The sequence below is a fragment of the Amborella trichopoda genome, chromosome 12 (genome assembly GCF_054954075.1).
Source record: "Amborella trichopoda isolate Santa Cruz 75 chromosome 12, AtrichopodaSantaCruz75HAP2 v2.0, whole genome shotgun sequence".
NCBI lineage: Eukaryota > Viridiplantae > Streptophyta > Magnoliopsida > Amborellales > Amborellaceae > Amborella > Amborella trichopoda.
In genome coordinates, this window is record NC_142347.1 from 21,396,962 (window position 1) to 21,469,050 (window position 72,089).

Sequence of the window (72,089 nt, forward strand, 5' to 3'; positions counted from 1 at the left end):
GATTGGTCATACAAAATTCAGTATCAAAATAGTTTATAAAAAAATAGTGTAAAGATGTGACATTATAATTGGGACAATCTTAACCCTCCATTCAGAAGGGACAATTGATTTAAGGAAAGTATATATGCTCTATGTTGTAGGGGAAACATAGAATGCTTGCCCAATACATGATACATAAGATGTCTATGTCCCAAAATATGATTTTGAGAACTTGGATCTATAGATAAATGAAACCTAAAAACAAAAGGTAGTAAAGATATTTTTCATTTTTCCTAAAAATAAAAACTTGCCCTCCCAAACCGAATGTCTAAGACCGAGGAACAGACTTTACTAAACATGCACACAAAACAAAATAAGCGACACGATGTACCTAAGTGTGGGGCGGCTACCACCACGACCCGACCCCTTTTGTCTCTTAAATCAATATTGTTAATTACAAAAATGGCTAATGCCATTCAACCCTAATCAAAGAAAACAGAAACCTTGTAATCACACTAATAGCTGCTGCAACAACAACCATAGACTAAATATATTCTGAAAAACAAGTAAAACAACAAAAAATTGAGAAAGGGAGGAGGGATTAAATCCCTTTGTTTTTCAATTAATTAATTAATGTGAATGAGCAACAACCCCTTGGTTTCCAGCCAGCATCAAATACTTATCTCTTCTCGTAAACATGGTGCATTCAAAGTCCAGGGCGTTGGCCAACAGGGCCTGCACCCTGTTAGCAACATGCACCCCATTCCCGGCCTGGGCCCTAACCCTTTCCAACACCTCCACATCGTAACAGGGGAAAGGATTCATGAGAAAGAAGAAGGAATCCAAAGACTTGAGCCCACCGGCGGTGGTTCCATAAAAGAACCCAACCCTCACATCCAAGGCCACGGGAACCATGTCATGCTCAAGCTCGGCAAAGAGCGGACTGAACCTGAGCAAGTAGGGCTCGCGGCAGGTGGTGCCCTCCGGGCACACCACAAGGTCCCCCTGCCGCAGAAGGGCCTGCATGGTGGCGCTGTCCCGGGACCTGTCGCGGGTCAGTCGCACGGTGTGCAGGGGAGCGAGCAGCTCGGACATGCGGCTCAGGCTGTATGTGACAGATGTCAAAGGGCGGCCGAGGACAGTGCTGAGGAAGACGGGATCGAGGAGGGTGCGATGCGTGCACACATAGACTAAAGAAGATGACGATGAGGAGGAGGGTTGTTTGTCGTTTGACCGGAACCTGATGCGGATTCCGGTGAGGGCTCCGAGGGGACGTGCGAGGGTATAGGGGAGTGATATGCCGATGAGGATGCGCAGGATGGAGAGGGCCAGTGCCAGTGGGAGGTAAAGGAACATTGCGAGGGAGGCGAGCGGGGTGGGGGTGAAGGCTAGGCGTCCGTCGTGGAACACCAGGGGCTTCGGGTACTTGGAGCGAGGGGTCTTCGACTCTCTGTTTCCCACCACAATGTATGATTCCTGAAAATAGGTTAAGAGTGAGGAATGGGTGTGAAATAACAGATAGAGATGAATGATGATGAGGATGAGGATGGATCCATGGGGGAAGAAGATGCATACATACCTTGCAGAGAGACATGAAGAGGTGGTCATGGAGGTTAGAGCTTCCAAGACCAATATCGGGCTTGCACTCCTCAAAAATCTCCTTCAATGCCTTGTGTTTCTTCAAAAACCCATTTCTGGCCACCAAACCAGTGAAGAACCCACCAAGTACCTGTAACTCAGTCCCCATAACCCTATCAACCCCCAAATAATCCACAAGGAAGTGCTCCACCATAACCCTTGGAACACTGGTGACAACAACCCTCTTCCCACAAGACTGCAACAAGTCCAAGGCCTGCAAATGCAAATTCTCCAGGAAAAACTTGGGCAAAACAGCCCTCCCAGCAATCGATACATCTTCAGGCCTAAGCCCACAGAAAGATATAAACACCATCACTCTCAATGCTAGCTCATGGGTCATAAACCAGAGGGAAGGATAGGCTATGAGCAAGAGGAAGGCCCTTAGAATGCTCCCAGCCTCAAATGCAACAAGCATGAAGTAAGGGAAGAAAGATGGGGTTCTCAGAAGGCCTCCATTAATGTCGCAGACCAAAGTTTGAGAGGGCCTCTGCTCAAGAGGAGGGCACTTGGAGAGTGGGGGGTGCTGAAAGTTCGAGTGAGCACGAGGAAAGGCGCGGAACGCGGGGAATCCGATCTTTGTAGCGACTCTGTAACAAGAAATGGCGAGAAGTTGGTGCAGGACCCAATATGCCACCCTCAAGAACACCATGGGGAGCACCATTGCTACCAGAAAACAGTAGGGGAGGTGGTGTAGATACTTACATCCATGATGCTGCTATGTCTATATATTACACAGAGAGCTATATAAATACCACGCTTGCCTACAGATTTACCTCTGTTTCTTCGAGAACTCGCTGAAATATACCCCTTCCCCGCCGCACACTCCGTTCGGTTTTTTAAGAGAATTTATTATTATTGGATAAATAAGATGAAAAGAAATCATTGTCCTTGAAGGTCACAATTACTTACAAGTTACAACCATTTTATATAGATATAATATAATTATTTTACTTTTAATACAAGAAAATCAAAATTACTGTAGGATATTGATTGTGAAATCAAGTACCGGTTGTCTCATTCCCTAAACACAAAGTCTAAAGTGATTTACGTACACTACCTTACTAATGGAAAAATTAAAATGATTTACGTACACTACCTTATTAATGGAAAAATTAAAAAAACATTTAAAAAATAATCAAAATTTGAGTTGACCGAGGTGTGATTTTGAAATATTAAAAAAAAATAGGTCAACCGACTTTCTTTGTAATTCCACCAATAAATGGAGTATTTCATATTTTACCTAAAATTTTAAAACCGGTACATAAATCACTCAAACAATAATTCTCGACCTATTTGTTACCTAAAATTTAAAATTGGTACATAAATCACTCAAACAAAAATTCTGACCTATGAAACACACTTTAAATTGTGGCAATTCGCATCCAATAGCTAAGGATAAGTATGTTCTCCTTATTCCAAATTTTAATCACTTTAAATTGTGGCCATTCGCATCCGATAGCTAAGGATAAGTATGATCTCCTTATTCCAAATTTTAAATTATGTTATAGCACACCATTGCATAAGACAAAAAAGGCAAATTAGCATTTTGGGGACATATTTAACGTATTCATACTGAGCCCACCGACTGTAGTCGTTGAGCCTCTTAGTTCAAATCCATCTACCAACCTACCCATCATGCCCCTCAAAACAAATAAAAAAGAAAAAACTGGTTGTGCTGCACTCGAAATCATCTAAAAATTTATGGTGGAGAAGAACATATGTAGAGACTAGTAAGATGCAACTGTTATCTGCATAATATGATATTGATATAAATATTAAGTAATACATGAATGAGAAAATATGAATGTCTTTTTATTTATGCTATAAAATTGAATATTAGAAATTTATCTAATAACATTTGAGTAAATTACTAGTCAAATTCGATATATAAATATCAAAATTATATACAAATTTGTAGAAAAGAAATATTTAATTCAAATTTTAAAATTACTACAAAAGAAAGAATAAATCAGATTTTTATAAAGTATGAACTATATTTATTTTAACTATAATAAAATTACAAAAATATATTTATTTTAACATAATTTATATTATTCCTAAGTATCATAATTGTAGCCTGGCATGAATTATATACGATCACCATAAATTCCTCAAAAAATAATTGCGAGAATAACTTACACTATAATTATTAATATAAGGAAGGAAAACTCTTTTAAAATGCCCATGGGTGAAAGTGCACAGTGATTTCGCCCTGTTGCGGTTTTGCATGAAAAAGCGCAATGACTCTCGTAAAGCTGTTGTTATTTAGCGTGAAAAAGCACAACTCTTGTAAAGCCGTTGCGATTTCGAATGAAAAATCGACCGTAACGGACCTACTGTGTATGTGGCGGTTGATTTTTCCTTGCAGTCCAAAAAAAAAATCAGATGACGGCGAGCCTAGAGGTGAAAACATTGTTCATTTTCTGTAGTGTTATCCTATAAGTAATATTAGAAATATTATCTTGTCACTATTGATTATAAATTATAATTCCAAAAATTATTAATTAAAATTTATTGGTAAATATATTAACTAAAACTTACTGACTAAAACTATAATTATTAATTGAAAATTATTGACTAAAGTTATTGATTAAAATTCTAATTGAATTATAATTTTAAACGAAAATTTACTGTACACAATATCATAAAATTGACAGTCGGAGTAGAAAGAGAGAGAGATTGAGTGTATATAGGACACAATAAAGGATCATGTCTAAGGTAGAGGGAAAACCAAGAGTCACTTATGAGGGAGAGAGGGAGGAGTTTGAAGTAGGAGACAATAATAAAGTAGGAGTTACATGGATATGCTTTATTTAGCCTAACATTAATTAGGTTAAGGATCCATACATTCTCGAGTTTAAAACATATGGATTAATAAGAGAGGGAGTCATCTTAAAATAGAAAACTTATCATAATAATGAGGAAATAGAATCATTAAAGGAAATAATCAAGGGTGTGGTTTGCATAAGGTTGCAAACTTAAACAAGCCAAGGCCCCGTCTATATTTTATCATAAATGTAATTTTGATATAAAAAATATTTATAATGGCTTGAGAATCTATTTTTATCCTTAATTATAAAATATAAACTCTAAAAATAGTTCAAATCAAGTAATTTATAAACACATGAAGATCTTGAAAATAGACCGTCCATATAATGTGTTGCAAGATACACTATTTCGCAGACTCATAATCTTTTTTATTATTATTATTTCAAAAGATTTAGTGCGAGGATCTTTCCTTTGGAATAAGGCCACGAATTACCCACAAAGTCAAAATGTATATAGGTTACCCACCATCCCAATAGCAAAAGAGAAAGGAGGTAGGCCTCTATCAAAATCCCAAGTGTAGTTGGGATTTTGGGGGGTTGGCTTGGTGACCGCCTTGAGGCGACGACTTTCAGTTGCAGTTTTTTCAAATTTCAAACCTCGCACCAAGTTGGATGAGCTATGGACGGTGGTCATATCACATGTAACCTACAACTTTTTTTTAGAAATCATGTAACCTGCATTTTACATGCGCAGGATCTCCGGCACATGCATTCAAGATAAGGGAAATTTATCGTCTGTAACGGTTTTTTAAACCATTATAACAAAAACGCCCAAAAATATACCGTTATTATTTAGAAGGATGGCCTTTGACATTTTTTATTTTTATGGAATTTGTCCCCAGTCCAGATTTTAAATCATCGGATATATTGGTAACATCGATTGCCCATTTAGACCTCATTGTTTGAAGGTCATTGTTTGAAGGTGTAAAGCGGTCCGATGTTTCTAATGTCGAACTGCAGTTAAACTTCATTTTCTAAAAAACTTTAAGGAAACATCAGACCGCATTTAGACCTCAATTTTTGAACATTTAATGCATCCACAAAATCAAAAAATAAATTTAATATGCGGTCCCAGCCCTTTTGGTTGGCACTCACAAAGTACTTCAGATACTCCTCCAGTAAGGCATTTGCCCTCTCAATCTGGCCATCCAGGGATGAAGGGTTGTCGAGAAGTTTAGTTGGGATGCCAACAATCTAAAAACCTTCGCCCAGAACTTCTTTGTAAAAGGATCCCTATAGCTTATTATGCTGCAAACTCAGAAAAAAAATAATTAAAATTGGGGGGATTTTCAAATTTAATTCTTCCCATCTTTTTCATTCTCGAGTACAAAGAAATCAACCTAAGTTGGGTCAGACTGGAAGGGTTATGGGGCTGATTCTCATGCTGGCTAGGCCCAATTTTTTGTGGAAGAATAATTGATCTTCTGCTAATTGAACCATAATTTGGATCGATTATGTAGTAATCGGTCTTCTTCTTTAGCCCCACTTAAGGTCCAAAAAGAAGTTTATAGCTTTTCGCCTAGGGGAGATTTTCTCTCCAAAATCTTTTCAAATTTTGAACTTAAAACCCTAATCCACCATCTTGTGTTTCTCTCTCTTGATTTTTAATAAAATAATTTGAAGTTTGCTTCAAATAGATCATATTCGAGCCCTCAAACCAACCCTAAACACTTTATTGGATCAAAAAGCAAAATATAAGAAATCGAGAGTTCAAGAGTTCTTTTTCAATTTTTTTGAAATTTGTCCCAAAATTTTTCTGCCCATTTATCGACGAAATCCATAACAAATGTTTTTGAAACAAAACCAAAAATCTCCAAAATGGATTTCTTTTCCTCTATTTTACCACCATTTTTTTTCTTAAAAGTGTTTTTCCATTAATTTATTTTTTATTTTGATTTTGATTTATGCCTCCTGTTACCTGGAATCAATCATTTGATTTTAAAAATGATAAAAAGCTTCTCTACTTTTGTTTTTTTTTCTCTATTTATATTTTTCTTTTCAAAAATGTTTGGCCATATTAAGGATAAGCCGACTCGCCGTCGACCGGTTCAGCTCAAGCTCGGTAGGTAAACCGGTTCAGACTGCTTGTCCCACATTTTAAAATACTACTGCCCCCTGGCCCCGACCAAAAATTACCATTAGTCCTTAGAAGGGTTTGTCTTACCGCACAACTCTCTCTCTGATCAATTCTATCTCGCACCAAAATCAATTTATTTTTTCAAATGGCTTGAATTGGAGGTGTATAAAGTAGTCAAATCAAAATCCCTACCGTGATTGAATTCACGATAAAAATCTGACGGACATCAAAATTAGTGATTTTAGTTCTCAAAGTCAATATCTGAAATACAACATAAATGCGTCGTTTGGATTCTACAGTATCTAAAATCATGTTTTGCAAATTCAGGGTATTTGCACAAAAGCATGTTTGGTGACTTTTTGGATCCATAATCATGTTTTCTGTAAACAAAAGCAAGAAAGAGGGCCGAAACATGGGTGCACAAAGTAAAAAAAAGTTAGCTTATCCAAAACCATAGTTACCAAAATCTCCTCATTGGGCCTCACGACTCCAGTTCTAAAAGCTGTTTCCTCATTTCTGTTAAGGAAACTGGATGGAAACCATTTTTTGAAATCAATGAATCTTGATTTCTTAATTCAGAATCTGGATTCCATACAGACGTGGAATCCTTTTTTTACAAACAAGGAAACTTGATTCCCTAATTTCAGAATCTCAATTCCTCACATATGTGAAAACTTTTTTTCAGAACCAAGGAAACTTCGACTCCCTAATTTCGAAATCTCGATTCAACACTTCTTTAGGAAATAGTTTTTGAAACCAAAAAAACTCATTACTTTAATTTCGGAATATCGATCCAACATATCTAGAAAATCTTGAACCCACTACTTGTGGGTAAACGCTCCCAAATAGATCGAATATGGATTCCCGCAAAACTTAAACTTTGATTCCCATGTCAATTGATGCACGATTCTACATGTAATGAATCTCGTTTCATTAGGGCTTTGAATCAAGATTTCACACCGTATAGAACTTCGGTTCGTAGGAGATTCAAACAAATCGCTTTTTTGTTTTTTCCTTGAGCTTGTGTAATTTTAGTCTATTCTCCTTTAACTACACCTCCCACAAGATACTCAAAGGATCATGACCTTTGAGTTATAAATTCAAAGCATACCTATATAATTCAAACAAGACTAAAAAGTTTCCTTTAACTACACCTCCCTCTAACCACGTTAATTCCGTTCTAAATGCTTTTGGCCCTTTAACTACTTCCTCTATATTTAAAAAAATGGGAATATAATATGAAGCTAGCTTAGTCAGAGCATTAACTTTAACTTAAAAAAAAACTATTTCCTATTCTCTTGACATAAAAAATCTATCAATTTTACTCGTAATCAAATTGCCCACGCTATTGTGGGACCAAGTAAACTAAGTTCCATGTAAACTAATAATTTCATGCCTTAAAATGATATAATTAAAAAGCCGCACAGATTGATTCAAAGTTGAATTTGTGGAATTATCATCAGGCCATCTAATCAAATTAAAACCACAAGCACTACACCAAGGCAAGATCAATTCTACAATTACATTCGAAACACTAAGCAAAACCCTTCCTTTAGCTAATTACCACACCCATTTCGTACTATCCACTGGACCTTCAAAAACAAGCACACAAAATCTATAAAGAACTTTACATCCAAACTTTTTAAAACTGAAGCATCCCACACCGTTCAGATACCACCCGAAGATCCTAAAGCATCAACACCAGAAAAACCAACAGTACTCCTCCTCCAACCTTCCCTCACAAACCTAATAGTAGGACTAGGTAACTTTGTTTACTGAAGCAACAAAACATCAGGTTTATGAGTCCTTACCAACAACAGGACTTCACATTTCCTCCTAACATCCCCTAGCCCCCTGACATTCCAGCTAATTATCTTCATAAACGCCGGATGATGATCCATATCCGGTGGGTGGAGGAACCCTGGCAGATATAGAACTATCAGGCTCTTCAGCAAAGGCAACATCCTCCGCATTCACCTCCCTACATAAAATAGCACCAGTGAAGTCTACATTCCTCCTTGCAACTAGTCTGAAGATGATCTAGTGGGTCAAGCCACTTCCTTCCCCATACCTTTACCCTTCAGACTACATGGATCCTTCATAGCCTCACTTACATCCTCAACCTCTGCCACTGATGCATCTAGCAAGCCGCACCCCTCCGCCTTTTCCTTTGCATTCTTGGACGCCTCTTTCTTCCTCTCCTTAATCACCTCATAGACATTTCCAATGGGGATGTCAAGGCCCATCCCCATATATGATCAAACATCCCTTGAATGTCAACTTCCTTATCTTCGATTTCTTTAAAACCATCATGTTCTTGAGGCAAATCATCAACTCGATCTTCCCCCATCACAGCAATTGGTTCAACATTAACAACTTCCTCCTCTAAGGAAGCCTCCACTTCTTTCCCAAAGGAAAGAGTAAAGACTCAGCATCTTGGTTAAGCACCAAAGGCAGCTGCTCTCATTCTTCTCCACCTTCCATAACTACGATAGGCAATCCTTGTTCCTCCGGAGGAACCTCTTTCCCCTTTTCTCTCTACAGCTCCTTACTCTAGTTATCTAAAGCTCTTCGAGAAGCCCTACGGTGTATAGAGAGAGAATTGTCAGAGAAAGATAATATGGATGATAGGGAGAGAAATAGAGAAAGAAGCCTTAGGGTTCTAGCTAGAGATAATATTTTGAGAGAGAGAGAGAGGAGCTTTCCTGATTTTGTTTTAAGGAGATGGGAGAGATGGGAATGAGAGGAGCCAGCGGGTGCATCCTTTGAGAGGTAATGATAAGGAATCACGCTCCAAAGGCAATAATGGGTTTTTGTATCTTTCATTGCAGTAGCCTTGAGAGCTTGGATGTGGGGTTGTAGAGAAAGAGCATGTAGCAATGAGAACCCAATTTAGAGAGAGAAAGAGAGTAGCAGCGAGACCCAAGTTATAGAGAGAGAGATGTTGCATTTACTACTGTAACAGTAAGATGGTAAGAGTAAAGAACAATTCTGTTTAAGGAGGCTGCATGCAAAACCTAGGATCTATTTCAGCCTCACCACATATACTGAGTCGAGAGAGAGTATTTGCATGTTAAGGCTCTAAAGCTTAAATTACATTTCTTTGTGCGTGTGCTTGTGCGTGTTTTATAGCCCTAGTGCAAGGCGCCCTCCTTGCCTTGCAAATCCTGTGTTTTCTATTCTTTTCTTACCTTTCTCTTCTTCTAACTTCTCCTCTCCTCTCTATCTTTTCTTCCTTAACCTCCAAGGAATGTGTGCTTCTCCCTTGTTCCAGGCGATGACATTTGCCGAATCTCCTTCAATAATCCTACCCCCTTCCATGGTAGCAATCAGTTTCAGTCCTTCTAATAGGCCTCGTGTTTCTGCTTCATTTGCTGTTGTGATACTGCAAGGACCCAAATAGGAAAAGATAATGTGGCCCAAATTATTTCTAATGAGTCCACCGAAACCTGCTGCCTCTGGATTGCCAAAGGAACTTCCATCAAAGTTAAGTTTGAAAGAATTCAAAGGTGGTGGTTTCCAGACCGCACTGTTAGCACAGTCACCACTGCCAAATGGTTGCTGATAATTAAACTTTTAGGAGTGAAACCACTATCCTTATGGTAGTTCGTTTCCTTCTCGTAAAGACACATGGCGCACCTATTGGGAATAGGAATCCCTTTCCTTTGGAGCTGGTCTATAGTGAGGGCTCTTTCGAAGCAAGCAATCCAACCAAATGCTTGCACTTTAGGTGGTGCAATAGTGGACCAGACCTTGGAGAGAACAGAGGTTGGATTGAGAGGGAAGGTAGGTGGTTGCTGGAGCCTTTTATAAAAAGAGGCCATCGAGAATGAGCTAGAGGGGGAGGGAGTCAACACCAAGGCGTCCATCCCCGAGAGAGCAAGGAAGGTGGAATGAAGGGACGCCGATAGAGAAATGAATTGCATTGTTTCCTCTTCAGAAAGGGGCGTTTGAAAGAGGGGTTCTAAACCCTGCGATTTCCGGAGATAATCATCTCTTTTGCTATAGTGGAAGATTTGTTAGAGCAATAGAGTAGAGGGAGGGGAAGAGGTCCATTAGAGGGGTGTGGCCTAACCAAAGGTCAGACCAGAAGTGCACTCTAGCTCCATCTCTTGGATGAAGACGGAAAACTGCTTGAATAGGGACAGGGACGCCAAGAAAGACTTCCATGCGCCTGATACCCTGCTCGGAGATCTCCCCTCGAGAAGCCAAAAATCTGTTGGAATTTTATATTTGCTGCGGAGAACCTAAGCCCAAAGTGAGTTGTTCTGAGTGGCCAGTCTCCACCACCATTTCCCTAGCAAAGCTAAGTTGTGTTTCTTTAAAATTTTGATACTGAATCCTCCCTGGTATTTTGGAAGGCAAACCTTGTCCCAGGAAATAAGGTGACATGTTTTTGGCTCAGCTTCTCTTGACCAGAGGAAATTCCTCATCAATTGATCTAGGCAGTTAGCTACTAAGACAAGCATGTGGAATAAGGACATGAGGTAGACGAGAGAGTTAGCCAAAGTTGCTTTGATGAGCGTGGTTCACCTTGCAAAAGACAGATACATGCCTTTTCAGCCTGCCAAATGCCTGACCACTGTCTCTTCTTAGGTTTCCCTCGACCCAAAGGTACACCAATGTACGTAGTGGGAGGTCCTTCACTTTGCAGTCCCAATTGGTTATAAGTGCTCTGGTTTGAAGATTGGAGAGAGCTACCCCAATCATTTTCAATTTTTCTATATTCACTTTGAAACCCATGGCGTACTCAAAGCATTTTAAGAACAACCTCATATTTTCTATTTCCTCTGGTATTGCGTCTAGGAATACTAATGTGTCATCTGCGTATTGCAGGTGGGACACGATTGGGCCATGAGCACAACTATTGAATCTAGAGAGAAGGTCTGCCTGGTACAGGCAGCCAATGGAACGGCTAAACACTTCCGCTAAGATGGCGAATAGGAAGGGGGAGAGGGGGTCTCCTTGGCGAAGGCCCATTGAGGATGGGAAGAAATCCTGCGTGGATCCGTTGATGAGAACAGAGAAGTGTGGGTTGGTATAGCAGCCCCTCATCCACTTCCTGGAGCGAACCCCAAACCCCATTCTAGACATGGTTTCATCTATAATTGACTAGTCAACGTGGTCATAAGCCTTCTCCCAATTTATCTTGAAGATCAGGCCTGGTTTTTTGGTAAGATGTCTAGAGTGCAACCACTCACGTGCCACGAGGGCCCCATACAGACTTTGCCTATCTTTAATGAAAGTGAACTGGGATGGGGAGATGACTAAGGGAAGGACCTATTTCAGTCTGGAAGCCAAAACTTTAGCAAGAATCTTAAAGGATGAATTGACCAAACTGATTGGTCGGAAGTCCTTCAGTTCCTCTACCCCTTCAATCTTTAGGACAAGAGCACTAAAGGTGGCATTGATGGCTTTGTGATGGATTCCGCGGTGAAAAAATTCGTCAAAAACACTTAGGAAGTCTGTCTTGAATGTGTCCCAACAAAGCTTAAATGAGGCAATGGGAAAGCCATTGGGGCCAGGAGCTTTGTCTTTGCCCAGGTCGTTGATTGCCGCCAAGATCTCTGTTTCAGATAATGGGTGTTCCAACCACTGTATCGAAGGGGTAGGAATGGTTTGGAACTGCAGATTGCCCATTCTAGGTCTAGGCACCGAGGGGACCGTGTATAGGTTCTGGAAAAATGCAAGAATGGCAGATTCAATCTCAACTGCTTGGTCCAAGATCCTATTGTCAACCTTAATTGTGGAGATGAAATTGTCTCTTATGTGACATTTAGCAATTATGTGGAAGAATCCCGTATTGTGGTCCCCAGATTTTAACCAACTGACTCTAGACCTTTGGAACCAATACAGCTCTTCCTTTTTTAGGTTGGAGAAATATTCCAACTTGGTTTGAGTTCTAAGGTTGCATTCAGAAGTGGAAAAAGGCCGAGATTCCTTAGTTCGATCTGGTTCTTGTATGGCATTCAACTGGGTGCGCTTGATTTGGGAAAAATTCCCTAGAATGGATCTACTCCAGCTACAGGCTTCAAGGTCAATATGGATAAATCAAAGATGATGGGGGTGGGACTTACAAACGACGAAATCAGGGCACGCATCCCAAATTGGGAATCTAAAGTGAAGGATTTTCCCACCACCTAACTGGGCATACCATTGGGATTGGGAAAGCCTAAAAAAAGACAATGGCCCCAAGTCATAGACTGAGTGGACAGGAGTTTGGCAAGTTGGAAAGGGAGATACCTCTCCCTGGCTGACCGCATTACGCTGGTCAAAGCAACACTGGCTAATGGTCCGGTGTATTTAATATTTATCTTCCACATGCCAGCCTCGGTGGCCAACCGTCTAGACCAGCTTATTAGGAATTTCCTCTTATCTTGACAGGCCGAAAAAACCAGACATCACCTTATCTCTTGGGAAAAAGTCCGACTACACAAATCTCAAGAAGGGCTAGAGATCAGGGATCTAAGAAAACACAACCTGGCTCTACTAGGGAAATGGTGGTGGCGCTTAGCCACCCAGACTAATTCCCTTTGGGCTCAGGTTATTTGCAGTAAATACAGGATCCCGGAACAAACGTGGGTTCCTAAAAGGATTTCCCCGAGTAGGGCCTCAGAAGCATGAATGTCCTTTGCCTCCTCTCTCTCACTGTTCAAACAAACCATTCGATTTCATCTAAGAGAAGGTACAAGAGTGCGCTTTTAGTGTGACCTCTGGATAGGACACACTCCTCTAAGGGACCTCTTCCCATCCCTCTATCATCTTACCTTTAACAAAGACTCTACCATAGCAGAAGAAATGGTCCTGTCAAGGGGCCAAAGAGTCTGGAACCCCTCTTTCAGAAGAAACCTCACTGAAGAGGAAACTAGACACTTCCTCTCACTTTCGGCAGCTTTACACCCCTACTTCCTAGGCCCACTTGGGAGGGACTCTCTAGTCCCTTACTCCATTCGGTACCCTTTCAGTGGCCTCATTCTACAAAAGACTCATTCAACCCCCCACCTTCCCACTTAATCCTATTTTTGTCCTTTCCAAGGTCTGGTCCACCATAACTCCTCCAAAAGTACAGACTTTCAACTGGATTGCCTGTTCTCAACGGCCTCTCATAGTTGACCAGCTTCAAAAGAAAGGGATTCCGATCCCCAACAGATGTGCATTGTGCATGAGTAAGGAGGAATCGAATCCACACATTTTCATTCATTGTAGTCTTGCTTATGACCTGTGGAGCCAAGTATTACAGTTGTTCCGCCTTCAATGGGTCACTCCACCCTTGGTCAAGGCTCTCATCTCATCCTACTTACGCCTGTCATTGGCCGAAGGCTAGTAGCGCATTGTGGAAGGCTGCCATTGCAGCTACCATTTGGATCATTTGGTTAGAAAGGAATGTGATGGTCTTCCAAGGTCACAAAAATGCAGTTTCGATGCTCTTCCACAAGGTTACTACCCTAGTAACTTTCTAGGCCTCTAGCCACAGGGCCTTCTCGAGGATTTCTGCTAACACCTTTCTCAACCAATGGGCAAACATCCTATATCTCCAGCCACAGAAGCTTCAAAGACCCAACAACTGGCTGCTTCCTCCAAAAGGTGCCATTAAGCTTAATTTCGATGGTTGCTCGCTAGGGAAACCTAGCCCTGCTGGCACCGAAGGTTTCATAGACCATCATCGCAATATTCTCTTCACTTATTCCGAACACTTGGGCCATGAAGACTCTCAGTACGCTGAAGCCATCGCTCTTCTCATGGGTCTCGAAAGCTTTAACCATTCATGGGGCTCACAATTGCTGGTGGAAGGAGATGCCCAAAATATCATCTCCAGGGCAGCAAGCACTTCACCAAATCCTTGGTACCTCTCCTCGATTTTTGATGAGATTGCTAACATATGCAACGATATGAACATCTTATGGAAGCATACTTGGCGGATATCCAACGGGTTCGTCGATCTTCTTGCAAAAGACGGGTAGGGCCCATGCTGAAGACCCCGCTCGGTCGATCTCCTTTTTTGTTCTGGACCACAGAGGGCGTTTAGGCACTTAGTTACACATATCTACAAATCTTGTAATCGGGCAAATATATAAGCCCCATTTTTTTGTAACTCACAAGTACATCTTTTTGTAATCAGGTAGATTTAAAAGCCATTTTTTGTACAGGGTCTCTTGACCTATTTTTTGACCAAGAGACCCGACTTGTGGGTACTCTCGGACCCCTCTTTTGTACTCTAACAACAACACAAAAGTTAACTTTCTCTCAAAAAAGATGTGGAGCGCGATGGAGAAAATGATTGTACTCGATATCTTCTTCAGTGGGAAGATCACCGTCTTACCTAAGAATGATTCCTGCAAGTTGTCGTGCAAGCTACTGAACTTGCCTCTTGAGATCTTCCATTTCTTCATCTCTGACATGACATGATAGATCCATGGGAGCTTACCTTCCATGTCCCCTTGTTGCCACCATATATTTATTGGAATCACAAACCCTTGACAGAAAATCAGCAATTCTTAGGCTGAAACCAGAAAGTTCTAGGCTCTGAAATCAACAAATTCTTGGCTAAAATCAGCAACCCAAGTCTAAATTCACAAATCTGAGACTTGACTAAAGATTTCCTTGCTGCTTAAGAAATCTGTACTTTGATAGTAATTAATGTGGAAAGTATATCATAGGGAAGAAAATTCAATAATCTACATATTAGAGGAAGCCTATATGGCAAGCGTCAGTAGCTTTGCACTAGTAACACAAGAAAATATCTCAAAACTCTTTATTCTAAGTTATCTTTGTAGACCCCAATTTATAATAAAAGACTTAGAACCAAAGAAATCATTAATTCTAATTGGAATAAAAGCCTTAATTAAAATAAAAATTTTAATAACATTTTTACCCCTAATAAAACAAATAATTCAATAAGCACACTTTCTCTAATAATCCTACAATCCTAAAAATATAGAAGAATCCCCAAAAAAATTTTAAAAAAAAACTAAAAATAAACACTAAAATTAAAATATATGCCTTTTGAAATTAAAAATGAATTAAAAATAAGAATAATTTTGTCATGCATCATCCCTATTGCCCTCAAGGATATGAGCTTTGAGGTGGGAGTGTGCCTTTCACTTCCAACAAGCCAAGATGCTCTGTTGAGTGGGGTTTGATCGTAAGATTAGTAATAATTTGGGCTAGAATTGAGTTTAATTTGTTGTAATTGGGGTTGAGATAGGCTAGGTTTTGGTTTCTCTCTAAGGTTCAAGACTTAGGCCCCCAAGCTTTCTTTTTTTCTTTTAACCTCTCACCTTTTAACTAAGCTCTAACTTTCTAACCATGCTCTTAACTTCTTCTAAACTTTAGAAAAATCAAGGCTTGAGGTATTTATAGACCTCTAATAAAACATGGGAGGGTAATGAAATGGTTAAATCATACATGGGTTGAAAACTAATGTTCTGTTATATTTTTGTTCAATGGGCGAGTTATTTATGGATATTTTGGGGAAATATCAGTTGTTTGCCCTTGGAACTTTTCAGGCTTCACATACCATTGATTTATTTTGCAGTTTCAGCTAGATTTTGATGGATTTATGGTTATTTTCTCTTCATAAACTTATAGAAAATTGAGTTAATTTTATTTTGCGTCAAAGTTCATCCAAGAACTCATTCATGGAGTTATTGACTTTTTGTCACCTATAGGATTTCGAACATGGCTAGTTCTCCTCCTTTCCTTGGGTTTCTAAGGAGATAGAAAAAGTTCGTTCGGCTCTAGAGAAGAGAGGTGGTATATGACCTTTCCACCCAAAAAAAAACTTTTATCTTATTCTCTCTAAAACTCCTTTGGAGAAGCCCAATATATCTTTTAGGTGGATATCCTGTCTAAATTTTATAGGAATACTCATAACCACTTCTATCTTTGACTAGAGGTCCTCATCATATAGGATTATATTTTTGTATCACTCACTTAAACAACATACAATATACTCCACCCACGCGACCCAAAAATCACTATATGCAAAATGAAATTGTATCCATCAAATGAATGCAACCTTATGCTCTATACAAGTTAAAAGGGTTAAAAACCAAAATATGTTAGTATAGATAATGAATTCCCAAGTAATACATAACAATTGTACAAAACATGCCCATCAAATAAATCCTAGCAACTTAAAACCATGATGTATTAATACATGACAAAACATACATACTCAATACATACTCAATGGGTGCCATCTTGACACATGTAAAAATTTGAATTCGGAATTCACTGATTCAAAGGAGGCTCTGTGTGGCTACATTGATGCGCAGACCCAGTTAGGGTCCCGTCCTTTTGGGGTTGAGCATGCCCTTGACCCTGCCAAATAATCAATTATTGAATAATGAGGTCAAAGAAGACAGAATAGAAGAAACATGTCGTCTATAAGAAAATACTGAAGGTTTCAGTCGCACTTGTGATGCGATAGGATGCTGGCCATATTCTTGCCCATATGTATTGCTTGCATAGTAATGTGAATATGCCATTTGCTGCAGAAAAAATCAGAAAACATAAATATCAGAATTTCTAAACCCATGATCTCACCTATTTAATACAAGTTAACATCTTAACCAAAAAGAAACAAATAAAACTCAGAAGATGTGACCTATTTCATGAATGTATGTAAGACAAAAGGATTTTGAGACATTAGCTCCGGCAGGAATGCGCCTTGGGCACTCCAATTATTTTGATTATGAAATTGTCCTTCATAAAGGACAACCTCTTGAAAATAGGGGAACTTTTTTGCTGGAGATTTAATGCACAAAAAGTCCCCCACAAATTTGTTACACCCATCAAGTCGTGGGTTAAAACCCCACAAACTGGCCAAACAAAAGTGAAACACATAACATGCCTGAGAATAGTACATATGGTTCCAATACTGCTGCTGTTGCTGCTGTTGCTGCAATGCAATGACCTGTGGCTGCTGCGGCTGCTGCTCTTGCTGCAACGCAATGATCTGTGGCTGCTGCTGCTGCTGTTGTAATGCAATGACCTGTGGTTGTTGCTGCTGATTCTGCTGAGGATAATGCCAGATATGAGGGGCATATTCTGGATTGCTATGCATACCTCCATAGTGATCAATACTCTCTGGAGGATACTGATAGTGTTGTGGTGGCTGCTGTAGAGAATTGGGCAAGATAACCATGGGTCCCCGTTGATTATCTTGTTGCATATTTTGCATAGGCCAGCTGTTGGCACCCACAGAGTGTGCCTGAGTAGGTATCTGGTATTGGACATGCATTGGGTTGACATGGCATGCTTGAGCAATTTGCCAAGGTTGAGGCTGAGATGAATACCCATCACTCCCAGCCATCTGAAAATGTATCCCAGTAGGTGGGCATGGGGAAAGAGGAGGAGCCAGCCATTGTTGATGCTGGTGGGGGGGATATCTATGGAAACCAATATTAGGATCTACACATGGCCAGTTCACTACATGGCTTGCATGTGGATCTGGCAATGAATTTGGAACTGGGGGTACTTGTCTTTCGACATGTAAATTTGAATCTACACTAGTAGGAGTAGACTCATTAGGAATTTCTCCATGAATTTGTTTGGCTCCATCAGACGATGTGCATGCTGGATCAGATTTGAGAGAACCATGTTTATCTTCCCCATCTATTCCTCCATTTGGGCTCATCAAAGTAATTGATTGACGAGTGATTTGGTTGTTAGTACCTGGTGGAGTAAACTGATCAGCAGTGTCACAGGATATAGAAAGAGTTTCAAAAGGTGGTGGCTGGAGATCAGTCCCTGTTTTATAAAGATTCACACATTCTATGGATTCTGAGTTCTCTCCCTGAGGAGATCTATTTTGTATGACTTTTTCATCCTGAGCATTGTTCGAGCTTTCAAGCCCATATATTGGCTCGGCCAATGGAGGCTGAGAGTGCAAGTCAGTATTTTTACTCTCTGAAATGGAGTCCCCAGTTACATTTGCATCAGCAATTTGTGCAGTTGAGTTTATCCTACTTTGTGCCCCAACATCACCCAAGCATTGCACATGCTGTGAAAGCATTTTTATGCCATTCTTATCTTCTTCATACAAGGGTTGACTTAATGTAGACTGCTCAGCCTGGATATCGGGAGTTTCCTGGCTAGACATGAAGTGGTGTGGTGAACCACTTGGTTTCCTTGTTGCTTCCACATCCATGGGAGTCCATTTATATGAAGAAGTTTCCCTTATTACATGTGGGAATAGCTTCTTATGACGATCCCATGCTTTTAATATTTCAGGGATGGTGCCACACAAGTCCACAAACTGCAAGACAATCAACAAGGGGTTGATAAGAAATAGATCATCACACAGAACACACATACAATGGTAATATCAGTTAAGAGAGAGAATAAAACTTATGGCTGTAAAACAAATCAATCAATCATCTTAAGAGGTAGGCAATATACTCCCCTGAGAAAAGACAGTAGGCGAAGAATTGCTCATTCTATGGTAGACATTTATCATATATACGGAACTGTCAAGTACCTTACCTCTACAAATAACCTTGATATCTCCTGAAGTTCCATGCCGCTCAAGGAAGGAGATGTATTGGATTCGGGAATTATTGCTTGTGTAATAAGAGACTCCAGCAGAGGAATCTGTTCAGGGCCTCCATGCATCAATTCAAAATGTACTAGTCCCTGCATGAATAAGGCAAGTTAAACATGGAAACAATTGAAAAGGAAAGATTAACCATAAGACCCTAGCAACTCATATTAGTCACAGAAGGGCAAAGGTCACCCTATGCCATGCCAAAAGGTACCGCATCCCACACTCCAACCAAAAGGGTGTGATGCAAAGGGATATCCACCAAGTCCGAGTGGAGAAAAGATGAGAAGGCTCAGCAACCATGGGCATTACGGTATGATAGTCTAAATAGCATGGCTTGCCACCTCACCCTCATCCCCTACCATCAGTACCGTATCATGTCCTCTTAGCCCAACTTTCCTTAAGCTACATCTTGTGCCTTGCCATAATTTTTCAAGGTACACTATAACTCATGGATAAACCTGGCACGCCTTGTGCATGCTGTTGCCGTGCTCTATGTTGCTGTTTGCCCAAGTCTGGAGGCCTAGATTATCTTCTCATATTATTCACAACGCTTCAGAGCCAAGAGAGAAAGTAAAATGCCCCAAATTAGCAAGTGCCCATGTCATCCTTCAGGGCCATTTTGAACAGCAAGGAAGGTTCTTGCATTCGTGTCCCTCAAGCAACTACATAATTCAAAAGGGAGACTGACAAGCCACCACCACCCAAATCTAACATCCTCGTTGGATGCTCATATGCAGAAAGGTCCCCAAAAATCTTGTATCGAGATGATGATGTGCATGCCCCCACCACCCACCATGCACATCATCTCATTGACAAAATTGTTGCATGTCCATTGGTGTCTCCGCACACAGCCAGATTTTTTGTTGCACCATGCTCCAGTCTCTGCATCGTAGGATCACCGCTCACCAGCTTAGCCATAATACATTATGCTGCCTCCTGCAGTGCTCAATGTCCAACCAAAGCCCCTATAAACCTTGATTAAATTGACAACATGTAAGTCAGCCCACAAGTTGATCGTCCACATTACTGTTTACATGGCTTGGTCCCCTCATTGCTCTTCTAAATTAAGATAACTCCACATCCACAAACATGCAACAGTAGAATAGTTGTAAGAATGTAAAATTTGATACTAATAAAAAAAAAAGTGTTCCTGATCTGACATACATCAACTATCCACCCATAAATCTTAGGCAGACTATAGTAAAGAAGAAAACCTTTTAATGAACAATTTACTGGTCAATAGCTCCATCATAATATAATGATGTCTGGAAAACAATTTAAAATTAAACATCAAACATTTATCAATAATAAAAGACAATTAATACCTTCAGAAGTGTTTTACACTGAGGAAAACGTTGTACACCTTTGACTAGGACCTCCCTGGCTCTATCGATGCTACCTGTTACCTGCAGTTAGTTTCCGAAAAATTACTACGAGTTTCACACTTCTATTAAGTTGTCCTACAAAAATGACTCATTAAATGCACACCTAGTAAAAAGAAGAACATTGCATGCTTTGAAAGATCAGCTCACAGTGCATAATTTCAGTTTTCCAGTAAATGCCACACTTTTCACAGAAAGTGATCTGATGATGTCATGCTCTGAAAGAACATCCTTTGCAAGGAGGTGCAAAGCACGACATATTTGCAAGTATGAATATGCAATGTTTTGTAAGTCAAGCAATCTAGTGATGTGCTGTGGGCTTCTCAGAAAATTGTAATTACACACTGATGGAGGGCAAAATTATACTTATTTTTAATTTCTATTTAATTTTAAAAGATGTATACTTTGATTTTATTTTTAGGATTTTAAGTTTTTTTGGGGATTATGGGGTTTTCTTATATTTTCTTGGGAAAATTACAAAAAACCCCTCAAAATATACTTTTTATGCAACTTACCCCCAGCTAACTTTCTCACTTTTTTCCAAAAAAACAAACTTTTATGCAAATACCCCCCCCAAGGGAAAAAGTTCATTTTTTTAGATGAAAATGCCCTTCCCGTAGCACATTGTTGGAGCGCACTTAAGTAGTATCGGAGCCCTGTGACTCAGAATGCTACACTGCCGGAGCGCACTTACACAGTGCTTGAGCACTGTGTTACACTGCGGGAGTGCACTTACGAAGTGCCGGAGCGTTGTGCCCTTCCCGTAGCACATTGCCGAAGCGCACTTAAACAGTGCAGGAGCCTTGTGACTCAGAATGCTCCACTGTCGGAGCGCTGTGTTACATTGCCGGAGCACACTTATGCAATGCCGGAGCGCACTTGCACAGTGCCGGAGAGCGGTGTGGGTAGTGGGTAAAGTAAGGGTAGTTTTGCCTTTTTTTAATTTTTGGGATGGTTGGGGGGTTATTTGCATAAAAAGTTTGTTTTTTGGAAAAAAGTGAGAGAGAAAGCTGGGGGTAAGTTGCATAAAAAGTATATTTTGGAGGGTTTTTTGTAATTTTCCCTATTTTCTTTATTTACTATTCATGAGTACTATTCATGATACTGTTTACATACTGCTCATGTGTTATTGTTCATAGTTCCTGTTCACATGCTACTGTTCACAGGGGTATTTTTAGAATTGTAGTATTGTTTTAGCGATATTTTAGAGTCTTAAATGTTTATTTGGATCTCAAGTTAAATTAGGGTTCCATAGGCTTATAAAAGGTTGGATGTCATATTTTGGGAGATATATATTATATGATTGAATTTTATTTTATGAAAGAACAAAGTTCTTCTCTTGGCTTGATTTACAACACTGTTCTTTCTTCATTATTGCTGATTTTACTTGTTTAAAGTTCAAAAAAATGGTGGATGCAATTTTCCACCTTTCCTTCATACATCAAGTGGTATCAGAGCATGGTTTGAGGACGGCAGGAGATTGTGATGGCTTGTCGTGAAGGTCTTAGCCGTAAGGATGCTGATCTGGTCCAACTCTATTGCTGCGCAAGCGGGGCTAGCAACAACATGCCCTAAAGGAAGAGGAATCTATGTGTATAGATCCAAATCGTGAGGGTTTTTATGGAGAATGGCACGAATCAGAGTCCAACTTAAAGTTGGAGTAGAATGATGAAGCTGCCATCAACTACCCGTTCTATGCATGCGCTCCGCGTTGGGAGCCTCATTTTGGGGAGAATAGATCATGGGATTTAGTTGATCTCCATGATTTGATGGAGAATGAGGTTGATTTTGGCATAGGTCGAAATCAGCAGGTTGTAGATTGGATTTGCCACCAATTTTCGACACATACTTAGATAATGAACAAGATCTTGTAAAAGATCCAATTTATGATGATGATCAAGGTTTCATGGTTAAGCCAATTTTTGACTAAGAAAAAGATGAAGATCTTAAAGATATCAAAGAGGTGGAGCATTTAGGAGATTTAGGGTATTGGAATCAGAATAGTGCAGTCCAAGCATGGTCGACTAAAAATCTGAAACTCGTGGCCTTAGTTTCAGAAAGACTCTAAAATTCAGAAAATTGAGTTTGAAGTTTCTTACACAATTTTCAATGGGAGCTCAAGAATAGCTAAATTTGATAAATTTGCATCAATTCCTCAATATACATATCATGATCCATTTCTTGATGAATTATTTTTACTATGAATAACATTTAAGCTAACAAAGAAGAAGAAGGTGGTTTTGACATTGAATTCATCTTAGCACACTTCAAAACTCGACGGTAATTTTCTCCAACCAAGGGACAATGACGGAGGGAAAAATTACACTTATTTTTAATTTCTATTCAATTTTAATGGATGCCTATTTTTATTTTATTTTTAGGATTTGAAGTTTTTTTGAGGATTTGGGGTCTTCTTATATTTTCTTTATTTACTATTCAAGACTATTATTAATGGGTACTGTTTGCAGTTACTATTAACAGATAGTGTTCACGTGTTATTGTTCACTCATAACTGTTCACAGGGGGTATTTTTGGAATTTTAGTATTTTAAGGGTATTTTAGAGTCTTAAATATTTACTTGGATCTCAAGTTAAATTAAGGTTTCATAGGTTGATAAAAGGTTGAATGTCATATTTTGAGAGATATATATTATGGAATTAAATTTTATTCTATGAAGGAAGAAAATTCTTCTCTTAGATTGATTTACAGCCATGTTCTTTCTCCATTATTAATCATGTTACTTTTTTTTTTTTATACTGTTAACATTGCATTGAAGGAAAAGAGGATATACAAAGATGCCAAACCGCCCAAGGGGCAAGCAAAAGTCACCCAGAAAGGTGACAAAGGAACACTATAAAAGAAAAAAAATCCTAAAAGCCTAAACTGCCAAAAATACATAAGCAAAGCAGGTTGTGCCATCTGATTTTAGTGATTACTCCAGTGAAGCTCCTTGTTTAGTTAGTTCATAGGCTATTTGGTTGGCCTCCCTCCAAGTATGAGTCCAGCTGATTTTACTTGTTTAAGGTTCAGGAACAAGGCCGATTCAGTTTCCCACCTTTCCTTCCTGCATCACATATGCATGCACGTGATACATACATTACGTAATTTTTATTTCTTTGGGAGGTAAGTCAAACTTAGGCTATTTGAGAGAAAGTCTATGGTTCTTGCAAAAGGATTTAGTTCTGCATTATCTCAGCAGCAACAACATGATAACAAAATATAAAGTCAATCCGATGCATTTGATTAGCATATATATTCGACAGCCATGTGACTCATCAAGAAGGTCAGTAAATTATTTTGCACTAATAAATTATGTGAAAGCATCTCTTATGAAGAAATATTTATCACTTCAAGGTTATTATTTATTTTACATTTGCTACAAATCATTGAAGAAGCCGACATATGGTTCTGAATCTGTACTTCTTATCATGCAACAGAGTGTGTGTTAACTGGGGTCAACTCATCACTTGTCTGCATTTTAGCCATTTGTACCATTTTTACTTGTGCGATGATATTTGGGTCTCAAATATTTCCCTAACTTCTCCTGTACAATTATATTCTAGCCAAGATGGATTTGACACTTTAATATGTTAAGCATATGGGTGTAACTATGGATGCGAACCCCTGGGAGTGTGTCGGCTCCACTTCATGGAGAGAGCAATCCATGCTCAGTATACTAAGACTGGGTTTCCTACTTTCTCAGTATATCTCTATAGGTCTTATATAGGCGAGTACTGGTTTCCTAATCATGTTCCAAATCCAGATGGAGATGGAAACCACATCCAAACCCAATCCAACTAGATGGGACATAACTTCTCTTTATATATGCAGCGTGGAGGCTCTCTAAAAATTAAAAAGATAGAGGATCACATGAGATCCCACAGAAAGGCCCCTGTGAAATCCTCTTTGTAGAGAGAGAGAGAAACCCACATTTTTGGAAAAGACAGAAATTGGAAGAAAGCACTAGGTGCCTCTTAGACAATGAACCTTCCTACTCCTCTCCCAGAGCTTAGGTCTCATGGTGGTTGCATATGCTTTCCAGGAGGAACTCCTGCGCATGGTTGTTGTGGCTCGGGATCGGGACCGTGGGATCGTAGTAGGCTAAAAGGTCCCTGTAATTGGGATTGTTGTCTATTCGACATGAGTTTTAAGGATTGGGGATAAAGCAATTGGAGACCATGATCCCACACATTTGAGTTTGTAGTTTACTTTCTAAAGGATTGAGATCCATAGGTTAGAAGATGGAGAAATTCTAATGTCCTCATCTATGGTACCATAGTAATGGAATCATTGTCTTTAGATGCTCTTACCCTGGGCTTATCTAGTTGTCGAAGTGAGGACCTTGCTTGCCAATAAAAGGAAGCCTCCAATAGTAGAATCGAGGTCCTCTAGTTCCAATATACTAGGACCCTAATTTTGTAATCATGGTCCTCAATGCCCTTTTACATCATTCCCCTAGTATGAGAATCGAGGCTGTAGATAGCCCTCAAACAAAATTTCCCCTAGCATTGGAATTGATATTTGGAAGGATCGATTTTCATATGCTTAAACAATTAGGCTGCAACGAAGTCCTACTTCAAAACCAAGAACATTTCACCAAAATGTCAAGTTGGGGGTACAAAGTACAACACTCAATAACACAAACCACAAACTCATTTTTTGTTCAAGGAATGCAAATTACAAAAAAAATCTCATTTTTTGTTTCAAGTATGGGTCATCAAGGACCAATATTGAGGGTAAATAGGTTTTACATCTCCAGCTAACGTATTACTACGTAGGAGGCAGGATCAACAAATAACATTTAATATGGTTAATAGTGGTGAAGCCTCCAGCCATGCCCAATTACACCAAGAAATGGATTGAGAATATTTTTAACAAGATAACATCTCCAATTACCTAGAATTTACTTCTAAATATATTATCCCATACACAACAAATGTTGTAATTTGTTATTTTTTCCACGGTATTGGAGACTACAGAAGAGCATCAAAAGATGAAATCTAAAGAAGATGCAACGAAGCCCAAGCCACCTTGTAAAGTGTAAATCAATGGCTAGCAGAATGAAACAGGGCAATGTAAAGTGTAACTCCATGGCAAGCAGAATGAAACAAGGCAAATATATACTAATACCAATTCTTTGGGGGAAGTTTTTAGAGTCCAAAAAAGTGGAATGATTATCATATTCATGTTGATGGAATGATACATACTAGTACCTTGATGCCTGTTAGGTGTAAAGCACGGTCTCACTGTACACAACACTTAAAATTTTATGCAAAACACATACGTGCACACATTACATACACTTACATAAGCAAATTTGCAGTAGATATGGATAATACACCCACTTAAAATTCAATTACAAGACTTAAAAAAAATATCAAAAAACCTCATCATGGCTCCAACTCAATTTCCATTAAAAAAGAAACCAAGCAATAGACAAATACAGACAATTTATACTTAGTCAAAATTTCAGCAACATACACTTACAGAACAATTACATCAGACACTTCCATGACATACAAAGACCTTACTGTAAATGTGGGTTTAAGGTGAGGTTACAGCAGCATATAGAGGCCTCAGTGATGCACAATAGAGAGGAAATGACGTGGCGTACATAGGAGGTTCACATGAACACAGACTTGGCTAAGAATGCTCATGACCACACACCACTGAATATACAAAAGCTACTCTCACTCAATGAGGGGTGTGCCACACAATTAAGGGGTTCCTTACCCTATAGTTTGGCAGCATAACATTACATGAGAGAGGATGAGAAATGAGGGATTGAGTACCCCTGTTTATAGGAGAAAATTAGGTTAGGTGAGTGTGTATAAGGTTCCCTTTTGGGAGGTGCAATGTGAGCCCTTGATTTACAAGATCTATAGGGTGAGAGAGGCTTCAATCCAAGTCATCAATCCGCATCTAGCTATCACAGATCAAAGGATGGGATTCGAACACCATTATCCTATAGCCAATCCAAGCCCTTAATTTCTCTTCAATGTATCTAGTCTTGATTAAGTCTAGGTTAATTTGTATTAAATCAATGACAAAGTTTAGTCTCATAATATTTTGTTCAAAGCATGTGACAGAGAGATTCAAAGGGTGGGGCGTGCCCCTCATTCATGCTTTTCTAGTTTTGCTTATTATGTGATTTTGTAAATTAAGGACTCGAGTATCTTCTCTCACTTAACCAATTTACATGGCCTCACACATGTGACCAATGGGAGTAATCCTTGTGTCCCATGTGACAAGTGTCACTTTAGAAGCCAAATATCGAAAAATCCTAGGTCATTAACTTAATATCAAGCAATGCCCCTATTAGAAAAGGCCGCTTTTTCACATGTGTAAAGTGCACCTCGTGTGTCAAATGTCCTTGGTTGGCATTATCTAAAACAATTTTTCCTACGTTATTTTTAGCATAAAAAATTGTTAAAACTTTAAAATTTTCAAAATTCCTCAAAAATCATTTCTTGCTTTATTTCATGATTTTCAAAAGGCGTAGAGGTCCAAAGAAATATCATGAAGAGAAATTAGGTAACTAGGCCTCGGAAAAACATACATATTGCTTGGGCTTCCAAAACTCACGACCACTTTCTCAAGTCGTCTCAACAAACCCATGATCAACAGTCTTATGTAGGGGCTCATGATTGGCACATCAACACCGACCAATAGGCAATGGGATTCCCAAATCTAAAGCAGTTTTACGGTGCAACCTCAAGGACAAGTCAAGCACTATAGGTGCGGGTGTTCCTCTCTTATTCACATGTGCATGGCCTTCCTAGGAACTTCCCTTGGGGAAGGAGGCTTCCCAAATTGCGATGTCATATACACATGCCTTACAGAGGTGAAGGTCGAGGTTTTAGCCCTCGTCCTCACATGTTAGCCTCCCCATGCGGATGTCCCAATCTACAATCCAGTCAAACCACGAGAATCTCTCTGACCTGAACCAAGGACTAACCAAACACTCATTAGTACCCCCATGGGCCTTAAGCCCAATCCATGTGGGCATAGGTTTTCCCTTTTCTGTGTCTCTAAGTTTTTACACTCCTAGCCTCGGAACACCTAGGCCAGGCGAGTCACTCGAAAACTAGGCCCCTTTCGGTTCCATGCTCTCATTGGAGTCAAATCCACTATACAACAGTGGTATACAAGGGCAATCAAGGCTTGAAAGGCCATATACATTGAAAAATACTGCTATGGCATGCATCCTTTTGCCTTCTTCGCATTAGTATATGTTGGTCATGTCCGAATTGTCTCTTTATTGCAATCCTCAGTCCTCAATCACGAATGATAAAATGTAAGTTAACCATCCGAAAGAGGTCGTCAACTCTGACCATTTAGCATTATCCTTTTAACTCCCAAAATATTAAATAACAACACATGGCAGCAGTTTATTTTTGGATGTTAACTTTATTTACGTATATTAGTACTTTTTTGGGTCTACAGAGTACAAAGGAAAAGGGGTCAGTTAATTATTCAAAAGAGAAGGTCGATGTTAACTTTATTTAAGGATATTAGTACTTTTTTGGGTCTACAGAGCACAAAGGAAAAGGGGTAAGTTAATTATTCAAAAGAGAAGGTCGACGTTGACCACTAAGCATTGTCCATTAAACTCCCAAACTATTCACCAATAACACGAGGAACTATATTATTTTTGGAATTATTTTTTTTTTGAATAAGTTGACTATATAAGTTTTGGATGTTATGTATATGTACATTATAATTAGTAAACTTCAGGGTCTAGGAGGGGCTATAAGGAGTATGCGATTGAAAGATTAAGTTCAACAAAGGAATATTTTTATAAGTAGTTAATATCAAGAGAAATAAACTCTAGATGGATCTGGATCGCATTAACCAAGGATCTAGATCCCCCAATTTTATGGATCGAGATTTGTAAATTAAACAAACATCGAGAATTGAGATCCCTTGTCCTGGAGCAAAGGATTGAGCTTCTAGAGCTAAAGTTATCACCTTCTAAAGAGATCCCAATAACTATGGTCAAGACACATATGCGCATACACACATGATGAATATATATATATATATATATATCGATCTTGTCAGCCCATGGGCTGACTGCTACAGTGTCAGCCTCAATCTGGGCTGATCTGATGGTTACGACATCATTTCGTATTTGAATTTTCAATTTTTTCCTTCAAATCCAAATCACTTGAAATTTTTAGCGTTCATTCTTCTCATCAAGGCGCACCTAACAAAAATATATAAAAAACAATTCGCAAAATAAAAATTGATCAAACTACCCTCGAAACATTTCGATGGTATTTTGATCAATTTTTATTTTGCGAAATTTTTTTTTTATATTTTTATTAGATTCTCTTATTTTTGAAGAATAGACGCTCAAAATTTCAGGTGATTTGGATTTGTATAAAAATAAATAAAAATTCCAATGCGAAAAGAGGCCGTGACCATTGGATCGGGCCTAGATTCAATCTGGGCTGTTGGCAGACACTATAGCTGTCAACCGTAGGCTGACAGAATCCTTTCCATATATATATATATATATATATATATATATATATATATATATAATGAGAATTCTCTTTTCACAAAAAAATTTGAACTTAATAATCATATTCATATTTAATTTGTTAGAATTTTCAGATTTTATATTTAGTCAGACAAATCAAATAATATAATTTTTCAATTATTGCCAAACTGTCCATGGCTAAGATCCCTTGCCATTTTCCAGGGAATCTCAACCCCCCCACCCAGTTGCTCTTTGTCTTAACATATCCCAAATTCTACCAGCATCCCTTCTTTTTCTCTCTAACCCGTAATTCAAATGCCATAAGAATCCTTTAACACCCGATTCCCAATCCCACCCTATCGAGGCTCTCTCTAGGATTTTCTCACTCTAAATCTCAACAAAGAGACCAAAGAGTTAAGAAACCTATAAGAGCCTTGATCTGGGAATTCTGCTCCAATTGAAAGCAAGAAAAGGGGAATAAGTGGTGATTGGCAACCTCAGCTCAATCTGAGCTCAACCTCAGCTCACACCTCTCTCCTTTTCCTCAGACTTCTCACCATATGATCCTCTTCTTTGGCTCTCCACGTGATGCCCATTAAATTCTCCATGTTTTATAAACGTGTGGGGTACCCTTTATATAGAGGTGTCCAGGGCAGAGTAGACAAATGGAACTTGCCACCTAATTATAATGAGTATGGGGTGAGAGTGGCTAATATCAGCCATCCATTCCTTGGATAAACATCATATAGATTAAGGGTGGTCTAGACCTCAAACTTTCCCTTAAGCTGTCCTAACCTCGGGTAAGGAGGTGGGTTGCGTTAGGTAGGCAGTCAGCGTAAAACTGGCATATCTTACCATGAATCCTAAATCTACGTAATATGTGACCCTTGATATAGCAGAATGACGGAACATGATTCATGTAGCCGACCCCAATTAGTTGGGATTAGGCTTTGATAATGATGATTATGATGATGACCACAATGATAATAGATCAAGGGTGGACATGCACCGGTATCCCTTGTGGATTTTCTGCCATTACTCATCCCATCCAAGTTGGATTCCATTACAGCCTTAGATTTTCTAGTTCAAATTTGATTCCATGAAATTAGCATTCCAGTTCTAGTTAAGAACCTTTTAAAAAATCTAATTCTAACCAACTTTGAATTTTCATACTCGTACAAAATAAATATTTAGTCACGAAGGTAATCATTACATTCAAATATGAAATAAAAGTCCAAATTGAGGAGCACACGCCCCCCACGGGAGAACTATTCGCATAGTTCCCAGTGGGTCTTTGAGCAACAGCTGGCCTCAATTTGAAATTCAGTGGCCTAATAAGACCCACAAACTATGGCATAGAGGTTCCCTACATAAATTTCAAAAATGCCCTCAAGTTTACCAGTATTAAGACATTTACTGAAGTCCAAAGTTACCCCTTGTTTTAGAACAATTATTCTATTCCAAAAATACTTTTGCTCTAAAAATAATTCTATCACACAAAATAAAGATGACTAATTTCAAAAAGTAAAACCCAATTTATTTTTATCATAAAACCTTGAAAAACCATAAGATACTGTTGGAAGAGTGTGCTAGCAATGGCATAAAAATCTAACTACGCATTCTATGACTACCCTGCAGCCACACTCTAGGCATTAAACCGAACAAACAGACCCATAATCCATGTCTCCTATAAAAGAGGCTCATGATTGACCAAGAAAAGCCAGCCAAGGAATAGAGGAACTATAGTGCCACCACAGATTCTAGGTGCTCCTCCACAGAGGAGAGTCACAAAGACCAAGTTAGGTCATAAAGACACTGACACATTACAGAGAAGCTAGGGATCCTCTCTCATAAGTTACCAAAACCTAGTCAAGTCACATAAAGAAGACACGAGCACATGCACACTCCAAGGGAACACAAAGCCATTGCTCACGAATCACACAAAAGCAATAGATAAAATGTGAACTACACAGGCCTCACAGATCGCACAGGTCTATGACTAGCAGCATGTATGCCATGAAAGATACGTCAGAGCTTTAAGAGCCTTGACCTCACAAACCACCATCTCAATAAGCCCGTTGTATGTTATGTGTCTTGACAACAGAGCAAGCATTGCTGTTTGTATTCAATGAAAATTTAGACAACAATTTGCCAATAACTATCCTAAATGATTCCAGGTAAGGACATAAAACTATTGTCAACGACTTTAATGTTCAATATAATAAATAACTACAAGTTATAAATTTATCTCATGTCATCTTAGCATGTCCAATTTTTCACTCTGTTTTCTAGAGGCAAATATGAAATATTCGTGATTCTTTAACTTATCTAAATTTTGGCAATCCGTATTTTTGCCTTACCCTTTTTGAAACAAAACCAATTTATTACTAGTGTTTAGTTTGCCAATATATTGTCATTCCCCAACTTGCCAACTATTAAGTTAAGACAACATGTGGTTGGCTCATAGGTGAATATGAACAAACCTTAAACTTTTTGACTTTTGGTCTTAATTTATTGGTCAACTTGAATTTCCCTAAAGATAATACTGTTCCAAAAAATTTGAGTGTTCTAAAAGAAACCAAACACCAGTTTATAAGAAATTTTATCAAATGAAGTTTTCTCCCATATAATACATTCATTACTTAAGATAATATTGATCAATTGTATGTATTAAAATCAAATGTTTAATACCAATAATTCTAGTATTAAACAATGGCATATAATCTATAGGGCCAGAATTGAAGTTAGGAGTTGAAATTCATAAATAACAATATCATATAAATAGGTTATTTTAATTTATGATAGACTATGAAAATCAACGGTATATGTTACTTAGGAAGTGTACAAACACACACAACTGCCATTTTGGCCTTCTTAATACTAAAGACTAAAGTATAAACATGTAACATAAATCTACAAAATAAAACATATAGCACTTCATGAAGTACTATATATAATTATGCACAATATACATAAATTTACACAAACAATTTTATCTGTTGGCCAGAGAATAGCATCATCATTCAATAATTTCATTTATACATAAAAAATTGGAAAACATTTACAGACGTTCATGAGAGCATTTCTATAGTGTTTCGCTCATGGCTCATCACCATCAAAAGTCCATCATACAGCCACGGTTGTTTCAAAATGTCTGAATTTTAATAATTTTTCTGCGAATTGGGTTCATCTATAATATGGGACGTGTATACATCCAACCAACTCGCACCTAAATAAAAAATAAAATAATGAATTTGGTCATTTTATTATTTGAATTATTTTTTAATATTTTATTTAGGTGCGCCTCACTAAGGTCCACACACCACATAATTTCAGGTTAATCTGATTTGTAAAAAAAATATTAAAATTCAAATACTACCAGACAATCATGACCATCTAAGAGCCTTTGGATGTTACTTAGCCATGAGCGAACACTGGAGGAATTTGCTCATTGAGTGTTTTTAAGTGTTTTCATGTATCGATATAATAACATGCATCTGAACAGCACAATGATGTCAAATAAATAACTAACTCAAAGCAGTAAAACGTTAAAAGCTCATCTGGAATGGAAAGATAAAGCACCCTACCCTATATGTAAATCTAGAATACTGCTCATAAAGGGTAGAAAGGTCCAGTGGAACCTTCCTGCTTCCCAATGCAAGTGCATTTTCATATGTTACCAAGGCTGTTTCAACATTTCCCTGCATGAAATGGTGATTGAAATATTAGGTAATATTTAAATAATTGTACATTGCATTTACGTTTCAACTAGAAAGTAAGAAAAGGATAAGACTTACTTGACGTTTTTCCATATTCGCATTTCTAATGACAATTTCAACAAAATCGGAAGGAAATTTTGAAGCCAAATCAAGAAAAACAGACCGAGCACCAGAGATATTGCCAACTTGCTCCTTGAAACTCGCTGAGAAAAGATGAATATCCAACGACCTCTGTGATTGAAAGAAGATAACCACAGGTTAGAAATCTTTTCACATGCCATGGATGATTAAAGAACAAACTACCCCGTAGGGGATTACAGGTATAACATAACAGTGAAACAAAAGACCATAATGGTCTTTAGGAGTAAAGTTTTGACCTAATGATCTTTTAATGATAAAAAGAATAGTTGACGACAAAACCTGAAGGCAAGATTTTATAAACCAGAGCAGTAATTGTGGTCAAATCCAGTAGGATGGCTGGTTTGACAGGATTGAAAAGGCCATGTGAACAATGCTGAATTTAAAACTTAAAAAATGCAAACAAAGAAGGAAAATCATAATGGGATTATGCCTTCAACGTTAGGAAATCAGGACACATCATGTTAAAGCTATAATGGAGAGAGACAAGGAGGGAACATAGTAAAACCCAAAAATAGATCTTAGTGATTTAGTTACTAAAAGCAATTAGATATCAGAAAGAAGGTCCATAAAGGAGAGCAATGAAAACACATTGAACCCCACAAATAAATGTGCTTTAGTTGGTAAGGTCAATTTTCGATATTTAGAAGAGGGGAAATCAGGCAAAGAGAGTATACAGCAACAAAACATAACTCAATGCTCCCATTAATTTGGTAACTAGGATGCACATTTCAAGATTGCAATTTCCAAAAGCCCAAAACCCTTCTATGCCATGATTAGGGCATTTAAGACTACTTTTTATTGTCATAGTTTCGTTCAGTTTGATTTAAGGTGCAGTTATCCATCTATTTAGGTTTTATGTGATTTTTTAGGTGGCAGAAAGGGAACTACTGTAGAATGAAAGAGGTGGCAATTTTCACAGAACACCTCATAATTAATTGAAACAAAATACAGACAAGGAACCAAAAATAGAATCATCTCATAATTGGATTGGCCTAGTTTTCAGCTTTTTGAGCATCCACAGCTTCTGGAATGATCCAGATTACATGTCTGTCCAGTTCCTGGTTCCAGAAGTCAGATCACGTAGTCGTGTCTGATTCTCAAAAAATGTGCCTGAAAGTACCATAACGAAAACAAATTTATCATAAAAAACACTCCCTAAAACTGAAATGAAGAGATGAGGAAGTAAGGTTCCACAGGACAGATTTGAATGGAATTGATCATTCAGGATTTAGGAAGGCAGATCAATTAGTGCTTGACTGATGGGAATGGAGGACTGAAATCATAACAAACAAAGGCTTTCCTGGATTAATCGTTGACCAACTTCACTATAATAAACGCAGGCAAGGACAAAGGGACTCTAAGCAATTTTGATGGCATGCGAATTGTCAATGATTAAGGACATAAAAGCCTACAGAATAACTATTGAATTAGAAGCTAAAGTAAAATAGCTTTAGCAGAAGTTTGGCCTCAGATACAATATCTAGCTTCAGCAGTAACTGTTGAAATTCAGTAACCTTTTTGGAGAGCCAAAACAACAAATGTCCTTAGGTTCTTTCTTAAAATGTTTTTTCCATAAATCATGACTAACAAATTTAGTAAAGCTACTGACATTGTAAGGGCATAGCGTGTTTAACATTAATCCGAAAAGTTTACATCTATTACCTTTTTTTTTTTTTTAAATTGTTAACTGTACATATATTACCTATATTACTTATTCAATTTATATTATATAATTAAAAGTACCGCTCTGATGAGAATGAAAAGGGCATTGTCTTAGAAAGGTGAGGACCTTAAACTTTCCCTTAACCCATCCCAAGCCCGAGTAAAGGAGGTGGGTTTTGTTAGGTAGGCAGCCAATCTAAAACCTTACCAAAACTTTCTATGAATCCCGAATTTACGTTATCTGTTTATGTTAGGGCATTCCCCATGAGTGATGCGCTATATCGGAACCCGGGTACAATGAGAAATGAGTAAGGGTTAGCTAGGGCATTCTCCGGAAAAGATGCGTCGCAGCGCTGCTTGGTTACAGTGAAAAATAGCAAGGGTTCCCACGACATTTTGGACGGCCGCAGGTAAAGAAGCGAATCCAAGAAGATAAGATTCGTTTAGCTACATGAAATGTAAGAACACTTACAGGTAACAGTATGGAGTTCATGGATACAATGCGGAGAATGAGAGTAAATATAGCTTGTCGACAAGAAACTATGTGGAAAGGGGAAAAAACTAAAGAAATAGATGGGTATAAACTTCGGTATGCATGAAAGAATAACAATAGAAATAACATAGGAATTTGTAAACAGATTTAAAGATAAAGTAGTTAATACCAAGAGAGTAGGTGATAGGCTCCTATTTATTAAACTTGTATTAGGAGAAGAGATAATTAACATAATTAGTTGTTATGCACCACAAGTAGGACTAGATGATAAAATTAAAAGACAATTCTAAGAAGACATGGATGAACTAGTCCAAAACATACCAAATGTAGAGAGGACATTTTTAGGAGGGCTCTTAAATGGTTATGTAGGGAAAGATAGTAGAGGATATGAATGGGTATATGAGGGGTAAGGGTTTGGTGAAATAAATGAGATGGGTGAGGCTATTCTAGATTTTGCTACAGCCTACGACCTACCAATAACAAATACTTACTTTAAAAAGCGAGATGAACATTTAATAACTTGTAAAAGTGGTTCATATAAAAGCTATGTAGACTTCTTCCTAGTTAAGAAGGTAGATTGACCATCATGTCAAGACTGTAAGGATATCTCAAAAAAGAGTTTGATTACGGAACATAGGCTTGTGGTTATGGACGTTTATATAAAGAGATGGAAGAGAAGGGGTAAAATTAATGTGTCCGAGAACTAGGAGGTGGAATCTTAAAAAAATGAAAAATTACTTATTTAAGGATAAATTGGTTAAAGAAGGAAAATGAAATTATGAGCATGAAGTCAATGCTATGTGAAATGAGATGGCTAACTGTATTAAGAAAGTGGCAAAAGAAATTTTAAGAGAAATTAGAGGGGAAAGAAATTCCGATGAAGAAACTTGATAGTGCAGTGACAAGATTCAGGAGGTCATTAGCGAAAAATGATCATGTTATAAAACTCGGCAAGAAATAATAAAAATTTAGAAGAATATAAAAAAGATAAAAAAAACACTAACAAATAGTTACTAGGGGTAAACTTAAGATATATGATAATCTATACAATAAATTAAGAACAAGAAAAAGTGAAAAAGACGTCTTCAGATTAGTAAAAATGAGAGAAAAAGTCTAAGGATCTAGAGCATGTTAAATGCATTAAGAATGAGGATCCAAGGGCCTTGGTGAAGGATGAAGAGGTCAACAACAAGTGAAGAATTTATTTTCAAAAACTATTAAATGACGAATATAATAGAAACATGGCGATAGAAGGAACCGTTGGCATAAATGAAGGAGGAGGTCATAGATACATTCGAAAGATTATGAAAGAAGCTTTGACGAGGATGAAGATGGGAAAGGCTTAGAACTAGATGGTACCCCAATAGAGGTTTGGAAGTGCATAGGGGAGATTGACATTGACTGGTTGACCAAGCAAATGGAGAAAAAATACTGCAATACCTATTTACAAGAACAAAGGAGGCATATAGAATTGTGCGACCTTTCGAAGGATCAAACTTATGAGCCACAATATGAAGTTGCGGGAGAGAGCGATTGAGTAACATCTCAAGCATGGAACGAGTATCAAAAAAGCAATTCGATTTTATGCTAGGAAGGTCAACAAGTAAGGCTCTTTTCCTACTTAGGCAACTGATTGAGAAGTTTAGAGCGAAGGGAAAAGACCTCCACATGGTCTATATTGATCTAAAAAAAGCTTATGAAAGAGTACCTCAAGATTTAATTTGGTGGGTGTTGGAAGAAAAAGGAGTCTCCAGATATTATATCGACTTGGTGAGAGATATATACGAGAGAGCGGTAACTAGTGTGCTAATAATTAGCGAAGAGACAAGTGAGTTTTCAATCACAATAGGTCCACATCAGGGGTCAGCGTTGAGCCCATACTTCTTTGTCTTAGTTATAGACAACTTAACTAAGCACCTACAAGATAAGGTACCATGGTGTATGTTGTTCGCGAACGACAGTTTTGTCGATGATACCTGAAGCGGCGTCAACACAAAGTTAGAACTTTGAAAGGATGCTCTCGAATCTAAAGGTTTAAAATTAGATGGACTAAGATAAAGTAAAAGGAATGCAAGTTTAGTAATAATATGAGTAGAGACAAGGAAGTAGTTAAGATTGACAGCTAATAAATACTAAAATACTTTCGATATCTTGGGTCGATACTCCAGAAAATTGAGAGATTAAGGAACATGTCACACATAGAATTAGAACTGGGTGGGAGAAGTGGAGATGTGCAATCGAAATTTTATGTGATCATCACATACCAATGAAGTTGAAAGGGAAGTTCTATAAGACAACTGTGAGACTAACATTGCTTGATGGGGCAATGTTGGACGGTCAAGAAACAACATACCCATAGGATGAGTGTAGATGAAATGAGAATGTTGAGATGGATGAATGACAAGAAAAGATAGGATAGAATTCAAAATGGATACATCCAGAAGAACTTAGGTGTGGCTCCAATAGGTGATAAGATGAGAGAAAATTAACTTAGGCGGGTTGAGCATGTGCAACACAGACTCAATACAACCAGTGATGGGAGGTGCAAATTGATTCAAGTAGAAGGCTCAAAAAGGACAAGAGGTAGGCCCAAAAGGACATGGTTAGAACTTAGAAGTCGTGAGAAAAGATATGGGGACTTATTGTCTCACTAAGGGTATGGCCTTTGAAAGAGCAAAATGGCGGATCAAGATTCGTGTAGCTGACCCCAAATAGATGGGAAAAGGCTCTGATGATGATGATGATGATTAAAATTACCGCTATATCATGTATTTAGAAATGAAAAGATTTTTAAAATAATATGAATTAAAAGTTGAGAATCTAAATTTATATTAATTTATATTCCATCCTTCACATCATATTAATATCATGACTTCTATGATGTCAAATGATTAATGTCTTATAATTCTTATGGATATTAATTGTTTGATTATCTCAATGTTTTCTTATCTTACATTAAAACTACTTTTCAATAGCAATAAAAACCAATTAAGTATCCATTTAATTTTCCAAGCATTCAAAAGGAGAATGACGGTGCCTTCAAAATTACTTTGTAAAAAAGGATAAATAAAATGGGTCAACAATGAAAGACTCTGCCACTGCCCAAATGACCATCATTGTACTGATTAGGACAAGGCATGCCAAGCCAGAGGACAAGCTTCTCTCACTATCCTTATAACATCCTCATGATCCTTTATGAAGCCATTGGTAAGACTCTTCTATCCTGATCATGTATATTATACATACATACATACATCATAACATAAAAGCGTGCATCTAAGGATATATTAACAGCTCTATATACACGTATATGTACATGAATATGTGCACGTGAGTATTTAAGCATGCTTAATGAGAGAGGTTGAGTCTAAGGATTTACAAGTATGCATATTGTCATAGTTCTTTTATCCAGGGTAAATACATATAACCATACTACTACAGAGCACAAACCTATAAAATTTTCGGAAACTGCCCTTTTCTCGGTTGAACTACTGCCCCTACTTCTCCTGCTTCTCCCTCTTGCTGCCACTTAGACCCACACAATGGATATCGGAAAGCATATAGAAAAAATGGAATATGACTTACCAGTGAAGGTTCAGAGAAGTATTGGTATTTCCAACATGTGGCAATTGCTATTTCATTTTCAGTTTTCATCCATTTGGTTAATATAGTATTGGCAAAGGACTCAGATAGGGAAATTGAAACATCCTAAAGTGTCCAGGCAAGGATTACTCTGGAGGTTGGTGGTGGTCTTTTATCAAATACAGAAAGGTAATGACTGTAAGTATATCTTCAATCTTGAGTAGAATAATGAGGTCGAAGTAAAGAATAAAAGGAAACAAATAATAATTCCTGCAAGACATTTTAGTAGTGCCAGAGACCATGGATGCGGATTCTTCTGTCTTTTTTTTTTTTTTTTTTTTTTTTTTTACAGTGACCATGGACAAGGATTTAATCTTCACATTTCTAAAAAATTACGGTCGAGTGGCTATCCAGGATAGCATCATGAGGGCAAGGATGATTTATATAATATGTAGCAGGCTCAGAAATGGGCTTGCCTTCGTTTTGCTTTGAAGTCAGATACCTTTTTAAAGGTTAAAAAATTGTTGCAAAAGAGAAAAACTACGTGCCATTCAACTGACAAAAAATACCTTCTTTAAAAGGTATAATTCAAGCATAAAAGGGACAAATCCTCAATGAGTTTAGTGACATTTCAGTACTTATATTTTGGCAAAATAAGCAGTCCTTGGATTTGCTTGGTATATTATAAGTACCTTAGCAATTTCAGTTGTAACACAGATACTAATAAAAGGCAATTGCCTTTCTTGGTCTCAATATGTTTCTTATTTACATTAAATCTAATCTATGGATAAATTTGAGCTATATGAAAAATAAAAAAGCAGTTCAATGCATTATTTATATTACAATAAAGCTAAAACACGTGCAAGGGTATTGATGGCAACAGAAAAGAGAAGTCAGAACACTAACTGTACCTTCAGAAAAATTTCACATGCTCGAGAAAGTGCAAAATTTGATATTTCTCTTCCTCCCTCAGCTTCCATGTGTAATACATAACGGATCCAAAACTCAGGGTAGTTTGCACAACAAATCAGACATCTCTCATACAGTCTAACAGTCTGTCAATGCCAACATCAGTGGTATTGCAAATAAGAAAGACCTGAAAAAACTAAGGTTCCCAAAAAAGCAAGTAAAATTATTTTTATTTTTATTTTTATTTTTATTTTCTTTTTTTTTTTGGTTTGGGGGAGGGGGGGAAGGGTTTCGGTGGTTTAAATAAGTAGTATAAGACTGATCTATACCCAATCAAAATTATGTTGCTTCTCAACAAAGTCAAGATACCGATGCCAATTTTCAAGCTGAACATCATCAAGCGCTTTTACATGAAAATATGGTCTCCTTATACACTTCTCAAAGTGTTGAATAATAGCATCCATCTGCTTCGCATCCTGGTAGAGTTCTTCTCCCACTGATACATACTTATTTAATACTTCAGGCTTAGGAGAGCCTGATGGCTCTTCCAGGAGTTCTTTTATAATGCTAGAAATATCACCATCTCCACTTCTCTTTATCTCCAAGACTCCATCAAAAGAATCATCTTCTGGATGTCCTTGTGAATGAACACCGTTTTCACATTTCAGCTCACCTTCCCAAATATTGCAAAACTCTTTAAATCTGAATTTGTGACATGTTTTCTCTGATAAGGTATAAATTCCCACATAAAATTAAGAGTTACACAGTTTATGAATAAAAGAACAGAAATGTGAAAAGATAAAGATGACACGGCATGCTATCAATATGCTGATGAGTAACAAGGAGAAGAATAATCACAGAAAAGAGAAGCTGATAGACCAGAAAAAAATCTCATGCTTGTATAATCATATATGTCACCATACACACAGAGAAATTCACAACAATTAATACACACATAAGCACACAATCATAAATGCAAGCATCCATGATAAATACAAGTATACATTGCAAGAATCGGCAGTACATTGGATGCATGTATTTTATCAAATGAACGGAACACATTTACATATGCATAATTGGTTTTTGAGATTGTTTTGCATCAATGTACCTACTACATAACATGCATCATATCTACATCATGGCGTAACGGTGAGGGGGAGCTGCTGATCTGCGAGGTTATCCCACGAGTTCCCTACACTTATCAGAATGCATAGCAAGGATGCAAAGCTTTGCGTTTTAAAGAAAGTTGGGCTCCTATGTTGCGGAATTCACTCCAAAAACTTTACATGCATGGAATATGCCAGTGTTAAAAAACATGGCTTGGCTGTGGAACTCGAGCCCTGAGGGGTACCAGTGACTTAGGTGAGTCTAATCCAACTTGCTCAAGTCTGAACTGAGACACCTAAAGAGGCAAAAAACGCAAAACATTTGCAAAATCATGGAAAATGGCAAAAATTAAGTGGGAAAAAAGGAAATTATAAGCAACAGAAAAAATAAGACAGATGAATTTTTTTCTAGAAATCTAGTGCAAAATCACTTTCTCATAAATAATGAGAAAAATAGAAAAGCTCAACAAAATATAAAAAATCATAAGAACATAACAAATTTAATTTTAAATCAATTAAATTGACTTATTTGTAATATTAAACCAATTACAAATCAGTTATAATTTATTATATACTCTCTATATATCGTATCGACTTTGTGAAAGATATTCACAACGGAACGCTAACTAGTGTGAGAACAACTAGTGGAGAGACGAGTGAGTTTTTAGTGAAACAGGTCTACATCAGCATTGAGCCCATAACTCTTTGCCTTAGTTATAGATAACTTAACTAAGCGCCTACAAGATGAGGTACTATGGTGTATGTTGTTTGCGTACGACATAGTTTCGATTGATGAGACCTAAAGCGACACCAATTCAAAATTAGAACTTATGGAGTAATGCTCTAAAATCTAAATGTTTTAAATTAGTCAGACTAAGATATAGTGTATGGAATGCAAATTTAGTAATAATAGGAGTATAGACGAGGAAGTAGTTCAGATTGACAGCCAAGAAATACAAAAAAGCGCACTTTCGATATTTTGATTTGGTAATCTAGGAAAATGGAGGGATTGAGGAAAATGTCACACATAATTAAAGCTCGGTGGGGGAAGTGGAGATGTGCAACCAGAGTTTTATGTGATCACCGCGTACAATGAAGCTGAAGGAGAAGTTCTAGAGAACAGTAGTGAGATCAACTTTGTTTTATGGGGTGGAATGTTGAACGGTCAAGAAACAACATACCCATAAGATGAGTGTGGCTGAGATGAGGATGTTGGGATGAATGAGTGACAAGACAAGAAGGGATAGAATTCGCAATGAATACATTTTGGAGAACTTAGGTGTGGCTCCAATAGGTGATAAGATGAGAGAAAGTGGACTTAGGTGCGCTGCCCATGTGCAGCGCAAACCTATGGCTACACCTGTTAGGAGGTGTAAGTTGGTTCAAGTAAAAGGCTAAAAAAGGACAAGGGGTAGGCCCAAAAGAGCATGGTTGGAAGTAGTGAGAAAAAATATCAGGACTTATGGCCTCACTGAACATATGGCCCTTGATAGAGTAGAATGTCAGGCTAGGATTCATGTAGCCGACCCCAAATAATTGAGAAAAAACTTTGATGATGATGATGATACCCCCCAAGTTAGGGGATGTTCTGGGCAGGGAAGTCTGCTGAGCCCAAGTGACATAGGTGAGTTTGAGTCAACTATTCTGAGTCGGTAAACACATACATGCTAAAGAACCCCCTAGGAGCACAGAATCACACACGTGGATCCAGAAACAATAGCCACTTCCATGTTTTTATGAAAGCTACCTGAGGAGAAAAATACTTAACCAAATAGGTCAAATTGGCTAAGACCATAGGCCCAGAAACAAAGAGAAGACATATATGGGATATATACCCAACCACTCCCATGTCGAGATCAGAATAATTCTCCAGCTCTTTGCTTGTATATATGAAATCTGGACAAGAATTAACATATACCTCTCATAATAACTCTGCAATTTTTTTGATGGGAATTGCAAAGTTTGAAGGTAAATAACAGCCAGATGGTTCCATTGCTTGTGAATATATTCAAATTCAATATATTTATCCCATAGATGATGACATAGGTAGTCCCTTCCAACAAATGAAATCCCTTGCTCAAACAACCTGTCAAATAGTTGCAAAAAGAAGAACGATCATTTCATCTTAAAGAATTAATATGAGAATTTACAAATATTATAAATTATCCAGATCAAATAGGCATCACAGAAATGCTAGAAAGCAAGTGGAAATACTACACCTACCATACAAACAAAGTTAAGTGGATGGCACAAAAACAAGACAGACCACACAATCTGCCAATTTCCTTGACAACTCAAAGTAACACTCAACACGCATTTTACATGTAGCCATAAATGTTAAACACCATAGATACGCGTATTGTCATGTGTGAATTAGTGCTTATGAATAAACACGTGCATGCACAAGTATCTGTGATGCAAAACTCGTGCAAAATGGATACAAATGCAGAAAAATAATCAATAAAACGACAACCAAATTTATAATAATATTTGTGGGTGCATGACGTATGCTGGATATAGTTACGATTCTCCATAAGTATATAATGAAAAACATTCAAAAGGTAATGTAAGATTCCTTAGCTCTCATTTCCCTCTACCATTTCATTTCCCACCTCCATTTATTCCCCTTGATCTCCTATTCCAGACATAATAGCAGACATTGTTATTAATAGTGATGCTACACAACTTTCAAGTGTGTAGTATAAATAACAGGACAAAGGTTAAAGGTGCTTGGTTAGGCTGTCAGATAGCTACTATCAAAGTTCATGAAGATGAAATCCTCCAAAATGACGCACATTATGGTAAATGGTTACAAGGAAAATCGAGTATATGATGTAGGTTCCTTCCTGACATAACAAGAAGCCTCAAATAGTTGAACATCATCAATTATTTGGGATGCATATGTCAATATCTCAGAGGAGATGCAAAACAAGTTGTGGATACCAATGGCATAAGCGTACGTCAACAGTAAGGAAGGTCAATATGGGAGCATATACTGCATGAATGTGAGTACATATTTCCATCTCTGAACAGGTATGGGGCACTAATATTCTATTTCATGATGAGTACCAAGGAAAAATCAATTGTACCTTAATTGGCTGAATCTACAGATATTTTCAAAGCTCCAAAGACATTTTCAAAGCTCAAGGTCTACTCAAAACAAAAGATTTTCAAGTCTCTGAATAATGAACCCACGATTAATAAACAGGAAGAATTTGTGTCAGTATATGTACATATCTTAAGCAATTAAGGTACCCAAACAAAAGAATTCATAAAGCATAAGGAGCAACAACACCACAACCTAATAGTAGCACTCTTGGGTCAATTAAACCTCAGGTGTTAAAAGATTATCATGATCATCATCATCACCATTATTGTGAATTAAATGATCAGCATTAGGGTTACAAAATCTCATCTTGCCTGCCAATGAAGCCCTATTAAATATCCCCATAACGAAATTTTTGGTTCAGATTGAGAGGTCACTAAATCTTTCATTGCATTTCTATTGAATCAGACTAAGCTTAATCAACCAAAAGAGAAGACAGGTACACCTTGGAATGGGTCAATTTTCTTCATAAACTTCACAGTATTTGATAAGCACATGAAACACTTATGAAATAACTACTATACCTCCAATGAAAGTAATATTATACTTCCAAGAGCAATTAAAATACCCATGGTCCTCAATGCAGGCAGGATCAAGCAAACGCATATTAATTCAAACTACCCAAATATTACCTTCGAACATCACCAGGATCTCTAAATGCCATGGTAGCGAAGCTACAATAGCAGACCCAGAGACCAACAGAATATGTTATAGATCGGATAGCTCGCTCATAAACTGCTACAACCTCATCAGTAGTACTCATGCGTGCTTTGTGATCTGCATACTTCTTCCAGTAACCATAGCATAAAGGGAATGCTTGCAAGAAAGAATCATAGACTTGACAAATTTTCCAAAGGTCATTCTGCATTAAAACCAATTAAATAAAGACTGCACAAGGTAAGATAATATGGGACTGGACTTAACTAATATCAAGAATGAGACAAGAACAAATTCAATGAAAGACTAAACAGCAAATGATTCAATAATGCCATAAGCAGGAAATATTATTTCATACATATTTTCTTTCAATACAGATGCCATAAAATCCAGAAGAGATATGATCATACAAACCACAACTCATGACTTAATTCAACTATTCCTTTTCGAAGTAAAACCAAGTATGATTCAAACAGGTCTGTTTCAAATAGCAGCAAATCGAATAGATTTAGGGAAAGAGCATGGCCATCAGAATTACATAGACACCAGTACAAGTGTTGTGTAGCATATTTGTTCCAGGTGTCTAGTACCTTAGCCCAAAAACCCAGCAACAATATACACATCATACAAGTAGTTTATTTATAAAAGTACATGTTAAAATATAACTTATCCCAGAAAAAGCATATAAAAATATGTGAAAACATTTCATCCACCAATGGCAGATGGCTAGATTGGTCCTCCCCCATTTTGGGGGCCTCAGGGCATTTGCTATAAAGTCGAACTCACCAAAATCCCAGATCTTGATGGCAATGTCGTTGTACTGTATATCCTAGAAAGCCTAGGGTTTCTCCATAACAATTGAGAATAGCTTTCTTTTATTATTAGTATTTTTTTCTCATATAGAGAGATAGGAGGAGGCCGTTATCCAAAGTTCGGCTTTCCTTCCTGGAATATCTGAGAAGTGGCCCTCAAAAATCTGGGAGATAGGAGAGTTATCCACTAACTATTGGAAATATATTTTCTCTCTAAAAATATTTTTAAATAATAAGTAATATAAAATATTATCAAAAAATCATTAATTAAAATACATAAAAAATATACGACACGTATGAGGCCCCATGGCCACACGCACCAACATCTCGCACTTGGCGATGAGGACTGGATACATTAGCATACCTTAAAGTTTGTGCCGCTTAACACAATTACACTATACGAGCATATCCATGTCATGAGGCACTCCACGATAGTACGGTACATAGTCTTGTCATGAGGTTTTTCGTGCTAATGCGGCCTTTTCTCTCATGACCAAGACATAAAAAATTATCCCTTTTCGAAGTTCTTGACTTGGATGTTCCCAAATCCCCTCAAATTTACATGCTTTGAAAATATCACAACACTTATTCCCTTTAACAAAGGGTCTGCAATCATATCAACTGATGGTAAATAACTCACAATTATTTCATTCTTTTCAATAATATATATATATATATATATATATATATATAATGATAGTCAATTTCAATGTGCTGGAGCTATAGGCTCCATTCTTAATTAATTAGATTGCAGCCTGATTCATCATCATCATCATTCGAGCCTTATCCCAATCATGTGGAGGCTACACAAATCTTGTTCCTCCATTCTACTCTATCAAGGGTCATACCCTCAATAAGACTATAAGTTCTTATGTCTTTTCTCATTTATGGGGAATGAACTAGTATTAACAATTAATGTATATTCAGGATTCATGGTAAGTTGTAGTAAAGTTTTACGTTGGCTGCCTACCTAACACAACCCTCCTCCTTTACCATGACTTGGGACCGACATGACTGACAGGGAGCAAGCAAAGGTGGAGTTTGTAGTCTGACTATCAACAAAATATTTTACTAGTTTGTCAACTATATCTAGCTTCAAATCCTTTCTGCAGCTTCTACTCCAAACGGCATAAGTAATAGCAATGCTACAAGCAATATACTCGGCTTCCATAGTGTACTGAGATACACAACCTCGTTTTTTGATTGACCAAGAAATATGTCCACCTCCAAAGAGGAATACATTCCTTGAGGTTGATTTTCTATTATCTGGATCTCTTGGAAATCCTACACCAGAGTACTCAATAACCCCTAAATGGCTGGAAGCACAACTTGCAGTTTTTAATTTTCTAAATATATTTGAGTATCCTTTTTATGACATGCCAATGAGCCATCCCAGAATTACGTTGAAATCTACTTACAAGACCAAATGCATGACTCAAATCAAGTCTTATACATAATATAGCATACGCTATACACCCTACTGCTTGAGCTTATGGAATTCTTTCCATTTTAGCTTTGTCATTATCACTTGCTAAACACTTTTCCTTATACAAGTTTAAGCCTTTACAAACGGGTGTATCTACAGGTTTACTATTTTACAAACAGGTGTTTTCATCTTAAATTTCTTTAAAATAATTTTTAAATAATTTACTTGAGATAAACATAAGAGTCTTGAACTTCTATCTCTTATTATTATAATGCCTAGTACTTAAGAGGCTTCTCCCATGGCTTCTCCCATGTTTTTCATCTAAAAGTGGGAACTTAGCTAAGATATGGTATGGTTAATCAAGCCAATGTCATTATCAACTAGTAAAATATCATCTACATGTAAAGATAAGTTGACAAAATTGCTCCCACTATTCCGTATATATACAGCATGGTCCAATCTATTGGGTACATATTACATAATCAATTTCAGTGGTTGCATCATAAAAGGTAAAGTACCACTGCCCACAAGACTATTTTAGACCATATAAGGATATCGTAAGTTCATATACTCTGCCTTCTTGGCCTTTAATCACATATCTTTCTGGTTTCTTCATGTATATGTCCTTCAATTCTCAATTCAAGAAAGATGTTTTAACATCCATTTGAAATAATAATCATAATATGCAACTGATCTTAAGATGATCCTAATAGATGTAAATTTCGCTAGTGGAGAGTAAATCTCCATATAATCTATACGCTTATTTTGGGTAAATCCTTTAGCTACCAATCTTGTTTTATATTTTTATATGGATTCATTTCCATTAAAGCTTTTTCTTTAGGATCCATTTGCAACCAATGGCTTTTCTATCTGTAGGGAGATCAACTCCTAAACTTGATTCCTTTTAAAAGAATCAATTTCATCATCCATTGCTTGAATCCACTCAGCTGAGTCATGTGACTTAATAGCTTCACTATAGCTTTAAGGTTCATCTGTTGTATCCTCACCCACTGGAGAATAATTATCTACATTCATGAACATATAAAATTCATCTAAGGTGGTAGGTTAGCTTTAGGTTTTCTTGTCTATCTGGTATATTAGGATCAAAGGAACCACGCTCACCAATTCTCTTTATCAATTTCACGTAAGTCAATAGGTTTATTTAATGTACGTCATCATCCATATTTTCTAAGAAATGAGCATCACGGCTCTCTATTAATGATCTAGTATTATCGTTGTTAAATCTATAGCCCTTTGAATTTCTTGAATAAAATGAGCATTTAATAGTTTTTACTGTGTAGTTTACCTCTATTTTGTCGTAGTATAAGTGCGCATGTGCCCAAGAACCTTAAACTTTCAAGATATCAATGTTTAGTTTCCTACCAGTCAATAGTTCTTAGGGGGTTAAGTCTATGGCTTTAGTTGGAACACGATTAATAATGTACATTGCATAGTTGAGAGACTCACCCCAAAAATGAGGTCATAAATCTGAATGGCTAATCATAGACATAACCATGTCCATTAGGGTTCTATTTATTTATTTTTTTCAACTGCATCATTTTGCTATAGCGTATATGGCATAATGGTTTGGTGCATTACACCATGCTCTTTACAAAATGGGGTAAATAAATCGAAGCAATATTCACCACCCCCATTTGTTGTAAGGAATGTAATGTCTACCTAGCTAGGTTTCTACCTCAACTTTATATTCTTTAAATATTTCTAATGCATCAAATTTTCTAATTATTAGGCATACATATCCATAACGAGAATAAATTTTCTAATGATTAGGCATAAATATCCATAACGAGAATACTCACCTATAAATGTTATGAAATATTCTATACCTCTGTATATTTTTACATTAAAAAACCTATATATACAAGAGTGTACAATATTAAGAAGTTCATTAGACCTTTTTTTTTTAGGAAAAGGCTTCTAAGTTAATTTATGATAAATAAATGGCTCTCATATTTTGAAAACAATTTGCCCTAGGTTACAGTAAGCCTCTTTTAACCATTTTGTTTATTTTATCTTTATTTATGTGTCCCAATCTTAAATTCCATAAATATGAACCATCCACACAAAATATAAGAATCAAAACATCCATATAATCAGAATAAGAGGAATTTCATTAATGTCCAATCGGTACAAATTACCAACTTCAATACTGTACACCAATGCTTCACAATGTTTATCCATGTTGACAAGACCCAACCTAAGCCTTTTTTATATCCCTTGTCATCTAGCCTGGGAACATAAATTAAACTACACCTCATCTTGGGTGCATACAAAGTATCAATAACTAGGAGATCCGTTCCTCCAGGTAGACATAACTTGTAAGTACCAACACTGAGTAGATCACAATAGGTGACATTCCATATATAAATTCACTAGTTATCAGCTGTGTTCACCCTCAAATTTGTGAATCCTTTTTTAGTCCTTGAGACATGTCGAGTGGAGTTGAGTCGACCCACCGATTCCTCAAGTCATGGTCAGCAACCAATGATATTGAGAATATACAGATCAAGTCCTTTCTCTTATTTGAATTATATTACAAGCGTTGTTATTATTCTGACGCCTAATTTTGTCATTCAGCTTAGATTGGCCTTAATGTGTCTAGTTTCCTTGTAGTAAAAACATGTCCTATCAGCATGCTTCTTTTGATTTTTAAAATCTCTTCCCTTTCCCGTACACCTATTATTAATTTTATTCCCATTACTATTTAGGTTTCTTGGGATTTTGAGAAGAGGAATTTTAAGCAAAGTGGAGCTCAGTTGACTTTTTCCTGATTCTTCTCTCAGCTTCAATACTGAGGCGCATAGGAAGATTTAACATGGTGATGCCCTATGTAGAAGGATTCGAAGCAATCACAACAGGCTCCCACGATGGAGGGAGATAGAAATCGCATAAATAGGAGAAAATAAAATGTCAACAAAACAGCAAGAACAAGGCTTCACTTAATTCAACCACAAAGACAAAAATAAAATAAAATAAAATAAAGTCAGCATTCAAATAAGATAATCAACTTATACAAGAGAAAACATTAGCTTTAGGGAAAATGTATAATTTGATTTTGAAATCAGATTTAGACAAATAAACTGAATATTATCTCCACAAGTGATGAACTAGAAGGATCAAATCAAATAATTTTGGGTAAGGAAAAGTTATATCAAAGACAAATCCAATGATGAGATGTTAACCAGTATCAAAAGATATGACTAAAGAAGCAAGCACGCAAGAAAATGATTAGAGGTGTATAAGCTAAATAAACAATAAACAATTAAATTCTCCTTAATAGTAGCTACAGCTGGCAACAGGTCGGGCTTAGGCTGGGCAGCCCTAACCCAACACCAAGTCCTTAAAGGGCCAGCCCAAGCCTTGGCCAAAGAGCAGGCCCAAACCCAGACCCCTAGGGCCTGGCCAAACCAAATGCAATCAAAGAAAGAAAAGGTAAAAAGAAGAGGAAAGAGCACCAAATTGGGCCGGCCCCATCGGGGCCTATCATTGGCCCAACCTGGCCTAACCCTCGAGCCACATTTTGTGGCCTAGGCCCTAATTTTTCAGACTGGGCCTAGACGGGATTGCATAGCCCACTACCACCCTAAGAGTAGCAAAAATATTGACAAAATACAAATAGACCAAAAATATGGTAGACTATCCATATGTTTCTGAAAGATGGTTGATTAAGCTCCATGGCCTGGATGTCACCAATATAGTCATTGTAGCACAAAAGCTTCAAGCCACCAGTCATTGCCACCTATGAAGAGGAAATATCATAGCAAAAAAAAACAATTTATTCCTTGACCTTGTGGACCTAGAACACTTAAACTGCTAATATAGTGTAACCTGTAAATATCAAACCTAGCCAACCTAATAGAGATTGTTGCTGCTTCACTAAACAAAACCGAATCCTAAATGCAATTATATGGGAAATTTTGGTGCCACACAACCAGGTGAAACTCATAAGCATAACATGCAAGAACCCAAAGTTTTGATTGATCATAATGTTGCTTCACTTAATTTTTTTGAGAGAAGGTTAACATTGTATTACTGATGAGTGATGCTCACATGGATGTGAGAGTCCGAACACACCCGCTAGGGGTGACTCGGTAAAAAATGCATTAGTTTATCATGTACAAACAAGGGAATTATAGAGACCGCCCGATTACAAAGATTTACATGAAGCTTTCAAAAATTACAGCAGGGCTGAAATTTGCTGAAACTACAAGGTGTTTATGTTATGTGCCAATGGTCCGGAGCGAAAAAGGAGTCGGACCCGGCTTGATCTTCTATTTGGATTCTAGCTCCCTCTTTCACCAAGAGATCTGCGAACTCGTTGGACATCCTCCATATATGCTTCCAAGAGACGTCCTTAGCCTTGCAAATGTGATCAATTTCCTCAAAGATAGAGGTTAGGTGCCATGATGGAGAAGTTGTCCTACTTGCCCAGGAGAGAACATTTTGTGAATCTCCTTCAACTATCAAGTGTGAGCCCCAAGAGTGGTTGAAACTTTTCAGGCCTTGTAGGAGGGCCAAGGCTTGTACGTGATGAGAATCCTTGAGACCGAGATGCTCAGAAAAAGTTCGGAGGATGTTGCATTGATGTTCTCTAAAGACCCCCCCAACCCCTGCCGGTCCAGCATTGCCAAGAGAATAACCATCAAAATTCAGCTTGATGTTGCCTTATGGTGGTGGTTGCCAGTTGTTCGGTCTTGACGCCAGTCGCGGTTGGTGATGGAGAATATTTTCCCATTGACAAAGGAAAAAGTTCCCTGATATGCCCAAGAAGACCTCGTGATTAGAGGCCCAGAAAGTGACCATAGAGATTGCCTTGTGTAGGAGTGCTGAGCTATGGAGTTTTAAACCTTGAAAGATTCTAGTATTTCTTTCCACCCAGATGGTCCATATGGCTGCAACTATGGTAGCCTTCCACAAGATTCTTCCAGCCTTCGGCCTTGTGAATCTAGATCGTAAGAGATCAAAGCCTTGACAATAGGGGGTGACCCATTTGATGCCAAAGAGTTGCAACACTTGGCCCCAAAGTTTGTAGGTAAAGTCGCAGAGAATGAATAAATGGGGATTTGATTCCTCCTCGCAAAGGCACAAAGCACATCTATTGGGGATCAAGATCCCTCTCTTTTGGAGGTGGTCCACTGTGAGAGCTCTTTAGGAGCAGGCAAGCGAGTTGAAAGTTTGAACCTTAGGTGGGGCGATGGTTGACCAAACTTTCAATTGTACCGCAGTGGGATTCCCAGGAAGAGTGGGGGGCTGAGTTAGGCTTTTATTGAAGGAGACTACCGAGAAGATACCAGAGGGAGCTAGAGTCCAGACTATAGCATCTCTTCCTCGAGTAGGAATGAAGAGAGAGTGTACGGCTGTCGTGAGCAACTGAAAGTGATTGGTTTCATCTTCTATTAGGTTCCTTCAGAAAGATGGATTCCAAACTCTTCGGTCTCCTGACAAACATTTCCTCAGCAATAGAAGATTCTTTGTTTAAAGCAAGTGTGTAGAGGGTAGGGAACACTTCTCACAGAGGAGAGGATCTTAGCCATAAATCTGACCAGAATCTCACTCTAAAACCTTATCTAGGGTGAAATCTTATGAATCTTTTGAACTGAAATAGAGCCGAGGAAAAGGATTTCCATGCTCCTGAGGCGTTATGCAACTGACTCCTTCGGGTATCCTATACTTATTCCGTAAAGCCTGAGCTCAAAGAGAGTCAGGTTGGGTGGCTAGATGCCACCACCATTTCCCTGGGAGTGTCAGGTTGTGTTTTCGAAGTACTTGGATTCCTAAACCACCCTGATGTATAGGTGGACAAATGTTGTCTCAAGCTACAAGATGAAGTTTTGTCTTGTCAGCCTACCCCGACCATAGGAAATTCCTCATGAGTTCTTCCAGGCGGTTTGCCACCTGGGCTGGCATACGGAATAGAGACATGAGGTAAACTGGGGAGTTTGACAGGGTGACTTTTATCAGGGTCGTTCTCCCTACCATTGAGAGGAATCTACCTTTCCACCCTGTCAGACGTCTATCTACCTTATCTAGGACTTGAGACCATTGTCTCTTCTTGGGTTTCCCCAACCCCAGTGGAAGGCCTAAATAGGTAGTAGGGAGATCCTCCACTTTACATTCCCAATTTGGAATGATCGCCCTGACAGCTGCATTTGATAGAGCTACTCCCATCATTTTAGATTTTTCCATGTTGACTTTGAACCATGTTGCTGTTTGGAAGCATTTTAGGAAGAGGTTGAGGGTGTCAACTTCGCTTCGAGAGGCATCTAGGAACACCAGGGTATCATCCGCATATAGTAGATGGGACACTGTTGGGCCGTGTCTACTGCTCCTGAAGCCAGAGAGGAGTCCTGCCTGATAGAGCCGGGAAATAGAACGATTGAACACTTCCACAGTGATGGCAAACAGAAACGGGGAGAGGGGGTCTCCCTGACGGAGACCTCTAGAGGACAGGAAGAAACCTTTCGGGGTTCCGTTAATGAGGATTGAAAAGTGTGGATGGGAGTAGCACCCTCTCATCCACTTCCTCCAACGATCTCGAAAACCCATTCTTGCCATAGACTCCTCCAAAATTGACTAGTCAACATGGTCATAGGCTTTTCCCAATCTATTTTGAATATAAGACCTGGTTTTTTGGCCAAGTGCCTCGAGTGGATGCACTCGTGAGCCACTAAGGCCCCATCGAGGACTTTGATGAATGCAGTTTGAGATGAAGAGTTGATGGAAGGTAGGACTTGCTGAATCCTAGAAGCCAGGACTTTTGCCAGAATTTGTAAGAGGAGTGGAACAAACTGATTGGACGGAAATCCTTGATTTCCTCGGCCCCTTCGACTTTGGGAAGTAGGGCTAGAAAAGTGGCATTAATAGCTTCGTGGAGAGTTCCCTGAAGGAAAAATTCCTCGAAGAAATTGATGAAGTCAAGACAGAAAGTATCCTAGAAAGCCTTAAAAGGTGCAATTGGGAAGCCGTCAGGACTAGAGGCTTTGTCTTTGGCTAGAGCATCGATAGCTTGTATAATTTCTTCTTCTGTGAAGGGTCGCTCTTGCCAAACAGCTCGATCATCGGTGAGGGTTAAGAAGCCAAGGGATGACATTCTCGGTCTGGGGCCAGATGGAGCTGTGTATAGAGTCTGAAAGAACTCTATGATTACCTGCTCAATTTCTTCTGGTTGAGTTAAGTAGCGGTTGTTGTATTTGATCATTGAGATAGTATAGTCTCTTCTACAACAATTAGTTATCCGATGAAAAAAGGCGATGTTATGGTCACCCGCTTTCAACCAGTTAATTGTTGATCTCTGGAACCAGTAGACCTCTTCTTTTTTGAGAGTGGAAAGGTATTCCAGTTTTGTCTTGGATCTGAGATCATGTTCTGTGGCCTCCAGAGGTCTAGATTCCTCGAGACGGTCAAGTTGTTGTATGGTATCTGGACGGGAGGAGTTTATTTGTGAGAAGTTGCCAGGGATGGAACGACTCCAAGTCTTGAGAGAGGCTTTGAGGAGTTGGATTTTGGTTTGAAGTATGTATCCAGCTCTACCCGTGACCAGCGAAGAATAAGAATTCCACCAAGTTTGGATGAGAGAGTGAAAGGACTCCTCGTGAAGCCAAAGAAGTTCAAATCTGAAGGGTCTTGGGCCCCTCTTTACAGCATAGCCAGTGTGTTTAGGAGTATGGGACAGTGGTCCGAGGTGGTTTGGGTAAGGCCATAGCCAGGGATCTCAAAAAGTGTTCCTCCCAGTTCAGAGAAAGGAAGAATCTATCTAATTTTGAAAGTGTGGGGTTGGTAACATGGTTGGACCACGTATACCGACAGCCTTGAAGGGGAATGTCCAAGAGTTCATTTCGGCTAATGAAATCTGAGAAATCCCTCATTTCCTGAGAGATGGATGTTGAGGAGTTTCTCTCATAGAACCATCGGATGAAGTTAAAGTCACCTTCCAAGCACCAAATAGGGTGTGGTAGGGACGCTACCTGTTCCAACTCAGACCAAAGTCTGTTTCTGAGTGTAGGTGAATTTGGACCGTAGACAGTCGTGAATTTCCAGGGGACCCCGTCTGAGATGCTAGAAAAGAGAACAGTGACAGAAAACTCCCCTATATGGGAGGAGTTTAGGGTGTGGTCTGAGGGGTTCTAGACCACCCAGATGCCTCTTGAAGCCCCATTCACTTGTAGGGAGACCCACTAACAAGGTCTTCTTCCCCATACCTGGCGAATGAGTTGGAGATTCAACTCAGGTTGTTTGGTTTCAATGAGGGTCAGAACTGTAGGAGAAAGTTTTGAGGTAAGGTCTTTAACAACTTAAAGTTTTGAGGTAAGGTCTTTGACAACTTCCTTCTTAGAAAACTGTCCTAGCCCTCTTACATCCCAAGTAAGTAACTTCATTTTCTAAGGATGCGCGAGGAAGAGGAGGCCAATCTGGGAGACCTCCTCGGACAGTTTGTGGTGGAAGGAGGGGGGGAAGCTATTTGCTGGCTGTCCCTCAAAGGAGATGGAGGAAAAAGGATGCAAAGCTCTCTCTGGCCTTTGAATCTCACCTGCATTTCGCTCTACGCATCAGCTATTAGGAATCTGTGGGCCAGTCCTTCGGGTCTGTCATACTCGAACCCCATTAATCTGTACATCTCTCTCATCCTATCTTTGTCCCTATTTGTCCCATCCCCGTCAACCACCTCTGCCTCATTAAAAGCCAGAGGGGGAGAGATGGGAATCAATGGTATCTGGGGGGGCTCAATTTCAGATTCTGTCAAGAGTGTGGGAGGGTTAGAGGGGTAGAGATCATGGGGTAAAACGGGGAGGGGCTCAAAAGATTGTGAGGCAGGTACCTAGGTAGGGTTGGAGTTAGGGAGGACGGGAGGTGCAAGGGGAGAGAGAGAGGGCAAAATATAATCCAAATATGTGGTCGAGGCAAGGGGTGGGGTGAAGGGGTTTCATAAGAGAAGGGAATGGCATGGAGAGTGTTTTCGTGAGAGAAGGAGGGGAGATAGGTGAGGAAATGGTGGGTCTGGATCGAGGAGAAACTGGAGAACGTCAAGGGAGAGGAAGGGGGCCAAGCAACATGGAGAATACGAACTCTGCGGATGTGGACAAGGTGTGGGGTGTAAGAAAGGCGAGGGGCCAGTAAATGGGAAATAGAAGCAGGGTCAGGGGGGGAGTGGTCCATGGAATGAGGAGCGACTATGCCTAGGGGAATGAGGTCTTTGTCCATTTTCCGGTTGAGAATATGGCCGATCGAAAGTTTGTGCTTTTGGGGTGGCTGAAGGATTTCTTCAAAGTTAAGGGGGAGGAAAGTCAAGGAGAACTGGGGGGGGGGGGGGGAGATGAGGGACGAGAGAAAGCCAACAGGGAGGAGCAAGGTAGAAGAGACGGTTTTAGGGCCGACGACAGGGAAAGGTCAGAGGTGTTGGGAGAAGGGGAAGGGGTTAGTGGAGCTAGAGGAGAGAAGCTTGCTAGGGGGGAGGGAGAGCTACGGTGGGTAGAAAGGGGTGGCGGAATGGTGAAATCAAGGGGGTAAGCCGAGGGAGAGGATAAAAGGCTAACATTCAAGGGAGGCTGGGGTTTGGAGTGATTGGGGGTGAGGCTAGGCCATGTGTCTCCCTCTTTAGAAGAGGTATCGAGAGTGGGGTCTTCTTGGGGCGACACGTGGGATGGGGTAGGATAAAAGGCTAGCAACGTCTATGTTGCTTCACTTGTTAGAACACAGCTAGTATAACCTTGCTCAAATTGAAGCAATGTTTTAAAATTCTTACTCACCCCATGACTTGCTAGTTGCATGAGGAAAATTACTCACGGAGTCTCTTCTGTGTTCTTCAGAAAACCAGAAAATAAGCGGACAAGTCTAGGAAAATAGGAAAAATTAAATAAACATATTTCAATGTGAGATGGAATCTTTTAAAAGCATCTTCCATGTACAGTTAAAATGTAATTATATTAGTACTTTCATTTTTTTACATTTTTATCTTGATAAAAAAAAAATATAGGGTGTGCATAGCATGCTCTAGTGGGAGCAAACTCTCTAAGAAAATACCCCCTTTCAAGGATTAGTTTGACATGAAAATTTAAGAGTCGCCCTTAGAACCAGCATATGAGTAATTTCAAAAAGAAAAAAGAAAAGAAAGAAAACGGCATTGAGTTCTTGAACACCTAGATCTGACCATCCGAAAAAGGGAAGGTATGTATTCAATCCTGGATTTTCCTCTTTTTTTTTCTTAGGTTTGTGCTAGGTTGGGGATGTCAGATCCCTATCAAAGCTAGTGTACAATTTGCTCCTGCAGGGGCATATATATTGGCAAAAGAAACAATAGATATGAGAAAAATCTACAGATCCCTATAGATATCGTTTGTTTAGTTGAACAAGTAACATTTACGTGGAAAAAAAAAGAAGACAAAAACATTGACAAAAATGGACATACTTGTTCTGATGGCAAAAACATTAGCTAATCTCCAACACCATTTGCTAAAAGTGTGTTGCGCTTTTAATTTGATAAACTTTCCCTAAGCACTTGCAACAACCCACCCCAACTCCTCCCCTCGCCCCCAAAGAGAAAAAAAACACACGTGCACACATAAAAAGGAGAAAATAAAAGAGAAAGAGAGAGAGAGAGAGAGAGAGAGAGAGAGAGAGAGAGCACTTTCAGGGTCACAAGCTTAAAATCCAAAATATTTGATGCTGACAAAAGCATCTATATCTGAAAGTTCCTAGTGTTTTAGGGTCTCTTTGTTCTCCAAATGACTGAAATATGAAAGAAGGTATGAAAATAGGGGTCATGGACTCTCAGGCCCTTTAGAATACCCAAAACGTAACCAGAAATCAAAATACATTTTTATTTTTTTAAGGTAACTTACAATAATACGCTAAGGTGTCGACTCTTGATCTGATTGCTCAAGACTCAGGAATCACACAGAGTCTCATATGTAACTCTTGGATTCCAGTATAGGTCGAGTGAGATTTTCAAAATTGAAGGTGGGGTGATTGAACATGGTTAAAAATTGCTAGGGAGACATAGCAATTTGACTTGAACCACTCTCAAGTTGAAGATATTGGTTTTTAAACATTGCATTGAGCCCCACCAAGGACAATTTCTCCTGACAGATAAAAGCCCATCGCCTTATACATAAGCAAAGAAAACCAAAATACAGTCAAATAAGGGATTCCTGCACTCAAATTATTTTTCATGGAAGTTTTACAATCTGATTTGAGTTGATATCACTGGAGGTAAATTGAAACCTAGTCATAAAACTTTACACATATCATATGCAATTAAAAGGCCACTTTGATAGGTGCTTCACTCATGTTTCCTACATGCAGAAAAACGCATCCAGAAGCAGTAAATATGATTTTGTGAACATATATCAACTTCATAAGAAAAACAAACATTCTAAACCGTCTCATATATGTACTATCAAGTTTCACAACTTACAGTTGATGTTTTCTCAGTTTCTGCAAGAAGGGCTGTCCACGCCGGAAAGTTCGTCGGGTCCTCCTTAACTGATTCCCAAAGTCTAGTCTCACTAAGACTTTCTGCAAAACAAAGTTCACAAAATCATTGTAAGAACGCAAGCAAGGAAATATGATGCAATCAAATAAGAATAAAGTCCAGAAACATTCAAGAAGAAAGATGCAAATTGCGAGAAACAAAGCATCAGGAAAAAATCAAAGAAAAAACATGAAGTTGAAAAGATGCGCAGTGGCCTGTGAGTACTGACCATTAGCCGCCATGTGAGTAAAGAGGGTGGCAAATGCCAAGCTCCATCTCTACCTACGTATCCATTGCCTTTCAGCCAAGGCACAGGCACTCGTATATGTGTGCGCACGCGTGCTCGGGCTTCAATCCTTTCGAACTTTATTCCAGACTCCTCCCTCAACCTCTGCCGTGGAGATTAAAGGTCCTTCCTGTTAGACGAGGACAATCCCACGGGATCTAAACGGACGCCCACCGAACAAAATACTACCCACCATGTACCTTTTGTACAAGGAGGTAGTGAACTTCCTGATCGTCTTGTAGCAAACATAAAATAGTTTCATATTTTATATATATATATAACCGACGGCCCCAACAAAATAAAAAAAACAAAATATATATATATATATATATATATATATATATATATATATATATATATATATATATATATATATATATATATATATATATATATATATATATATAGGGGAGTGAATTATGTACGCCCAATAGTTATCGTTATAGTCAAAGCCAATGGCCCAAATTGAATCTGGGTCAATCTGACGGTCACGATCTCTTTTATGTTTGAATTTTAATTTTTTTTTCTATAAATCTAATTTACTCGAAATTTTAAGTATATCTTATTCTCATCAAGGTGCATCTAATAAAAATATAAAAAAAATAATCTAAAAAACATTAATCAAAATACTTCCAAAACTTTACAAGGGTATTTTGATCATTTTTTTAAGGAAAATATTTTTTTTATATTTTTTTAAGATTCACATATTTTTTATGTATACACGTTCCAAATTTTAAATCAATCCGATTTGTATAAAAAAAATTAAAATTCAAACACTACTGAATATTCGGGATCGTCAGATCGGCCTAGATTCAATCTAAACCATTGGCGTTTACTGTAGCAGTACGCCCTTGGGCTGACAGAATCATTTCCATATATATATATATATATATATATATATTGATTTGTAGAAAAACAAATTTCAAGTAATTTAGATTTGTAGAAAATAAAATAAAATTTAAGCACTACCAGACATCCGTGATCGTTAGATCAACTTAGATTCAATCCGGGCTGTTGGACTCATATTTTCATATAAGCTAGTGGGCCAATCCCAACTTTTTCCATTATATAGGAAATATATATATATATATATATATATATAGTTTTAAAACCCGATAATTTTCGATCATAAAATGGTATGATTCCTGGCCAGATTCTTCCTAAAACCCTCTTGGGCATATTTTGTTTTTTTAATCTTATTTAATGTTGTCTATGGTCTCCAATTCCCCAAACCTCTATTCTTATTTATATTTATTTGTTATTTGGATAGCCGTTCAAGATGATTTGATAACGAATCAAATTGTTGGTCTAGCCAATCAGAACCGAGATTGAGGGTGGATGATTCGCCTCACCAGTACGTTTTTTTTTTTATTACATAATATTTCTCTTTGGGCTAGTCGAAGGACAATTCACTATATACTAATCTTACCTGAAATTAATATAATAATATTATTTTGTTAGTTGCTTAGTGTATAGATATACTATGTATAATATCATTTAACTTTTATCATGTTTAGCCATTTTTGACAAAAAATATACGACTTCTAGCAAATTTCTTTGACTAAAATAAAATCATCTTTCCAAGAAAATGAGGTTGTATGTAAAACTGCCTATAAATTTTTTCCCATAAAACTTCATAATGGTCACGGCTAAACAACAAAATATTTTGTTATCACGATTACTTAAACAGTGGATTTCAAAGATGATTAGTACTTTCCAATAGGTCATTAGAATGCATTCAAGTAAAAACATGCCTTTTTTTTTGCTTCTAGGGAAATATCTTAGACCACTCCAGAAAAAAAAAAAAAAAGACTAGTTTCAATAGGAGAAAATATAATTTGAGGGGTCTAGAACCCCTTACTAAATTCTTAAAGTAGATGAAAAGATTCCAATTAAAGGGGTTTACTTTTTCATTTTTATTTCCCTCAAACACCTCATCAAAAAATATTATACAAAATACCTGCATTCTCATTATTCATGGTTGGGAACCTTGAATAACCATTACCATTTACATATTTTTGGTCTATCTCAAATAAGCATAGGTATTCCTATCATTTCAATGGGCTCATTGAGGTCGGTCAAATTACTAAAATACCCTAGTGTTCAGGGTTCTCAATCACAAATAAGAGTGATTTTGGTATTTTTTAATAAATTTTTTAGAAGTTTAGGACTGAAATAAAAATTTCAAACCATCTTTTAATGTTAATTAGAATGTTTTGACTCAATTAATTTGTAAATGATAAAAATGAGGGCTTGTTAGTTGCACACTCTTTGAGGAAGCATGCTACACCTATTCCCTATAGCAATACAACTACGTAAGAAATCTACTTGATGTGAAGTTCTGGGACTCGCTTTAGAATCATAAATTAAGTGAATATTTTAAAAGAAAGAGATATAGAGTTCTTAACCACCTAAATGTGATCATTAAAACTTGAACAATATCCAGTGAATGTTAAGACATTTTTCGGTAGGGCCTGTTTGGGTACATGGATTTTAAGGCATGGATTTTTAATATTTTGGATTTTGCCAAAATCAACGGTTTTAGAGAGAGAAACTATCTCAAATTTTAACTTTTAGAGAGAGAAAGTATGTTAAAATTTTAGAGAGAGAAAGCACGTTAAAATTTTATAGAGAGAGAGAGAAAGTACCAAATTTTTTAGAGAGATGAACTATCTCAAAATTTTAGAGAGAGAAACTATCTCAAATTTTAATTTTTAGAGAGAGAAAGTATATTAAAATTTTATAGAGAGAAAGTAAGTTAAAATTTTAGGGAGAAAAAGTACCAAATGTTTTTAAAGAGATAAACTATCTCAAAATTTTAGAGAGAGAAACTATCTCAAATTTTAATTTTGAAGAGAAACTATCATATTTTAGAGAGAAAAAGTACATGTAAATAAGTTTTTAATGAAAGAGGTGAGAGAAGGGGAGAGAATTACATCATAAAAAGGTAAAAATGGGAAAGAGGAAGGGGCACAACGAACCTAGTAAAAAAGTAATGTCACCAAGAAAAAAAGGGATAACTATTCAATGAAGAAAATAAGAGATAAGGGAAAGAAAAGAAGATCTACACTACTGAATGAGAAGGACAAGGAAGAGAAGGAAATATGACCAATCGAAAGGAAATAAATGCAAACCTACATAGGGAGAAATGATCATGCAATAAAGAAGATAAAAGAATAAAGAAATGATAAAATCTAACTAAGGATATTAACTACTACTTTGAAAGAGGGAGAGGGGAATGTAAATAAGGTCATAAATAAGGGGAAAAAAATGGAGAATGCACATGTATAGCTATTAAATAAAAATAAATGCAAGAGGCAAAAGAGGAGAGAAGGAAAAGCTAAATCATGAAAGGAAGGAAGAAAAGAAGAAAACCATAACTATAACTCATTAATGAAAATAAATTGTCAAGGCGCCTCCCCCTGACCCCTTGCCGGAGGGCAACAAAGTGCGGGATCACGGCCAGAGGTCGAGAACGTCACTTAGGTGGGAGTGGCTCAACGAGTTTAGAAATACGGAATCAAAACAAACCACGAAAGAAAATAAAACTCAATCATCAAGCATCATAAAACTGCACAACTTAAAACCTTTATATACATATATAATCTCCAAAGGTTCTTTACAATTATGTCCAAGGCACTATCGACTTGACAATGTTTCATCAAAACAACATTGTGGCACCGCCTCTTGACTCCTCTTGATTAGTCCCGAGCTTCAGTCGTTGCCACAATTGTCCAATTGCCCACTCTCAAGAATCGGAGGTTATCACTCTACACAGGGAAGAAAATAAGAGGAATGAGATAAAAGCCCTGTAAGTAGATCAGTGCCCTGCATTCCCACCTTCATGCACACAATAAGATAATGTGGTCTGCAGATCATCACAATTCATGCGAGTCACAAAGTAAAGTCATGCATCACAATTCATTAGCAATGTAAAACAGAGTATGATTCTGTAACAATTTAAAACTTTCAAAAAAAAAAAAAAGAAACTTTTAATAAATGATGGTCCATATGAGCATGATAGTCCTTAGGGACCATCACCATTTTCAAAGCTTTTAGTTTGAGTTTGTTCGTTTGCTCCTGCCTTGCCACGTCCAGTGGACGTGGACTTTAAGTGTATAAGAGGTAATAAAAACGTTACACCTCGTGTATGAGTTGTAACTTAATAAAATATTATTATAAGGTGTCGTAAGAGTTTAAATACGAGAGGCGAGGTTTCTCTCTCTCTCTCTCTCTCTAGCCGAATTTTTATCGGAAGCTCTCTCACAAAATATTTTAGGTAAGTGACATCATCTTCCTTAAAAATATTCTGTTTTCAATAAATAGTGATATTTCCGTCCAGGGTCTTTATTTTATAAGCTTTGTGTGTAAGTGACCTCATTGTCTCGAAAAATAATCCATTCTTTTTAAAAATAAAATGAAATAATTATTTCTACTTATTATCATGAATTTTAGGCGCAATAAATTTTATGCGCACGCGACCTCATTATCTTGAAAAATAATCTTTTTAATAAAAATTGTGATATTTTATCTATGTTAGAAATTTTAAATGCTGTAAATTCTTAGAAATAAATTTATTTATTTTTCTTGTCGATTGTTAGAAAATTTTAGATATTGTAAAATTATTAGAAATAAATGTGATAATTCTGCTTTTACTAAAATTGTGAGATTTCTTTCTACTGCTTTTTTTATATTTAGACATTGTAAAATTCATGTGCAAATGACTTCCTTATTATTTAAAAATTGATATTTTTGCAATTGATTATAGCATTGTTGTGAAATGTTTATTTGTGAATTGATATCCCATAAATTGTGATAATTCTGTATTCTTGAATTTTTATAAGAGTTTTTCTATACATATTAAAGTGGCAATTATGCTAGAATGTCTTTACAAACTGCTACCTTTCTAAATTTGAGCCCAAAATATTTGATTGGTTATTTTTGAAATGTTATTGAAAGTGACTATTATTAATGGTTTCAGTGAAATTCATATTAATGATTTCAGTAATATGTTGAGTACATGATATTTGCTGCTTTCGAATGTTTAAAGAGATTTAGAAATAATTTAAGTATGCAAGTGGACTCATCCCGTTCGCCGGTGAGGTATAAGTGAACCTATCCGGGACGCCGGTAGGGATTAAGTGGACTCATCCGGTACGCCGGTGAGGTATAAGTGGACCTGCAGGGATTAAGTGGACATATCTGGGACGTCGATAGGGATTAAGTGGACCCATCAGGATGCTGATGGGGTATATAGGTGACCTACTTGGGACGCCAGTAGGGTATTTTGTGAAATCCTTTGAATTATGCACTACCGTTAAAGTGTTATATACATTTCAATTATTCGGATTATACTTAATTATGCATTTATTGAAAGTGAAACTGTTGATGCATTTCTGTTAATATATCTCCTTTTGAAAAATATTGATATCTTCCAACCATGATTATTTTTAGGATTATGATGATCACTTACTGAGTAGCCAAACTCATCAAACTATGGTAAACATTTTTTCAGGATAACTGCGGATTCATTTTGAGTGCTAGTCAAGATCAACCTTGGAAGATATTGTTGTTGTGCTAGCTTTCTTTATTTACTTTGTAAGACCTCGCCACTGTAAATTTGTCCTATCAAGAGTTGTATATATCTTTTGGACTGTCACATCTCAAGAATATCTGTATTGTAAATTCTTGGGGTGTGACAGATTCAGATATCAATACAGTATATATTGTATGAGCTAACAATTATTTCACCCCTTGTCAAAGTAACAGGTTAGTACTCAGATAGAACACATAAAGCACACAAGCGAAGTAGAAGTCACATCGATCAGGCCAAGCCAATCCTGAACTTGGAACTTCTACTCTCATTCCGGAGGGAGGACAATGACAAATGGTTTCGTAATGCCCTCACTCACACACACAATCCCCAACGCGCTTTGGGGCTTTAGATAGGCGATGGCCTTGCAAGATATGACCACCCTCTTCTTATACTTTCAAGCGAGAGGGCATTATACTACCATTGGAGGACCCAATGCATAGTGCCCATAACAATGGGGGGGGTGCGACCCTCCCTGTTATTTACAATCACCTCCCGACTCCATTCCTATTATTGGAGTCGAGGCACAATCTATCCAACTACTAATGGAGGACCTATTGCATAGTGGTCATGCCACATATATCAGTCTCAATATAAAAGAATCACAATGTGTAACTACCAATGGAGGACCCATTGTGTAGTGGTCAGTATCACATATATCAGTCTCAATATAACGTAATCACATATCCGACTACCAATGGAGGAACGATTGCATAGTGATCAGTATCACATATATCAGTCTCAATATAACAGAATCACAATAGCCAACTACCAATGGAGGACCCATTCCGTAGTGGTCAATATCATATACATCAGTCTCAATATAACATAATCACAATATCCAACTACCAATGGAGGACCCATTGCGTAGTGGTCAGTATCACATATATCAGTCTCAATACAACATAATCACATTTAGATAATAGGATTATATTTAATTGCACTATGTACATGCATGCCCAAGCATTCATTTTCTCATGCTTCGCTATTTTCAAGAGTTCAAGGATATTCATAGTATCATAAGCATGCATTTTCGGTATCTTATAATAGATAATTTCAATCTCCTTATGAAGAAATTTCAATCTCCTTATGAAGAAATCAAGCTATATTAAAAAATTTCAGTGCATAATGTGTGCATGATTCGCATAACAGTTTGGGGATTATTGTCATTCCCATAAGAAATATGCATATACGAAATGAGACATGGCATTCAATTCATGAGGAATTCTTGCTCAATTCCATTCTTCACTTGAAATAGAAATATATATATATATGTCTTTCAATCAAAGGGAATTTGAAGCTGTTTGTACGTCATTTGATCAGTTAAAAGCCCAACACAACAAGGGCAACAATTTTTGGAAATTGCAGCAATCTATGACAGTGACATGTTACACCAACAAGAGCAGAACTCCCAAAATTTAGGGAATTATGAGATGGTCTCAAAACCAAATTCAAGTAAAAACACATATCTTTCCTACTAAAGTGATTTGAAAGCATTTAGACTCCATTTGGTCAGTCAAAAGCTCATGACAACAGAAATGAACTTCTGAAATATGTTCCATTTTACTAACAATGACATGTCCCTCTTTACAGAGGCATAACTTTCAATCTAGAAGGGATTTCAAGAGTATTTCAAAACCAAAGTTTTATTAAACGCATACATATTTCAAATGGCAGTGGTTTGAAAGCAATTTGAACAAATTTTAAGAACTAAAATCATAGTGGACACATATATCTTTCAATAGAGGTAAGTTGGAGCCATTTGGATATCATTTGGTTAGTCAAAAGTTCATCACAAGAATATGTAAATTCCCTAGAATTTCACCGTGTGCGCATAACATACCCCAAAGAACAACCAACAATTCTCAATTTATACTATATTTCAATATGAAACCTCTTTATTCCTTATTTAGATGCATAGGAACACCATCCCACAAATTTTCAAGGAAATCAAGAAGAATTTCAGTGCTCATCATATCATGCAAAGGAAGGCCTAATTTCCTGGAAAACAGAGCATGTATGCATCCTTTTCTTTTCACAATTCATAGAAAGTCATACTTAAAGTTCATGCTTTTATAATTAAGAACATGCAAGATGTTGATCCACTTACCTTGAGTGCAATGATGCTCTCAATCCCTCACACAGCTCACTAACAAGCTCCTCAAACAGTCCACCTCCTCTTCACTCTAAGTTCTCCCACAAGGTATCAAAGGGGGCTAGAGTTTGGTGTTTCAAGAGGGAAGATTGGCTTCAAAACGTGAGGCAAAAGGGAGAGTTGGGGCTTTTGTACTCTCTCACATGGGAGGTGACATCTTGGGCTTGCTAAGTGGCAACCTTAGTGTCATGCAGCTTGACAAGTGGCAGGGTGGCAGCGTGCAGCAGGTAGGTAGCAACCATGGGCCATGCACAGGCTCGACGACATCACACATGATGACACTCTTCTCTGCTTCTTTCTCATTGCTACGCGCTTACTCTCTCTCTTCTTTCTCTTACCACCGTGCGCACTCTGTCGCATGTACTTTCTCTTCGCTGTGCGCACTCTGCCGCGCACACTTTCTCTTGTTCTCTCTTACAGCCGCATTCACTTTCTCTTTTTCTTTCTCTTACCACCGCATGCACTTTCTCTTCTTCTTTCTCTTACCACCACACACACTTCATCTTCTTCTCTCTCTTACTGCCATGTGCACTCTGCGGCACGCACTTTACTGGCTGAGAAAGTCTGGGTCATAACATAAATGCTAGAAAAACCAATCAAAGAAGAAAGAAAACAACATTAAGCCGGGTCCCCAGGCCCGGTGCTCTTACCACCGCGTGCACTTTCTCTTCTTCTTTCTCTTACCGCCACACACACTTCCTCTTCTTCTCTCTCTTACTGCCATGTGCACTCTGCGGCACGCACTTTACTGGCTGAGAAAGTCTGGGTCGTAACATAAATGCTAGAAAAACCAATCAAAGAAGAAAGAAAACAACATTTAAGCCGGGTCCCCAGGCCCGGTGCTCAGAGTTAGTGTCGATTCAGATCATATGGTTGCACAATTAATCTCGAACTTTCTTGGTTTTTCATGAAGAGGTCCTGGAAGGTCTGATTATCCCGACCGCTTTCGGTTGATATTGTAGTTTGAAGGAGACGATAACTTTAGTTTTGGATTGAAGGAGTTTGATAGAATGGATATTGCTTAAGTGGGCTTACCTTGGGGTTTTTCTCTCAATTTCAATTTTGAACTCAAGACGAAGGGATTCAAGGCTCAAGGGTCATATGAATCCGGGCATAGTTTTCGCTCAAAACCATTAGAATCCGGGCCTTAGGATTGAGGCAATGGAGGCTATTTTTTTGCAAAATGGATCCATGACAGCCTGTAGGTTGGTTTTGTGTGATTTCCTGACCATCAGAACTCTAACGACATTTTGAATGGTGTTGACGCTAGTTGGAATGGTGTCATGCCATTAATGCGACAATAATGACGGTCAACAAACATTAAACGCTCAGTAATGCGGCCGACACAGCCTTGTAAGTATCTGGTGCCATTGGCAATGGAATTGGCGGCATTCTAACTGCCTTGAGATTCTCTTTTAGACACATGTCATGTTTTGGCGACTCTGATCTGGTTTAGATGGACCAATCATAGCTTGAAGGTATTTCGACTGACGCTGACAGCATTTGAAATGGCGTCAGATACCAACTAGCACACTGCCTTGATTGTATAGTTGTCAGTTCTTCTTCCAATGGAAATTCGACAACCTTGAGCCATACTGACGTTTGATATGTTAGTATGAGTCTACCATGTCGGTGTGTACGGACTGACATGTCAACATGTCATCTCAGTCATATCGGTTAGGCTGTTTCCCGCATGGTGGAGGTCTCAGGACCTGACTCTGGTTTGAATGGTGTTGGTGGCTTTAGCAGTGCCACCACGCTTCTGTGCACTCTGAAGCTCATGGGAGGCCTAGAGCTGGGTGCTGGTTGCATTGACACTGGCACCAGGGTTCTGGTCTTCCAAGTTGCCTGTTTGTTGATTGAGGTTCCCTAGGTGCTTTGCCTTCGAACTTTTGGTAAGGCTTTGATGGCCATTGGGGTAGCATCAGAGCTTTTCCTTCGAAAATGCTTCATGATGAGGTCATTCTTAGTCAGTCTTTCCTTGTCTTGCCTCTTCGTGCCTTTGGTCCCACTGGGGCAATGAAGGTTTGGTGGAGGCTAGGTTTACAAACAATAGGGGTTCCCGTGGGGTGAATGGCTTAAAATATCCGGGTGGTTTTCTTGAGACATTTCAACCTATCCATAATTTCTCCAATCGGGATCAAAATGTTTATAGTTGCCTCTCTTTATCACTTGTGTCTCACTCGAGTGGTGAGGCATAAAAGCGGTAAATAAGTAGACCCTTGCATTAAAAGAGTTGGGTGGAGGAGAGAATTTGCGCTCTTTGTCTGCGGAGTCCTGGCCTCAAGAGAGGGGCCAATGGTGCCTGGTGGTCTCGCATGGGACTCGGTGCTTAGCTTAGCCCATCGTTTGGGGCATCGCAGGTTGTCACTCTCAGAATCATCGCTTAGGATCCGAAGGTTAGCTTAGCCCATCGTGCCGGGCGTCGCAGGTTTGTCGCTCCACTTGTAGGTCGTAGGCCGGTGTATTGCTTCCTTGAGGATTCAGAATAAAAAATCTTGGATGGAATGTAGTAGTTGAGAAGGGTGGAGAAATTTCGACTTAATAGATTATAGATGGCCTCGTATCCCAAGTGTGTTCCTAGGGTTTTCTAAGGCTGGTGATGATTTAGGAATTTGGAGTTTTTCTTTTTATTTTCTGGCTTTGATGGGGAAAAAGAATTGGTTAGTAGTTTTTGCTGGCTGTAGTTATTTCTGCTTAAATCGATTGACTATGAACAATATGATCATCATTATTGGGGCCGTTCCGACTCCTTTGTTTTCGAAAATCATTTTTTTGAGTAAGAATATTTTGAAATCAGGGAGAGGGGTTTCAGAACAAATGCTAATGCCGGGTTACAATTTGAAAAAAAAAGATTAATGTTTTTGAAATGACATACACAAAGTGAAGGGTTTTTGATAAATATTCCAGACTGGGTTGCCCCCATTATTGGATTTATTTGTTCTTTTAGAAGAGAGATATTTTGAAAGGCTAGAAATAGACTTGATTCGCATTTTAAACTCATGCGACTGAGGAGTCATTCGAGCAATTTAACATCATGCGGTGATGGACGGGGTAAGCAGTTTAACATCATGCAAGCATGGACGAGGTAAGCCGTTTAACGTCATGCAGCCATGGACAAGTATCAAATTGGACTGCCCCTAGCGGGTATTGCCAGTATCCATTGGGAAGTTTTGAATGGACATTAGCTTTGGCCAATTAAGTGGCTACTTGGGGGGTCCGGTATCCATCTTAGATGGGATCTAGGTCAGTCTGGAGAGTATGTAGTGTGGCGATTTTGCCAATGTCACCAGTGAGTTTTGATCGTCTCCAAACGATGAAGAGGTATTTTGGTCATTTGCTGACTCGAGGGTCCTTAAGGGAATCATTCATCGGGTCTGCCCGACCCATTTGGGCCGATAGGACACTATCTTGGATCCCTTGGGGATTATGGTGAAATTGTGAGTCATAATTTTTTGGCAACATTGAAAATGCCTTTGGTGACATTTCGAATGCCTTAAGATGGTCAAAGGGTATTTTAATCATTTGGTGACACATGCCCCAAAAGAATCTTCCATCAACTCTGGCTTGTCCACTTTTTAGCTAATTAGACCCATCTCTAATCCCTCAGGGGTTGTAGTGGATATTTTTAGGAATGTCTTAGAATCCTAGGCGGTGCATAATAACTTGGACAACCTATTTTGAGGAGAATTTGCCTTCCCCGATTCTTTTCTCTGCAGGTGTCATCTTGTCATCACGTGGAGGATTCTTGACATGATGATGACAGGTCTCTGCCTAGGGATTGGCAATGGCGCAAGTGGAATGGCTAGTGCCTCCAACCCACTCCGGATTGGCTTCTATAAAGAAGGTTTGGGTAGATGGATTTTCTTGCTACAAAGTTTCGAGATTTTTCTTCTATCCCTTAGCATTGTTTATTGTGTCCTTGGTGTTTGGGCAATGACAAATGGTGGTTATGTCATGAGAGGAAGATCTTCCTACCATTCTTATAGCATTCCTTATCCACTTGAAATCTCGAATCATTTAGCTCATGATGTCCTTGCCGAGGAATGCCCTCAAAGGGTTCGAGGATATTCTCTCATTCCCTCTTGGTTTCAAGAATGGTATGAGTAAGCTGGGGATTGGTCCGAACTGGCCTCGTCCTTTTTGGATCTTTCTTTACTCAGAGTCTTTCGCATGGCTTCGTCGCATGTGAACTTCAATTTATTCAAAGCATTGGCTGAGTGGTTTAATCCGCTCACTAATACTTTCTTTGTTCCCATGGGTGAAATTACCCTAACTTTGGAGGAACTATCGTGGATCTCCAGCGTCCGATTGCCCGAAAACATGTATAACCCTTCGATCGATAATGAGGATCATGCCCCTATGGGTCGCTGCTTCTTGAACATTTAGTTTCTACCAAGGGTTGAGTGGATTGATCTTGAGGCTTTAGTTCGTTCCCAAGCTGAGGCCTTTGCTGATGTCAGGCACTTAACCTTCTACTTCTGCCTCTTTGGCTTGGTCTTATTTCCTTCGGGCCATAAGATTGTCTCTTTCATGTTACTTCTCATGGCAGCCTCCTTTTGAGACAACTGTGAAATTTCCACAGTTCCGACTATTTTGGTCGGCATCTTTCGAGGGCTCTACGATCAGGTCGTTCAAAGGAGCCGATATTTTCAAGGAGTGTTGTTTTGCAGGTATATCTTCTATTCAACTCCCTTTTTTCTTTTGTATTCTTAGTGCTTACTCTAATTTTTCTTGTTTTGGTCAAGTCTGGGCCTATGAGCACATAGGCACAGTCCGTCCCCTACAAGTCTGTATTGCATCCATGAAAGAGAGGGGTTTGGCTTATAGAGATGATGAGACCAAACCCTTGCTGCTAGATGAGTATCCAAGCATCTTAGATGGCCTTATTGAAGTTGATTGGTATTTGAAGGGCTTGGAGGACTCGATCTTGATCCTTCCATTGGCTGGTCATTACTGCATGACCTTAGCTGGTTCGAGCTATTGTGAGGGATATTATCCCGAATGCTTAGGCAAGTTGGGTTTACTCAGGGGATTATTCTCTATTTGTAGTACCTTTGATCATCAACCCTTCTACCCAAACAAGGGTTCTTCTCAAGATCCTCCAGCCTGCCATCTTGAGTTGGAAGTATCGCTCGAGCTCTCGCAAGGAGCTTCTGCTATCTATGAAGCTTGGTGGGATAAGGCCACTCCTACTCCTTTCTTGCCCTTTTTGTTGGAGGGAGACCACCGACTTGCGGAGGCTCTTGCTACTGTTGTGGCTTCGACTTCCTCCCTTAACCGAGAGCCTTCTTAGGTTGAGAAGGCTCAAGGTATGTTAACCCAGGCCAAGGTTTGGCTGGATCGTCATGGAGGTGCCTCTTCTTCTTCTGCTGAATGATTGTTTGTGCCTTGTAGTTAATACTCTCATAATACACCAAGATACTCTACCAACAATTACTCACATGATATCATAAGATCAAAATGGTTTCTCTTAAAGAAACAAATTCTCAATATATTAGAATTATGCTCAAATGTAGAAAGAAGTCGTACCTTATTGTCTTAAAGTGATCAAGTCATAATGAGCCAATACCTTTGCCTTCGATCCAGAATTTGGTTTAACCCTTTCTTTCTCATCTTGTAATTGTGCTTATTATCTCATCCATCCACGTACGTCTTCGGTCTTGTTGTCAAGTACATCATACATTATCTGGAAGTAGCTCGGATCTAGACCAAGACTCGGGTATTGGGTACAAAAGCTCATACTCACGATTCAATAGGGTTCATATGACCCTCCCATTAATATAAAACACCCTAAGAACTTACAAGAACTTTCAACAAGTTATACTCCATAGTGGGATTACAAAAATGTAAAGTACCCATACCCTACTTACACATTGGATATAACAAATTTTGTTTTTCTGGTTTTTCAAGATGAGCACCGTCTACTTCTATGGTCATAACCTTAAATTCACACATCATTTAATCATGAGACCTTATCTCAGATAAAATATACTCAAAGTTAGATAACTT

The 72,089-nt window shown here is 38.3% G+C and overlaps 3 protein-coding genes across 12 annotated transcripts; 1 reads left to right on the top strand and 2 right to left on the bottom strand.

Moving 5' to 3' along the window:
* Nucleotides 1-367: 367 nt before the first annotated feature.
* Nucleotides 368-2,518, bottom strand: LOC18440933 (glycerol-3-phosphate acyltransferase 1). The gene is made up of 2 exons (XM_006851062.4): nt 1,559-2,518; nt 368-1,455 (listed from the first exon to the last, which is right to left on the bottom strand). Exons 1-2 carry the CDS (start codon nt 2,276-2,278, stop codon nt 610-612), a joined length of 1,566 nt encoding a protein of 521 aa, XP_006851125.1. The 5' UTR covers nt 2,279-2,518; the 3' UTR covers nt 368-609.
* Nucleotides 2,519-13,910: 11,392 nt separating this feature from the next.
* On the top strand, nt 13,911-14,483 carry LOC148779489 (uncharacterized). The gene is made up of 2 exons (XM_088852664.1): nt 13,911-13,958; nt 14,061-14,483. Exons 1-2 carry the CDS (start codon nt 13,911-13,913, stop codon nt 14,481-14,483), a joined length of 471 nt encoding a protein of 156 aa, XP_088708790.1.
* Nucleotides 14,484-16,566: 2,083 nt separating this feature from the next.
* On the bottom strand, nt 16,567-58,572 carry LOC18440935 (pre-mRNA-processing factor 39-1). Of its 10 annotated transcripts, XR_016046042.1 has the most exons (14): nt 58,273-58,572; nt 57,987-58,087; nt 44,293-44,522; nt 42,473-42,640; nt 39,778-40,150; nt 39,451-39,594; nt 32,740-32,892; nt 32,530-32,643; nt 23,391-23,518; nt 20,398-20,478; nt 19,012-19,161; nt 17,378-18,784; nt 16,941-17,015; nt 16,567-16,845 (listed from the first exon to the last, which is right to left on the bottom strand). XR_016046042.1 is itself a non-coding variant. In XM_020671512.2 (13 exons), exons 3-13 carry the CDS (start codon nt 44,300-44,302, stop codon nt 16,756-16,758), a joined length of 2,700 nt encoding a protein of 899 aa, XP_020527171.1. In that variant the 5' UTR covers nt 44,303-44,522; nt 57,987-58,087; nt 58,273-58,572; the 3' UTR covers nt 16,567-16,755. The 10 variants fall into 10 exon arrangements, 9 of the variants coding, with proteins under 9 accessions (XP_020527171.1, XP_088710122.1, XP_011625868.1 ...); XM_020671512.2 differs by lacking the exon at nt 23,391-23,518 and having other exon boundaries at nt 39,778-40,085; XM_088853996.1 differs by lacking the exon at nt 23,391-23,518 and having other exon boundaries at nt 17,391-18,784.
* Between the last annotated feature and the right edge of the window lie 13,517 nt (nt 58,573-72,089).

What these genes read in the sequence shown, in the direction of transcription:
- LOC18440933 (XM_006851062.4), bottom strand. Translation starts at nt 2,278, where the DNA reads ATGGTGCTCCCCATGGTGTTCTTGAGGGTGGCATATTGGGTCCTGCAC. An exon ending in TCTTCATGTCTCTCTGCAAG is followed by an intron (nt 1,456 to 1,558) that starts GTATGTATGCAT and finishes ACCTATTTTCAG; the next exon opens with GAATCATACATTGTGGTGGG.
- LOC148779489 (XM_088852664.1), top strand. Translation starts at nt 13,911, where the DNA reads ATGGTCTTCCAAGGTCACAAAAATGCAGTTTCGATGCTCTTCCACAAG. An exon ending in TTTCGATGCTCTTCCACAAG is followed by an intron (nt 13,959 to 14,060) that starts GTTACTACCCTA and finishes CTATATCTCCAG; the next exon opens with CCACAGAAGCTTCAAAGACC.
- LOC18440935 (XM_011627566.3), bottom strand. An exon ending in TTGCAGAGTTATTATGAGAG is followed by an intron (nt 40,151 to 42,472) that starts GTATATGTTAAT and finishes TCACAAATTCAG; the next exon opens with ATTTAAAGAGTTTTGCAATA. An exon ending in AGCATCCTATCGCATCACAA is followed by an intron (nt 16,846 to 16,940) that starts GTGCGACTGAAA and finishes ATTATTTGGCAG; the next exon opens with GGTCAAGGGCATGCTCAACC.